The sequence below is a fragment of the Netta rufina genome (genome assembly GCF_964035555.1).
Source record: "Netta rufina genome assembly, chromosome: 2".
Taxonomy (NCBI): Eukaryota; Metazoa; Chordata; class Aves; order Anseriformes; family Anatidae; genus Netta; species Netta rufina.
This window is the reverse complement of record NC_140124.1, coordinates 41,308,391-41,380,479: the sequence shown is the minus strand read 5'-3', so window position 1 is coordinate 41,380,479 and position 72,089 is coordinate 41,308,391. Positions and strand designations below refer to the sequence as shown.

General features: G+C 40.0%; 1 protein-coding gene across 5 annotated transcripts; it reads right to left on the bottom strand.

The window, feature by feature from the left end:
• Positions 1-14,812: 14,812 nt before the first annotated feature.
• Positions 14,813-60,807, bottom strand: LRRC3B (leucine rich repeat containing 3B). 5 transcript variants are annotated; one of them, XM_084282705.1, is made up of 3 exons: positions 60,466-60,807; positions 42,998-43,062; positions 14,813-16,358 (listed from the first exon to the last, which is right to left on the bottom strand). In XM_084282705.1, exon 3 carries the CDS (start codon positions 16,193-16,195, stop codon positions 15,416-15,418), a length of 780 nt encoding a protein of 259 aa, XP_084138831.1. In that variant the 5' UTR covers positions 16,196-16,358; positions 42,998-43,062; positions 60,466-60,807; the 3' UTR covers positions 14,813-15,415. The 5 variants fall into 5 exon arrangements, with proteins under 5 accessions (XP_084138831.1, XP_084138832.1, XP_084138829.1 ...); XM_084282706.1 differs by lacking the exon at positions 60,466-60,807 and adding an exon at positions 58,556-58,613; XM_084282703.1 differs by lacking the exon at positions 42,998-43,062.
• Between the last annotated feature and the right edge of the window lie 11,282 nt (positions 60,808-72,089).

Here is a 72,089-nt window from a genome sequence, read left to right as displayed (position 1 = left end):
TGCCCCCCTACTTTTTTTTTTTTTTTCTCAGCTCTATCTACAAGTTTAAGAAATGACTACCTTTCCACTTTTATAACAGGAACACTAACTGAGGAGAGAAGGTGCAAATTTGAAGATTTAGCAAGATCTTTGATAATTTAATTCAAAACCAACCAACCAAACAGGAACACTTGTGTGAACTTATTATTTGTTTTGTTCTGTTTTATTTTGTTTTGTTTTGTCTTGTTTTTATGGTAGATAGAGATAATCAAGAAGGACATATCACATTCCCCTTTAGGTAAAGTTTTGCACTTGTTTTGTTCAGCTGCACACTTGTAACCAGCAGTGGAGCAGCTTAGCAGATGGTCCCAACATTGGCAGGTCTCAGCTGAGAGACAATAGTTTGGATAGTTGGCTACATTAGGGGACTATGTAATATACAGTTTATCTTAAACCTAAGATTCTGCTGTGGAGTGTAAGCTTTCTTTTGTTGCCCTAACCTTTTTCCCAGGATAAGCACAAAAGCAAGAGAGGAAGGTGAAACAGGTGACTTACACAGTATGTAGCAAGCCTCAGAAGTTTGTCTCTGAGCAAACAAGCTGTTCTGTCATCAGCTACTTTTGAAGAGCTTGCAGATGCACAAATTGATCTTGATGCTGAATTCAGTGGGCAAAATGGAAGCGGTTCAGTATGTTACGTATTTCTACAGCTAGACATTGCTGGCCAGCTGGTTAATGCAGACTCCTTTAGGATATGATCTGATACCAAGACCTTTAGTTGTAATGAGCAGCCAAGCATTCGAATACTCTGAACCCTCAATCCTCATTTGAGTCATTCAAGTAAATGTAGATTACCCCTGGAGACAGTCCTGCAAAACACAATCCAAAAGCAGTGTCCTCTCTTTAAAGGTGGATATTATCAAGCTACCTGCCTTTTACAGGGGTTCATTAGGGCTTTTACTCACAACACTGGAGCTTCTCTAATCACATGCACCAAAGGTATAGTTACCACCTCTCATTTAGAAAACAGCATCCTCAAAGCATGCAACTCCTTTTCCAAACACACTTCCTCTCATTACATATTTGACATGAATAAAGAAGACCATTTTGAAGAGCTTGGATTTTCATGTACCCTCAGAGCATTCCCCAGATCTTAGTCCCTGCAGGGGGCTTATTATTGCTCTGTACTGATCCACTCTTGCTTTCAGAAACACAGGAAAAATAAAGAAATACAAGTGAAAAGAGGAAAATTCGACACAAATGTCATCACACCTGGGGGTGATCCAAGAGACGAACTAGATTAGCACCATATCAGCACGATGCATGGCAGGGAAGGATCAAGGTGATGAGGCAGGAGCAGCACCAGCTCTTGCTGATAACCAGGTTCGTGGTCATCAGCATTGCCCAGCAGAGCCCAGCCTTCACCTTGCCCTTGTCCCAGCTAGGGCTAGAAATAGTGGTTCCCGTCTACTTGTTTTGACTCCCATGGACAGGAGTATCCCCATAGACACTCGGCAGCTGTGACCAGCATAGTTCCAGGGTGCAACAAGCAAAGGAGGGAGTCTGGGTTTGGCTTCACTCTCCCAGACTGCCCTGCACTTTTGAAATGAAGACTTGCTTTTATTATTTAAAAGAAAAATAGTTTGATTTCTGTCCTTACCTTCTTCTTAAACATGCATTTATAAACTTAGGATCCTTATTAAGAAGATCCTAAAGGAACATTGTTCTTTAAGACAAGTTTTTAATCCCCCTGGTTTGCAAAACAATCTGAATAATGCAGTTCTGAGTTTCCTCATTAAGGCCAGAACTATAAGATCTTAATCAAATTTTTGCTTGAGGTTTTGTAAATCTGGTCTCAATTCAGATACTTACAGCTGGAACACAAATCAGCTTGGAACTTTGTGAAATTAAAATGAATTAAAACAGAAGATAAAACCTGTACACCAAATGTTCCTTTCATTGTAACTGATATGAGAGAACATATATATTTTGTATGGCGTTTGTCTCCCCTGTCTATTTGGTATATAAATTACAGCTGCTGGATAAAGAACAGATGAAGAGAGTAAAGCTAAAATCTTCCTGATTTTATTTTATTTTTACCATAGACCTATCTCAAATATTTATCTTGAGTTTTGTCTTTCACTCTTTCCAAGCCTTGATAAAGGGTACATCAAGGATGTTTATTCTGAGTTCTTGCATCTCCTTGAAGAAGCAAGATTGTTATTAAAGAATTTAAGATCTCTTTTATCTGATGTTAATTAGTCACTGCAGAGAATTACATACTTGCAGAATTTGAGGAAGTCTAAATTAAAAAACTTTTCCTGTCTCTTATTAAGCATCATCTCAGTTGGCTGTGGCAACTTCACTATTTCTCCAGTCACTGTAAAATTTTGCAGTCCCTGTAAGACTTCAATTTCAAAAGTGAAAAACAGGCAAGGGGTAGGGGGATGGTCAAATAAAATGGAACCATCTGTTTTCTGAACACCTCTCCAAGCATCTTCCATACATCTTTTTCTTTACAGGTGACCTTTACCAAGGTACATTTGTCAAAAAGTTGAGCAACACTCCTGTATTTCATCTGGAGTTTGGCGGTCTTTGTTGATATCACACACCACAGCAGACAGCTCTCCCATCCATAACATTCACATTTAAGAATGATGAGGTCCAAGAAGAGGCAGGCATCAGGCAACAAGGGTTTACATTTACAGTACTTGATTATATTTCATGGAATTATAGTGATAACAGCCCCAGAGAAATTCTCATTTCCTTGACAATGATAAGGATCATAGGTAGAGTTGGCAACTGTATCTAAAACAAGTTATATATGCCTGCAAAACAAGGTTATTTTTAAATGCAGAATGACTGCTTGCAAACTATTCCTCTGTAAGTTCCTCACAAGGAGCAAAAGACATAATTCTGGAGTCATAACCAGTACAGATAATTCACTTCTGGTTCAAAATTATGTTTTTTAAGTTACTCCAAATCCTGAGACTGATATTTTAAAAGATGTGTAATTTTTTAAAATCTTACTGGGGGAGGGAGGTACATCCAAAGTGGTATGTCTTGACTCAGCTGAAGAACATATTTGCATTTTAGCATGAAATGTACAGCACCTCAGTTTTTAGAAATTTGCTAATCAGACCATGTTCACTGGCAAACAACATGAATTGAAAAAAAAAAAAAAACAAGTGCAAGGAAGATTTAGCTACAACAACATGCTAGGAAGGCAGGCAGAGAGTAAGAAACTGGGAGAAAAATATTAGAAAATAAGGTTCAGTAGAAGTCATTTTGCTCTCACAAGATACTACTCACCCAGCCAAGTACGCACTTATTTACACACACACAGAAAAACATATATGTATGTGTAATCAGGTGGACTAACTGGTCTGTTGTCAGTTTTCCAGAGGATAAATCAATAGCAATACTAACAAGTTCATAATAAGTCTTCTGAATGCACACAGACTTCTCACCTTTTCTACCTCCGTGTCTTTGTGGTATACTAGAATGCTTTTAGAAGAAGAAGGAGCAGAAACTCAGGTTTTCATCTGCCCCTGGTACTTTCTAGTTAGATTATAACTGCTCTTTACTAGCCTTGCTTTACTGCTCTTGCAGGGCAGCAAAAGACATTTTTAATGTTGTACCACATTACTCTAGGGAAAGAAACCAAAAGTCCTACTGGCCTTCACAGCATTTGGGCTACAAGCCAGGAAAATCTGCTGCCTTTAAGGTGGGAGAGGAGTTTGTGTAGATGCTTCTTGTCCTTCTATGTGCTGATGAAATTGTATGACCTTTTCAATATTCACTGGTGATCATAATTAAAATGAGATTCTCTTCGTTATCTATCAAGCCTTGAAGCTCTCATCATTTGAGTGGAAGCACAAGTCCCTATTCTTCTTTTTCTACTTAGCCCTGACAGCTTAAGTTTATGATGAAAGAAACTTGTGCTAACTGAAGCCCTTGTATCAGTATCTTTCCCTTTGACAGTAAATCCCAGGCACAACTGAAGTGGGAAAAACAAACAGCTTTAAACCAGCTGGACCAAACATTCCTCCCAAAAGACCCCAGATTTCTTTCCCTCATGCTCAGTGAAGATGCTGGCAGTTACAAGTGTGTTCTGTAAGAGGACCTTCCTCATGATAAATGGGAACAGCTCCTTTCATTTTGGTGGAACTACATTAAACTTCTGCACGTAAGGATCTGACCCTCTACTCTTTTATCTTACATCTGCTTACAAAGCATGAAGCAAGGGTAGGTGGTCCCACAGCAGATGAATTTTTTAAATGGACAGACAAAGCAGAGGGAAGCATGAAAGAGATGACTTGATTTATATTGCCTGCTCCCTCCTTCACTACATCTTCTCCGTGTCTCCAAAGACATGTACAGCTGGTTTAAATGCCCTTGTGTGGGAGAGCAGAGCAGGGATATTATTTACTACTCATTGTCTGAAAAGAGAAATACCTCTCCTCTTTGAAGTTGATGTGTGTCTCTGCCACCCTGCTCATTGGGAACCAGCCTTGCTGTGTCCAGGACCAGGGCCAGCAGTGGGATGTCCCCTACCAACCCAGGTCCCCATGCCAACGAGGCCTCAGGGCTGGTGAGGAAGAAATCCCCTGGCTGGGACAGGTAGGACTGGGCAACTGATCTCCTTAATCAGGAGCACAAGCATCCTAACATCCCTCTGTCCCAGCACGGCCTTGAATCCAAGCAGGAGCAGTGGCAATGACATCATGGGAGGTGGAAAACAACTTACCACATCAGCAAGGCTTGCAGTGACTGAACAGAGGAACTCCTTCTGCGTCCCCCTCTCCCTTCTCAGCAACTCTCTGAATAATTGAATATCCCCACACAGAGCATCCTCACAAGGTATTCATCTTACCTCAGCCTTCCCCACCATTCTCTCTCTGCAGAGAGCTCAAGGCTTCTCCCAAATACAGATTACTAGTTTACGGGTTTTTTCTTGCTTTCCAGGCATTCCCATAACCTCTTGCATCAAATCAGCTCCTCCATTATCTACTCCAGCTAATTCTTTAGCCTTGGGAGCACAAGGATCAGATTCCCAATACCCTTACCCTGTCCAGCTACCTGACCACTTCTTCGTCATAGGAAATGAAGTCTGCATACAGAAATATGCAATATCTGACAGACAGGCAGATGCCTGTCCACATTGCCACTAAAGGACACGGAGAATCCCCTGAGCGTAGCTGTCAGGTGGACAAGGCCTGTTTTGCTCAGAGGCAGGTGCCCCATGGTTGGGCAGGGATGCACAGAGAACTTGGCTGACTCTTGGCCTTGGGGAAGTGGCCTCGGGTGGAGGAATCCTGGCAGGCTCAGACATGACTTATAACATGCAATAATTAAGTGTGTCTAAATTATGACAGTGATAAGTAATGATTTAATTATTGTGCCTTCATTTTTATAGAAAAGGTTCGAGTGTTGGGCAACTAAGAAGATAAAAGACTTGAAACAGTCAAGAGCTTTTTGTATCAATACTGAAGTAGCACATGATCGTGGTGAGCACCCTCTGACCCTCTCCCCACCCACTCCTACAGGCCTGTGGATAGGTTTCTCAGGGTATTACTGCCACCAAAGTCCACCATCTCTATACACACTAATGCACAACGCGGGGCATTTTAATTCTCACTTTCCTACCTACAAGACTGAGCTGAGTCAAACGAGACTGCACTCATGTGAGTACATGCACATGTGTGCAGACAGAAGGCTGAAAGAGCTGAAGTCCATGAGTCATGAACCAATGTAATTTTCCACAAGGGGTAAGAGATGGCATTTCAAAGCAAGTTCATCAGGAACAGCTTCAGCAGGCATGCCAAGAGGGGTGCCATCAGCCCGTTTTCCAAATTGTCAGCCAGATGATGACCTTTCACGGGCATCTTTTCCGTTTGTACTGAAAAGTTGGTTCTCCATTGAGCTCCATCCAACATGTGCAGCGTAAAGAGCATGCTGTCATACACCTAATGCTGCGCTCATGTACCATGAGCAGCCATCACCTATATGCCTCTACCAGCTAAAGCTGACTGCCACACCTCTAGTCATCACCATGTTGTGTCAGAACAAATCTACTGGCATCAGAATAGAAAGCATTTCAACACTGATTAAAGACTTGCCTGCAGGATTTTCCAAACGTAAAGTGTATTTAATCATTGCATTTCAGTGGGTTTTCAGCAAAAGCAGCTCATCAGCGTATGACTCATTCTCCTCATCCCAAACCATTTGTTTTCTGTGTTTGGCGTCTATTTACTGAGGCAGTCAGGGGCCAGGCATGAAATGTGTGTCAGGTCTCCTCAGGTCCACGATCACGTACCGTTGTGTTTTTAATTGAGGTAGTTTCCACAAAAGACCATTCCTCCTCCCCCTCATAAAAGCCTGAAAATTCAAAGCTTCTGTCTTCCAAGACAACTTTTTTCTCACCTCCACAGTGCTGTTCAGGGAGGACACAGTGGTGCAGAACAGTAGTAACTGGGGGAAAATACTGGAATACAAGCATTTAAACAATAATGGTGGTTATTTTCCAGAAGCTGTCTGACTCCAGCAATTTTGCTATAAAGCAACTTTGTGGGTGATGCTGGCTGAATCCCTTACTGAAAGCTAATAACATGCTGTCAACCTGCTTAAATATATATATATATATATATTTTTTTTTTTTTCACTGAAAAAGCCTACAATTGTACACATTCACTTGCAGATTCCAGAGAGGTCTATGTACAGCCAGACACAAAAAGGCACCATCTGTCTTTTATCATACAAACAATGAAAAATTAAGACAATTGTCACAGTTGTTGGCCACCAGTATAAGGAACGGCTAGTTCCTCTTTGCTGCTATGAAGTGTGAGAGTGCACCATTACGAATCTGTGTAATACCATTATCTAGATGTGAAACCCACATTAACCACCAAAGCACAAAAACAACCACCATAATAGTCACTCAGTTCACTCTCTATCAATAACTCATTTATTCTCCAATAACCTGAACCCACTGAAGGCAATGGCAAAACTTCTGTTGTCTTACATTAAGTTCCGAGTGCATTTCTGGATTTGGGAAGGAAGTCTGCTAACAAACAAAGCATAATATCAAGTTGGGCCAGGAATTTTGGTACATCACAATGTTAGAACCCAAGACAGAGATTTCTTTTTTTATATAAAAATAATTTTCTTTGTTACAACTTGCTTGTAGCATGATGTTTTCAACTATATTTTCAGAGTTGCTACAGTTTTTGAAGAGAAATGTTTTAAAATATTGCACAGCTTGTCTATTGAAGGAATACCTTTATATTTTACCTAGCTCTTCTCAACAGATGATATTTTTCTCCTTCAGAACTTCAGAAATAATACTTTGTTCATTTATTGATCAGCCATTAAAATAATCTTGCATAGACGTATCTCATTTTCTTTACAAGAAATCCTACTATATTCATCAGTTCAAGAATCTTGTAAAAAACTTGAGAAATGAATAAATCTATGCTCATCCATACATGTATTTCCCTGGGAAGCCCACCATTCGTAGCAATAGGAAGCATTTTTTGTTAAGAGAAAATAAGCTTGTTGAAGCTGAAATGTAAAAATCTAATGCAAAACTAATTTGGGGAATGTTATTCAACAAGGTAATATTAAACAAGAAAAGAATAAAGGGAGAGGGGAAATTCTAACATTTTGACTATAACTGTGAAGTGGTCAGACATCCCCTTCTTTACGAATCAAACTGGCTATATTGGTGTAGTGCAGTGCTGGAGAGTTCGACTGCAACAAGAAAGGGGTAAGAGGTTTTGTCTTCTGTAATAGGAACCAGAATCATAGCTTCCAAAATACAGGAACAAAGACATGTTCTTTATACAGCCTTGTAAAGAATACAAAAGGCAGTATCTACCTGAGAATCTGAAATCTCTCCAGCAGGACCTTAATTCAACAACAACTCTTTTCCTTTGACACTAAATTTAATTAACAGGGTACAAAAATATTGTCCAGAGAGATTATTTATTGCACTCACAGTTCTTTTTTCAGCCCATGTGAAATGCCTCCGTGTTCTCTGATGCCGATAGCTCCATTAATGAGTCTTTGCAGAAAGCAAATGTTAATCTGGCTTAGGTAGAGAAATGAAAACTTGGTAAACCATGAAATGCAGTGTTGAGCACAAAGCTAATCCTCAAAGGAAGAAACAAGAATAGGCTGTGCTGGGACATATTTTATTTTTTTTTTTTTAACTCTTTTTTAACTTAACTCTTTTTTTTTTTTTTTTTTTTTTTGACCAGCTTCAATTTATGAAGAAGACCTGAAAAATCTGGAGTTTGTTTTTCCTTCCCAGTTTTCTCCTTGCTTCTTTATATTTATAACTTTCAGAGCACATCTAAAAGAATATCAGAATATGGTCTGATAGCCACACCTATTTAAGGAAAAAGATAACTTTATATGATTTTTTTTTTTTCTTAATGCAGATAGATATACAAAGAACCCCTGCATTTAACGTATGTTGAAAGTCAATCATCTTCTTAATACTGGTTGGTCAGATTTGCTTCTGAAGACCGATTTTTGCAAATAAAGATGGAGCTATAAAAATCTAGCAATCACAAACTTTGATGATGAGACAGAGACTAATAATTACAAGGGACAAAGATATCTAAACAGACTGTTCAACATAGGGACTTTTTTTCTCCTTCTATGCCCAGTTTAATCTGCCACTTACAGGCTTTGGAAATTGCTGTGTCTTTATGAATCCTACAGGCAAACTGCCCCACTGAACAAGCAGGATGCTCACAACGTGCATTTGAAACCTCAAAGCAGCATTAAGAATAATGCATGTTTGAATTCCCAAATACTTAACTGCTTCTTAAATTTCCCAGAAATAAGGAAAGCTTAAAAACATACATTTTTAATTCTGGAGCTTTTGCTGGCCTTAGCAGCTGTATTCAGATTCACAACCATCTCAAGAAAACTCCTGTAAGGGGCATAACTATCTCCTAGGAGAAAAACATAGCCAAACACTCTGTAGTGCCAAAAACCTACTCATTAACAAGTGCAGAAGGGAGAACAGATCCAGGGACACTAGTCACGTTTCCACTCTCCAGCTTTTTACAAACAGGACTGCTTCTTATGAGCTAAAAGGCATTACATCATTCACTCAATTATTTTTCCTTCTAGAAAATTGTATTGCTTTCTGTGAGCCAGAAGAAAAATAAAAGATGGCTCACAAAGATCTACAACAGCTTTACATGGAAACTGATAGGTTTGACTAATGCTTTCAGAAAGGGAAGAGGATAAGCCATGCCACTCATCCCATGTTCTTTCCTGTTGTGTGCAGCTGGTGCTGGGACTACCGAGGGCACCGTGCAAGGCTGAGGATGGAGGTGTACTTGGCTCGGAAGCAGTATGAATCACATCTTTGAAGCAATTTATTTAATGGATAAATCCAAAGGATGTCCTGTTTTATCCACATGCATACATGTATCTGACACACTCATACGCACATGCAAACCTCGGGGAAGCATGAAAGAATGTGAGACATATGGATGACCTGCATGCATACATACTCACATATGTATATGCACGCATAAAACACATACTTCATACATTGACAAGGCATGGCATCTGCAATCTGTATTTGTTGCTTGTTGGTTGGTTTCACTTCTCAAATTAACTGACTAGCGCACCAAACAAAACTAAAGATGCCAGGATATTGCCCCATCACTTTGAAGTGCTCATACTTTCATTGTATCATCACACCTGAAAAACAAACAAACAAACATAAAACAAAAATAAAAAAAAACAAAAAAAATAGGCAATGATGAAGGGATTTGTGTGAAAAACAAAACTTTAGCGTTTTAAGAAGAGCCTATAGGGAAATCCTCATTCTTTCTGAGGGACCACAATGTGAGGTGTAAGAGTAGCACCAAAGCACCACAAGGTGAACTGTAAGCGTAGCATCAAAGCACCTCAGGAATGACCTCCAAATAACTTTCCCATAGGTAACTGAAAAACTGCCACTGCTTTAGTTAACACAGTCTTGGCACAACTCAACGAGTGCCTGAACCCTGCCTGGCCGCTAATGCTGCAGCCCACAGTGAGGATATGTCAATGGTTCAATGTGGTTTTGTTTTTCCTGGGTTTCACTCCCACTCCACGTATGTGAAACTCGTCTGCACAAAAGCCCCTAGACTACAGCGTGTCTCACTAGAAGGGTAGGGCAGCACAGTTTGCTTCCCACTGGATGCATGAGAGCAGCAATGCTGTAAAACCAAGTTCACCTTCCCTTCTTCAAGAACCCAGTGGCACCTCAGAGAGAACAGAATTGTAGAATCACAGAATGGTTTGGGTTGGAAGGGACCTTAAAGATACCCTTGTTCCAACTCCCTGCCATGGGCAGGGACACCTCCCACCAGACCAGGTTGCCCGAAGCCCCATCCAGCCTGGCCTTGTCCCAGGGATGGGGTATCCACAGCTTCTCTGGGCAGCCTGTTCCTGTGCCTCAACTCCCTCTGAGTAAAGAACTTCTTTACATATAATCCAAATCTACACTCTTTGATTTTAAAACCATGGCTCCTATCACTATACCCACTAAGAGTCAAAAAAAGAATGAAAAAGAATAATAAAAAAAAAAACAACCTCTGCATGATAATCCTTAATCAGTACTGCTCTAATTTCTGACCATTTTTTTGTGTTCTACTCCACATTTTACCTTCTCTTCCTCCGGCATTTCACCCCCATGCTGAAGAGACCCAGGCTGTTTGATCTGTTCTCCTATGGAAACCACCTCAGATCCTTCACGACTTACTGCCTTTCTCTACATCTTTTAGATGTCTCCAATTCTTCACATAGTTCTGGACCACAGGTTTTGGAGATGAGCAGAACTTGAACCTAGTCTGATGTTTCAGGTATGGATTTCTCACAGATTTTATGCAGTGGTTTGTAGTGTTGTTCCACCATGCTGTTTGGCTGTCTATTTTACTTGTAATAATTTCAGGTGTTTATCATTGAAAGACTTCCCACTGTGCCTCCAAGATGTTTCTTCCATGTGATTATAGCTAATTTAGAGACTATTCTTGTGTTCAAAGCAAAAGGATGTGCCCTCTGCAGTGCTTTGCAATTATTCACACTGAAGCCAGCCTTCATTTTATTATCATCTGATAACTTAGAAATGTGAGAACCTTCTGCATTTCTTCACAGCTAGCTGTAGGTTGGACTGCCCCAAGTAACTCCTTATCAGCACATTATTAACTTTCTTTTCCAGATCATTCAGAAATATCTTGCACAGTAGTGGAACCAGCCTGAGATCTCTGGGACATCTCAGAAATTTTCGTAACCATCCTCCTTCAAGAAAGTGATTTTCTTTCACTTCTGGATCTTGTCTTTTAATCCCTAATACAACAACTTTTCCTCTTCTTACATGTGATTATATTTGCATTCAAAACATTTACCCAAACACAGTGCTCCTTCAGTAACCTGATTAGCTCTTTGCTCTTACAGGGTTCGTGTTTCTGATATGTTCGGAAATAAAAAGTTCCGATTTGTTTTGTATTTCTTAGCTTGCCCCACCATATGCAGCACCTGAAAATTGTTCCTTCCTCAGCAAAACATACTGAAAGATCTGTTGCCTGTCAGGCACCTCTTTCTCCTCAAAAAGACCAGTCAACATGCCTACCACCTACTAATGTTGTCTGTTTCCTGCTTCTTGATTTGGACTCATAAATAATATAATATATATATATATATATACACACACACACATATATATATACACACATATATAAATAATAAAATGCTTGGAATAAAACCCATGCTTTGATGGGGAGCTCATAGCAATGCTGAGTTCCCTTGGAAACTGCCAAAGGGATGTCAGCCTCAGAAAGTTAGGGCAATGACAAGGCAAAATCTTGCTACTGCAGAAAACTTATAACATGTTAGTGGTGAAGGTATTTGTATCTAATGCTGCCAAAAAAAAATAATAACAGAATAAAAGTATATAGAATATATAAATATATCAAGTATATAGAATAAACTATGAATTTAAATATATGCAGCCCAAATGCACCATCACAGTTCTTACCTGCAGAGTGTAATAACGCTACAAAATTAGCAGAGAAAATGCAGCTTTAGTTGTAAGAAAACAAATTATCCTGGGAGTTATCTTTTACCATTTAGAAACAAAGATGTGTATTTTTTTTTAAATTAAGATAGTGAAATAAATCACATTTAACCTTTTGAACTCTAGGCCTACTTTTTCTGAAGTATCTTAATTAAAAAAATTAACAATCACAGTGTTATGCATTTCCCTCTTAATTTTCTGTCCTATGCTGTCTCCTGTGACTACAGAAACATCCGTTTCCTCTCATCTGTATTTATATGTGAATGTATCACAGCTAGAAACACTGATTTACTCATTTCTGAGTGAAACAGTTTTGAGAAAACTCCATAAAATGTTATGCAATCAAAGCTTAAAAAGTTTTTTGTCATTGACTTCAAAGGGCAGGGCTTCCCTACCCAGAGAAGCTTTGAAGAGAAAGGTGCGTAGTAAACAATAAAAACATGTATCTTCTTAGGCTAAAGGTTTTTAACTTTTCTGTTTCTTTTAATTGAAATAAACAAGTGTAACTTAAATACTTGAGTTGTCACAAATACTAGCGCTGCTATGTCAGCATAGCTGAGAACAGTTTTATTTTTTCCCCTCATTAGTGAAATTCAGCTCGAGGAGTTTACATCTACCATCCACTTGTCAGAGCATTACCTTTATTTTTAGATTCTAAACAGAGATTTCAGTATCGGCTTTAAAAAAAATATTTTGTGATGAGATGTTTGATAGGGAATCTACCATGGAAAATCAACTGACCCAGAGAACTGGTGTGAAACCAGCCTTCCAGAGCCATTCTATTGAGTACAGTTTAGCTGGGTTTAAATTGGTTTTGCTCAGGATTTATAACACCTGGGGTCAGAAGCTCAGCTGGTGTAAGAGCGCATCAGCTCCAGAACCAATCTTATGGATCAAGGAAAATGTTGAAAAAAAAATGGAAAAACTGCAGAAAAATTATTTAGATGGCTTTCTCAGTCAGTTTGGGTGGAGAGAATTGTTTGTTTTCAATTTAATTAACCCTGCTTGAAAACAAATTAAAAAAATCTACAAGTGACAGACACTAAAGATTTTTGTAAACATTTCTATTTAAATCACTTTGTCCAAATTTTGTGGGGAAACTACTGTACTTAGTTCTGAATAAAGAGCACTAAATTAAGTCAGCACCTCCTGTTTACTCCCTTTCCTTTAGCTAGCCCTCCCTGCTTTTTTCCAGTAGTATACTAGCTGACATCCAAAATATGCTCTTGAGCAGCACAGCAACAGAAACAAGACAAATTTTACCCTTAAGGTGATTTTACAGAAAATAAGAGAATTGGATCAAGGAATGAACTTGTATCCACCCGTACAGAGGCCCTACAGGCCTCTGTGTATCCTCTCATGGATATGTCCTGTTGGGCAAGGTTTGTTATACTATCAGTACAGTATAATATTTTATCTGATCTCTTCAAATTCACATTTGTATTTACTCCAACCGCTTTTGGCTCCTGCAAGAAGTCATACAGAGCTTGCGAGGCTGCAGACAGCACTTCTGCAATGGTGGAAATTTTGGCAAGACAGAGCTTGAAAAAAGAACCGTATAAAATACAAACTAAACAGGATGCATAATTAACAGCCTCCTTTCCTTAGAAAACAATTTTTTTTTTTTACTTCGTGTATGGCAGAGAGCAGGTATTTCAGATGGACTCTGCCCTTTGCAAACATTAACATTCTCTTAAGGTTCCAAAAATGGTTCATCAGAAATACCAAAGGCTTTTTGAGAAAACAGTGTGCACAAGTGGAGTCAGCCAAAAGAACAACTACTCTGAACTCTGGCCAAAAAAAGATGAAATAAAAAGTTGAATCTGTGTGTACATTAAAAAAAAAAAAAAAAAAAGTTTTTTTCCCCTGTTATGTCACTGCTTTATAATAGATTTTAGAGGTGGTATTTTTTTTTTTTTAACAGTGTTCTGAAAGAAATAAGATAAAAAACCTTTTGCCCTCTAAAATGTAAAAGAATACACTCATACCAGAAATAATGGATAATCTAATAAGAGATACTACTCTGGATTTTTTTTTTTTGAAAATGTTATGGCTGTCCTTTCAAACTTCTTTTTGCAAAGTAGCATTTTGTACATTTTTTAATCCACACTGCTACAATCTGTATTCCAATGTTAGTTAGACTGAATCTATAGGGACCCAGAGATAAATGTCCTTTATCACCATAATAAAATGATAAGAGAAACACATTCTTGTGAATTTGTTCCCTTCAAAAACTTTATCTATGAAAATAGAAAACCATCATGTTTCTGGAGACAGTAGAGCTTTAAAATATCCATTTTATATTCAAGGCTGAGCTTAACCTCATGAGCTTTTTATTTTCCTAAGCATTTATCCATAAAATCATATAAAAATATCTTGTCTAACACACCACAGAATATTCTCAGCCTATATATTCAATTTTACTTTGTTTAGCCTTTTAAAAAATATGTTACATCCAAAAAAAAATGAAGCCACTTTCAGTTATGAGCCAATATACAGATTAGAAAGACTAATTTTATTTAACTTTTTTTTTTTTTCTTTTTCTTCCCATTACGATTGGTGCTCTGGTTTGAACAGTATGACTGAGTTTGCTCTTGCCATCCTGCTGCCCTCCCCAGTGCTCAAGACATCTGTTTTAAGCTCTTGGATGGCAGTAAATGGGTGTAAGATTAAAAATAGCCCCTTTTTCCTACTACACCTAGAACGCCTTCTCTTTGGTGTTCTCTAATGTTGGTCTTTCATGTTGGTTTCTCCCCAGCACTGCCAAAACACCATCCAGGATCCTACCTGAGTTTCCATTCCCTTCTCCTGAAGTCAGGGCATTTTCTCATCACGATGAGCAGCCCACAAATGGGCCACCATTCACCAGCTCTTCACCTTGTGCCCTGGGGACAGAAGAGCCCTTTGGGGACTCTGCTCTCAAACTTCTCACAGCCCACTTCATTATTGCTCTCAACTTCCACCTCATGAGCACTGATCAAACTCAATATGCTGTGGCACCCGACAGGTTTCTGCTCAATAAATTACTCTGTTTTACATGGTTCAAAGTTAAGCTTTTATTTGGTTTTTAAATTAAAAAAATAAATTTCATTATTAAATAGTGGAATGGGTCTAAACTAAGGTTTACATATTAATTCACTTGCTTTAGGATACCAGAGAAATAATTAAAGTATACCACCCAGACAAAACTCTGTTAGAAAGCTCAACAGTGGCGTAATTCAGTTAAACAGGAAAAAAAAAAAAAAAAAAAAAGTCTTAATGTTTACAATGAATGTTAGAAGTAAACCTCTGGTTTTAGTGTCATCCAAATCTAGTTTCCATCGTAAAGGCAGTCATTGTATTCAGAATACTATACCACAGTGCTAATGTCATCGGCTTCATCTGGTTTCTTTTGCCTGCTTGGCAGGGATTTCAAGTACTCAAGGTGCCTCCTTGCATCTTCCTGATTTTGCCGGACATAATAAACCACGTACGAGATCACCATGGTGAACCAGCCAAACATGGTGACCAGCATGGCGTAATCGGTAGTCTTTTTGGGAAGGTTGCAGAGGTCAGCATCGTTGGCAGCATTGAGGAAAGGTCTCCCGGCATGTTCATCCAGCACGGAGGTCTTGCAGATGACGTTGTTGGCTGTCTCGTGGTTGGAGGCCATGCTCCTCAACACCTGCTGCAGCGTGCAGTCACAGTGCCAGGGGTTGTTAGCAATTCTGGCTCTGGCCTTTAAGTTGTTGAAAGCATTTTTGTGCACGCTTTGAATCCGGTTGTCAGACAAATCCAGAGTCTGCAAGGTTTCTGCCACCCCCTTAAAGGCATGTTCATCTATAAATTCAATCCCATTTTTTGATAAATTGAGGACTCTCAGTTGGTGCAAGTCCTTAAAAATCTCATTGGGGATAGACGTTATCTGATTGGAGTCCAAATAAAGTAAGACCGTTTCTGGAGGAAGATCTCTGGGTATTTCCTTGAGGTTTGCATTGCTACAGCTGACGTTTAAACCTCCAGAGTGAGAACAGAGGCAGCCTTTCGGGCACATACTGGCAGAATGAAAGCACAGTATCATGAGGACAAAACTTTGTAAGAGCAGACACATGGAGAGGGAACGAGTTAGCCACAGGTCTACCAAATGCATGCTGGGGTGTCAGCATAATCACACAACCATTTCTCATTCAGCCAACAGTGGCGGGAAAAGGATCGGCAAAGCTGAAGTGTGGCTTCATTTTCTTCGGTGGGATTAGCAAAAAATGACTAACGTGTGGACTTCCTCATCGTCAATACTCTTCTTAAAAGCACACCTGCAAAGAGGAAGAAAAGTTCCTTATACCATAAACTCCAATCCAAATTTGGTTTAAAAAAATAGAAATGAATGAAGGCAAAGTGAAAGGCAATACCAAATAAATGATCTATTATCCTATCCGTGCAGCAGAGTATTTATTCAGGTATCTCCTATTAGCATTAATCTGAGTTTAGTACATAAATCTCCAGGACACTTTTAAGAGGATAGACTACACTCATTACAAATTACACAGGTTCATGCTTTAATACTTATTAGAGGAGGCACTGGCTTGTTTTTAAAAGCAGACTTTTCTAAAATACCCATAAAAATAAATTACATTTTCCCTTGCTAAAGTAGAAGGTGCATTAGCAAGAGTTAGGAGTTAGATCTCCAGCAAGTGACTGGTAAGTGAGGAATTTGTGATGGTTAATGTGAATTTATCTTAAAAATAGTTTATGTTATTTTAAGTTCAAATCATAGTTAAAGTGTTTACTTTCTAAGGTACTTTAAAACAACAAAAAATTACACAAAACACATAATGTTAGGAGACACCACAAATATCCATCGTCTCCTTGTTTTCTGCCCCTATTTCCTTCTTGCTTTTGAATGCTTATTTCCTGTACCTCACAGTAGTTTCTGAGCTACCCACGGAAATAATTTCTACTACCATTTTTCTTGAAAATTTTCTTTACATTTAAGACAGAGAAAAAGAAATAAATATAGTTGCCAAAAACTCAATCCCCCAAACCAAGCAAACTTCACATAAAACTATATGCAAGCCAAACAAAAAAATTTTTTCATGGCATGTAATTTGCTAATAGAATATATGAAAAATAGTGTGTCTTCTTCTCCACTTGCAATTTGGCTTAAAAATAGTAAATATCCAGAAGCTTTTCCATTTTCTTCTTTAATTGGAACACAAATACAAAAGTCTAAAATGCTGACCTATAAGGTTTCAAAGACAATCTCATTTATTTTTTCCCTTATTATGGTAAACTATGAATTTCTAACCTCAGCAGGTCCATTTGTTTTCATGTGCATGCCCTTTGTCTCTGTAGCAGCTTGGATATTTGCAGCCTTCATGTTATATTTACATATAAATGATTTTTTTTTTCATACACACAGCGTAGTTTACTGAACAATAAAATCCCTGCAGGGAGGATGTGTGTAATTGTACAGGAAGAAGAAGAAATTGTATTGCAATTATATTTGCCTGCAGAATTCACATACTAACTGTTTTTTTTGGCACATCAGAGTAACATGGATTAAACATGTCATGGAATCTTTCAAACACATAATGCACACTTTTTTTAGCCCTTTTGCTGATGTTTAGTATGTCAGCAACCCCACAGGAAAAAACATCTTGAGAGTATGTACATTATGTGTGATTAGCCCAATGCTATGTCTTGGGAATGACAGAAGTACACCTCCCACTGCCATTTCCTGTATCACCACCACTTTTCAACATATTAATTGATCAAAAGAGAGATTGCCCAAGAACCTAAACAGAAAGTTTATGCTTTGGCTCCGTGACATGGAGATCTTGTTCCATCAAGTTTCATTCTTTTCTTAAAAAGAAAGGAAGTTGTTAGCCATTTCTCTTGTGAAGTTAACCCTGGAAAAGCAAAACCATTATCAAGGGAAGTAAGCAGAGCATGAAGAGCTCCCTGTGAGGAACGGGAGGTGAGGCAGAATCTCCAAAACCAACAGAAAGCCCTGCACGACACATGTGAAACAGGGTTTACAGAAAAGAAGCCCACTGCACTGAGTGCATTCATGCTATCTCTCCCTATGGCTCTTGGGTCACTGCAGTGTCCGGTCTTCTGATCAGACAGAAATCAATTACAGTAGGAGACAAGCTACAGAAGTTGTTTTTTCCCAGCCTGCTCAAAAGTGCTAAGTACTTGCTAAAATGTGCAGCCCATTCAGAGGCCAAGCTGGAGGCGGCAGCTGCTCCCTCTGGCAGCTCCAGGCTGGCAATCTGCTCCTCCCTCCCACAGCCCTGGGTGCTGCAGCAAGAAGGTCTGTCCCCACAAAAAAACAGCCACCTATTTTCTTTTCCCTTCACGTTTACATGCCTTGCTACTGTGCTGCATGGGAAGAGTAGAAGAGCGGTTCAGCTCTCCATCAGAGAAGTAGTAGGCATCATCTCATCACCTACTACTTGTACACAGCAGCTTTCCACCAGTGATACTGGGGTAAAAGAGCAAAGAGCTGCAGTAGTCTCAGATGCGTAATTTTGCAGAGGCAGAAAAATCCCACTGTTTTCACCAGATTGTGAGAATTAAACATCATATTTGCTTCCTTACAGGCTAAAAAAAAAAAAAAAAAAAAAAAAAAAACTACTTACTTAAAATTACCCAAAAGATAAAGAGTGTTTTAGCCTATAACCTTCTCCACATCTATACCAGCACCTTCAACAGCATAAGATAGCATCAGAACTGTCTTTAGGAACTACTGAGACCTTTGATAATTATCAGTCCCTGGATAGCAATGCCAGACATCAGAAATGTGACACTAAACATCCATGGCAATGCTACCAGACTCAGCTTTTCTGCTCAACAATGTTCATTAAGAACATAAGAGTATGGGAAAAAGTCCATGTGCCAACCTGAAATTACACCATGGGTCCTGGTGAGACCTCCATAGCATAGTTATGCCACCAAATAAGGCATAAGGTGTTGAAGAGGCCCCAAGCACCAAAGACAATGTGGAATGTCTTCACCCCAGTGAAGACAAGTGAAGCTCTTTTTCTTTAATGTATTAATGTCTTTAGAGTGGAAGGAGTAGGATCATTACAGACTGAGCAGGCAAATGTTTAATGAAGCAATGCATCTTCATAAGAGAATACTCAGTAAATGGGTAAAGAGGGAGAAAAACTCCCACTGTTTTAAGTTGTTAAAAAGAGCAAATATGAGTTTAAACCTGTAATTAACAATCCAGCCAACAAAAACTTAGCTGAGCAAGAATAAAGCTCAGCAAATTCTCAGTAAATTAACTGGAAGCATTCCAACGGGACTCAGTATCAGTCGAGGGAAACAGAGCTTTGTTTACTTCCACAATCAGAGTATCTGATCCAAGGGATATCTGTGGTTTGGGTTCCACCAACAAACCAAAGCATAGTACTTCCTTGACAGGCATCCTACCAACTTCAACAAGACAAAAGGGAACTAGGATCTGACCTTTTGTAATGCCAAAAGGAAGATTTTTGGCTTCTTGAGTATCTATTGAATTTTCTCTGCCTGGAACACACTAAATAAAATAGAAGGTAATGGAGGTTGGAACAAGGACAAGAGAGAAAAACAGACAGAAAAACTGAAGATTACAGAAAAAAGAAGTGGAAGACAGAATTAAAATAAACATGTGAATTAACTGGAAATGCGCAAATAAAGAAAAAAAACCAACAACATGGAAAAATAAATTAAAAAGTAAATGAAGGCACAGGGAAAAGACAGCAATGCTACAAACACAGATAACAGCAAGGCTTAAAAAGGCATTTTGTGTACATTGTTAAAATACAAGTACACACAGAAAACCTAACATATAAGGCAAATATTGCAAGGCTATAAAACTACAGAGTGAAGAGGACAAGAAATAATTTTTTAGTCTTGCAGTTTTAACTGGTTTCTAGCTTTCCTCTTCTCATGCTCCCTCAAGACCACTCACTCAGTACAAACATCCAACAGTGTGAGAAAATGTACACAGCCTGAAATCCTCAAGGAAGGCACATTTGCTCTTAATATACAGTGAGAGTTGTATCAAGTTCCAGGTGTGAGGTACTTGCAGCGGTTTCCCTTTCCAGCAAGCAAGGTGTGTAGATTGTATCTTGGCACATGAGTGCTTAGCATCTGCGATACTACTGGTTCAGGTATTTAATTAATAACTCCTCCCCACACAAATTCAGTGAGGTAAAGAAGCATTAATGCCTCCTACTACCCATCTGGAAAAAAAGGGCCTGCAGATTTAGCCAAGTCACACAGAAAGGCCATAACAATTTCAATATTAATTAACTTTCAATATTAATTTATCCTATTGTGCCTTCAGAGCATGATAAAGGAAATGCTATAAAGATCACAGAGGACAGCATAAAAGTGACACTGAAAAACTGAGAATTTTTTTTTAGGACAGTACTAAGACAACAAAAGGCGTATAAAAAAAAAAATAAGATCAATCACATTTCGCTAGAGATGCCTGACCTAACAAAAGAGAAGACGAAAGACAAGGGAAAATATTTTTTTTTCTATTTTAGAGTGGACACTTTCGGAGTCTATGTGACAGCTTTACCCAAGTCTTTAGCCAAGTGCTCACACACACGCGAGAAGTTTGTCACTGGCACTCCACACAGCCTCTGCCCCCATGAAAAGTCAGAGAGAAGCAGCTGCCAGTCCCCTGCACTTTAAAGCCAGCCACTGCCAAGTACTCCAAAGGAGAGACCAAAATCAACCTTAAGAGCTATCCTACAGTATTTCAAACACACACACACAGAGCCTCCCCAGCTGTCAGGATCAGCTTGCATCTCCACCAAGATGAAGCTCATCGGAGCCCCTTATTAATGACACTGTTCCTGGAAATTTCCATCTTCCAAATGGGAGAGAGGAACACACTCCCTGCTTGTTCATCAGGTTCCTTCTCCGTACGTTGTGTATCTAGATTCTAGTAGGGTGCTCCAAAGATTATTTCCAAGCAGTACAAAAAACTACCTGTGACAGCCAAATATCTTTGTTCAAGTCATTCCAATATCACAGCACTTGTACTTGGAATTTCAGTGGGATTCTCAGCAGTTTCAGCTGAATTCCCAATTTGGGAAAAGGCTGTTTCTTTGGGATGTGTTGTCATGGGGCCTCAAGAAAAAAGACAGAAGGTGCTATGGCATCAAGCTGCAGTGTAAGCACAGTCTCCTTCTAAGCACAGGAGACAAAAGGAGGCATGCTTCTTCCTACCATAGCCCTGTCCCTACCCACTGTGCAGTGTCCCTCTCTTTCCCCTCTTCCTTCTCCAGGCCCTGATAGGCTCATCACAGTTATCTGACAGAAAACTGAAAGGGTCAGTTAGCTGCACCTGTCCCCTTGGAGCCCAAACCCAATAACAAGAAAATGCAGCACTGCCAATGGGGAAAATACAGTCCCAGTGGTACAAGAAGTTTTTCTCCCTTGGGTGGGTCTGGAGATTGCTCAAAGCTGCAAAGACTTGGCAGGACTACAAAGGCATGATATAAAATGAGTTACAAAAACCAGAAGCATGCAAAATGTCCAGCATAAGAAGAGGGACTGCTGTCCTATCCCAAAAACATGCGTGATACTAGGATCAACTGCTGTAGCATTGGACCCCTGGGGCAAAGGACAAGGCAAGCTTGTGGAGTCAAGCCTGGACGCACAGTATGAAACGGAGTGCATAACTGTCAGCCCCCTACAGATTTTTATGTGGTTTCTAGAGTCAGAAAGTCTGGCTACAAAGGATTTTCATTGCTGATCTCTTACGCCAAGAGGTAGTTCCATCTCAGGCTTGACCATCTGTGCAGATTCCATAAGCTAAATTATGTCGTCTTTGGCATTTCAGCAACTACACCATCCTTGCGGTGTGCAAAGAGAGCTGGATGTCACACATGTCTCACTGTGAAGGAAATTCGGAGATAGCAGCTCCATTTTCTCTATCAATAATGTGCTAGAATAATCTCTCTTCTTGTCATCAAAGCTGGATCCCCTGATGAAAAAGATTGCAATTCTCATTCCAGCAATGTCAGTGGGGTCACAGCTAACCAGAGATGCTCAGCATCTGGGCCCACAGTTTGTATTTGTTATTACTGAAGGTGCCAAGATTAGAGAGGAATTGCTTGTTATTGGAGCCTATATGCTCAAACCAGCAAGCAAGAATGGCAAGAGGAAAAAGACAGAAGCCAACAGACCAGCCACAGGGGATGGCCTGTTGGCTGCGTAATGATCACTCAATCTGTTTGTTCTGTCACTTTTCGACCTTCAGAAATGACAGCGTGGAAGAATTACACACTAGCCAATTTCTGAAAAACCTGTGGATTGTAGGGTCCGGGTCCACAAGTCTGTTCTACAGACCTCATCTGCAGTCCTCATTTGAGAATAGACCCCACATTGCACCGCAGAGCTCCACATTCCTTGGGATCACAGAATCCACCACAATCATCCCCAGCTTTTCTGCTAATAACAAAGGTACCCCTGTGAGCAGCTGTGTGCCCTCTATGCTGCAGATGGGCTACACATGTTATGGTGCCTCCCACCCTCCTCGCATATGACCCATACAGCCCCCACAAGAAACTAAACTGCTGATACTTGTATGTACAGCTCTAATGTCTTCAGAAGAAACTCTCAGCTTCAGTGAGTCCTAGAAGCCTTCAGCAGATCCCGACAAAAAAGGCACAACTTTCAAAGCCCACTCCAACTCCCGACAAACTTCTGTAACAACCTTCTTATGTGTTAACAGTGGAAGTCTCACACAGAATTAGAAAAGCCCAGGAAATAAAGACTCCTGTAGGGCTAATTTCTTAGATATCTGTTGCAGCAAACTTGCAATTTGAATAAATATTAAAATTTTATAACTAACAACCCATTAAAAGGGAACACTGTAGCACGATTATTGCTCTATCTGACTTCTAGTCAATTACAGAGAAGTTTTATAGCTTTGAAACATCAGACATTTTTTGTCTTGAAGACATCGACTGTCTTGGTATATGGAAAAGACATGCTCATTGATAAATCTAGTCTCCAATTTCTCTGTTAAAATGGGCCTTAGCTTTGCCATATTGAATACTTTTATTTTAAATCAGGTTTATCAAAATATCCACTGACAAAGAAAATACTCCTCTTTTTAATGAATCCTTTTCCTTGAGTTCATTTTCCTGTAATGCCAGTCAGTTTGTTACTGCATACACACAAGCCAACCTTACTCTCCACATCCAAACATAACTGTATTTTGTCTTTGCACTCCTTTGCCACTAATATAGTCACATAATGCCATACATTAACTTATATTTAAAAATATTATCCTGCAATGATTCTATTAACAAGATTGCCGCAAATTCACAGGTGAGTCCCCCATCCAAACACTCCAGTTTGCTGAAGAACCAAGGACAGGACAATTTTACTTGAACCAAAGTGATTTGCCACCACTACTCCCCACCAGCTGCAGATGACATATTTACAAAGAATCCAAACAGGAAGAATTATTTCCATGCATCCTATTAATCTTTAGCTATGGGTTAGTACACACCTTCTGATAAGCTACACACTGGCTTGTCCTGCACACCTGCATGCTGTCTTTGTGAGCAGCTGAACCTCTGGAGGCTATGATGGTCTGTGCACACTGGAGGATAAAACCAACATGAAATCCTGTCTGCCTGCCTGCTCCAAGAGCTGGAAAGTGAGGATAACTGCAAGCTGGAGCTGAGCAGGAGCAGCAGGACCCAAAAGAGAACACAGCAGTTGTTTCTGATTTCTGTGCTGCCTGCTCACTACAGAATGACAAGCTTCATGGGTACCAAATGAATTCCTCCAGACAAACAACACAACTATAAAAAAATAAAAATACAGCCTGTGTATTGTCGGAGGGGAAGGCATCCTGGCACGCTGCAGCCAAGGGCAATCTCACTAGCTGTGCACACACTCCAAGCTGGACAACTCAGCCCTCTCTCTGGCTCCAGGATACTGCCAGGGAATTCAATTTAGCATCCGAAACAAGAATCTGGCGTCGAGTCTCTGGAGCCAGGGTGCTGGCAATCTCTGTCTTTCAGGCGTTTTTCCCTGGCACTCCTTAAATGCAGTGCGGCTGCCTGGCTGCTTCTCACCACAGCTACCTTGAAGGTAGGCAGTCACGATGCTATAAAGCAGCAAACCAGGGAGATGCCAAGAGCTGCCTGCTAGGTGCCAGGTGACTTAAATTCCCAAAAGAAAGTCTCCAGCAATGGAAGACTTTCAGGATCTCAGAGCATGGCACAATGAAATCCTAAAGCAGTAACAGAAATAAATGAATAGAAGCCAACAGCAAATGAGGTGAGAAAAAAGGGGGTGCAAAAGATCACTGATTCAGTGAATAATTGAAATGTCATGATTAATCACTGTGAGCCTGAACTTCAATTACATAATGGATTCATTATCTAATGAAATACCAAATGTACTCAAACTATAATATTCTCCCTCAAGACAGCACTCGGAATGAACATCAATATTTTGTTCCCCAAAACCTTCCAGTATAGACATCTTTCTAACAGCTGCTCATCATAAAACATTTCTAGTGGCAGAAGCATACTGTATAGGTACAGGTTTATAGATCTTACCCTCTCTTAACAGAGTGATAGAACAGTTAAGGAGAGCCAAATGAACATTTTAAGCTATAATTACTTTCTGATTGTGAGATCACCAAATGTATCACTCTTTATTACAGAGTAACAGCTTACTTAATTATACTGTGTGGGCAAATGAATCAGCACTTTAAGATTGATGGGGTGGGTTCATGGTAAAAAATGTATTTGACTTCTCTCCTTTTTCATCTCATCAGAAATTATTTTATAATTCGCTGCTGATAAATAATTGTGTGAAGCTTAGCAGATTAAGAAGAGATCAATGACAAGAAAAATATTAGCCATTATCTCCTATCTTTCCTAAGATGCTTTGCTCTTGGAAGTCTTCTGCGACAACATATTCCTTGGAAGGAAATCTGATACTCTTGATGGAAATTAAAGGAACAGATGTCAGGGATGGGCTTAGTTCTTTCTTTCAAGCCCTAACAAAGAATGGATATGGTTTTACTCTTCCAATGTCACCATCCCTTGATTTTTCAATAATCTTTAATGCTGCCTACTTTTCTCAGTTATTGCCTGCATCCTCTTCAGATGATTTAGGCTACGAAGGGTTCTCATGCTTTCTCTGAGCAATACACCCTGCTGGGAAATATAAACAACATTCTGTATGCCTATCTATGCCACTTGAAAAAGGAACCAAAACATTACATATACTTATAGTGCATAAGTAGCATCAATATGAAATAACTGAAAAATTAGAACTATAAGAAACCAGCTGAGTATCATCAACTGTTAAACATCATTGTATTTTCAATAATTTGGCTTGATGGTCTACAAAAGAATGAACAAAGGCTCAAGATAAGCCGGTCACTCCTCAGCAAACATATCTGTGAAATGGACTTTTTTTTTTACTACTATATAAGTACATGAAGAACCATATAACAGACACTTAAGGGAAATGCTCCACCACAGACAAATGACTGCTTGAAGTATTCTCCAAAGCCATATAATTTGTTTCTAGATTAATTATTAGTGTGCATTAGACTCAAAACCATTTTTAGAGTTTAGGATCACGTTCCATCAATTCTCAGTCACATTTTCTGTAACATCAACTGTTCTGTTCTAGCAAGAAAACCCTTTCCAGCAGCAGTCAAGCCAATCCTCCAGATGATTTACACTAGAAAAAAAAAATGTTCTTAAGGGTTAAAATAATCTGAAATAGGAATACTTTATCTTTTCCAAATAAAAAGACACAGAATAAAGTCTGTTATACAGCCTGGTTATGAACTGAATGCACAGATGCCTTTCATGATTAGGCACTGCAGTAGATTTTCAACAAACCTGGTAGAATCCAATGTGAAATGTTTTTAACATAAAAGGTCAATTTCACTATATTTGCTGACCTATTTTTCTCCCATATTATAAAAGAACATGATCCAAGTTTATAAGAAAAGTGACTGGTTTGAGCCATATCCTGACTCTACCCAGTAGCTCATGATGGATGCTCCTTCAACTCAATTCTGCAGTATCATATCAGAGAAAACGTCTTCTTGATCTCAAGATAATTACACTGATCACCTCAATGATTACCAGCATAATCAGTGACAAGTCTTGCAATTTAATCTTGATAACTGCATCTGGTGACTGCAGATGGTGTCCTTGTCCAAATGAAGATCTTTTTTTTCTTTGTTTTGCACATTGCAAATCTAACCCCCAGTAATAATAATGCATTCTCAGAAACTAACAGGCCTTCAAGTTACCCCCTTTAAAAGATAAGCAAGGTTCAGATCATCTAGAGACTTTTATTCCACTTTTAAGGGCACTTATTTGGTTTTGCATACTGCTATTTCCAGGCTCATTTGAGGTTCATCCAAATGTTCCTGCAACTTACTAGACAGTGGGAAGAGAGAAGTTGTAATTAGGCTGGGGAAACTGTGCTGCTAATAAAGTCAGCAAGGCAGAAATAAGCATGCAAACCTGAAGGGACCATTCAGCAAGGAACATGCTAGCGGCTTTGTAAAGTTGACAACAGTTGCACGAAGCAGCCAGCAAGACAGCTGCTGGTTGCAGATACCCAGGCACTAGGGAGCCCTAGAAGAAATAAGATGTGTTACAGATTCCGAAGTAAGACAGGCAAGGGAGGAGGAGAATGAAGCAAAACGTGACTAAAAGCTGCTTCTTCCAGATGACCTATTGCCACAGAGTAGGTCCCCAGTAACTGTTACAGGTCACTGCAGATAAGACCATCTCTAGGGTTAGACACCTCAAAGGGAAATAGAGATGTGAGTAGAGACAGTGCCACAGACGTAGTTTAGCATCCACTTTCACACGCTTTTGTTGTTAATTGGGATCTGCTTTACCTAGTTGTGTTAAAATACAGGAAACCAAGGCTGCTTCTTTCCATGCACAACTGCCCAGTGGGAAAAAAATAAAAATAAAATGAATAAATAAATAAATAAATAACTGAGCAATAATCTATGGCACAAGGAATTGGTAAGGAAAGAAGCCAGGACAGTAGAAGCTACTATTAAAATGAAACAATCTGATTAAAATCCACAAGATGAGACCACAAAGAAAAGCAACATACTTCCACAGTAATTACTCTGTATGAAAAAATATCTGAAAGAGGGGGGAGGAAACCACAAACTAAATTAGCAGTAGGGGACAGTGCTTTAGAAGAGTAGCGTAGCAGTTATTAATTCAGCTCCTTGTGCTTTGAAGTAAACTGGGTGTACAACAGTATAACAACAGGACCTCTAAGATGCAAATCAAAGCAGAGTAAAATATATTAAAAAAAAAAGCTTGACATTTTTATATAAAGAAAAATTATAGAGTTTGAAATTCCCAATTGCAAATTCTTAAGCTAAAGTGAAGGTTAAATACCACAATAACAAAATGTTTTATAATAAAAATTAAAATAGATAAGTATCAACTAATTTCAGAAAATGGTGAGAGCAAGTATGGAATAATTATGAGATCAACACACAATTAACCAACTTTGAGAAGACATTCAAATAACCTTCTGGAACCAACTGACGTACTGACTTAACTGCAAGCCACTTGGGCTTGCTGAAGTAACTGTTTGATCAGTGATGCTGGTTTTGCTGGGTCAATGGTTGTTCAACCTGCACACTATCAGCTTGTATAGCTGAGATCAAAGTGCCCATCTGCAACAATGCACACATATATACTTCACTTTTCTACACCAAAGATGTCAAGCAAACTATCATAAACCTCTACCATATCAAACCACCCACCAACAAAAATGCATCCCCAGTTTTAATATTTTAATCCATGAACAGCTTCAAATAACTATAATTTCTTCTTCGTCAGCTTGCCAGAGAAGCATATCTTTTTTCTCTCAATATATGCAATAGTACCAGGCTAATAATAGATTTGAGTTCTATATTTAGATATCATTACAGCTCTACAAGCTGAACATGAAACAGCCTGGAAGAGTTAGGCATGGGGCTTTTGTATTTCTGTGAAAGCAAGGCTAGCAGCTTCCCATCAGGACCCAACGCTAGCTTTTAGCTCAGCTGGCTGCTATCGGCATTAAAGCCCAAGGAAAAGGCCAGCTCAAGCACAGCCTCCGCAGCTCCATTTCATCTGAGGATCTCCCGGGCAGCAGAATCTAGCAGTGGAAAGCTTCGATGCCATCTTGTGCTGGCAGCATTTCCCTAATTAAGAGTTTAAGGCCAGATGGAGCCATTAGATCATCTAATCTGACCCCCTGCCTATCATATGACGTGTCATTTTACCAGTAAAGCTCATATTGAGCCCAACAATTTAGGTCAGGCTAGAGCATGTCAGAGCTGAGGAGACTGCTGTGTGCACAAGGCAGTACCTTTTGTACGAGCTGTACTTGTACCCCCCTACACCAGGAGGTACCGGAATGCCTTCAACAGAGCCTGAATGCACCCAGGAAACTCACTTCCCTCAGCATACACTGTAACAGTTAAACACACTTTTCCAGGAAGAAGCTAATCTAGCTGAGATGCCTGCTCCACCAGGACCTAGACAGCAAGCAAGAATTACAGAGGTTTTCAAAAGAAAGGCTATACTGAAAGATTCTGTTATGCTGCTCATCAGAAATAGTTGAATGTTACCACTGGTCTCCAAATGAGAGCTAGAAACTCTCTTTTTAAAAAAAAAAACATCCTGGTGAGTTACATCAGGCCCTCAGCTACCATTAAAGGTCTTTGCAAATTACAAGTGTTCCACCTAAGCAGCAATCAGGATGTTTTCCTTCCAAAATGACTGCTGTGGAGCATCCCCAAGGCTTCCCAGGAAGTCAGGTAAAATCCTTTTATTTTTTAAAACCATGCACTGTTTTTCCAAAGTCGTAACAAACTCACAGTATAAATTTCTCTTCTGAGGACATATGATCATAGAAAGTTGATATTACAACTTGATGTGGGAGGCTGAAATCCTCTAAGGGTTCTCTGACCCTTACTCAGCAAAATATTTAGCCTGGTTGCAACTTAGCAGCTTGGTGAGAGGCGAGCCTTCAGTGTTCAGGGGGCTGAAATAAAAGTTGTTTATCAACAATCGCTAAATAATAGGAACAGCTCTAAAGAAAAAAATGGATTGGCATTTCTCAGTGGAAATAAACACCAGTCTTTATCAGACATGAAATCTAGCTGTGCTACAAAACAAAAACAAGACACAGCTGCTTGATACTGAGTGAGAAGAGATTTTCCAGCCAGTCAGTTATTCTTCCCAAGGAGAAAAGAAAAGAAAGGAAGAGCCAGAAGAAAGAATTGCAATGGCTCCTTCCCAGATGAGAAAAAAAGCACTAAGGTCACTTCTTTTCTAAGGGAGAAGAGGTCTTTATTAGCAGTACTAGAGCACAACAGGAAGAGACCAAAGCTCAGTTCAATAAAGCCCTCATTTTAAAGACAAGAGTACATCAGCTTTCAGTGCGTCCCCATGGAGGTTGTACAGCCAAGTTGACTTTGGCGGAGCTAGCTGATACGAAAAGCAAGAGTTGGGAAGAAAAAAGTCTTGATTAGCTGGGCAATGGTCCAATGAGCAAGACACTGGAGGCTGCAAGTTCACAGCCAAAGAAGCTCAGGTAGAAATAATTTATAACAAATTAAGTTAGGTCATGGTAATGAAATTTAAAGACAAGCAGGACACGATTTATTTTACTAAGGCTTGTTGAAAAGTGAAAACCAAGCAGAGCCAACAGGAGGGCTAATTTAGCTCTGGTTACAGTTGGTACTGGCACTGTGATAAACTCAACTTGACATATTTAGAATGGGAAAAGAATTCAAGAATAGGCTTTACAAAACAAAACAAAACAAAACAAAACAAAACAAAACAAAAAAACACAGTCCATCTCCAGCAAGCCAGTTCGAGTTCAAAACCATGCCACAACACAAACATGGCAGGACTACCTCATTGGGGGGATTGGTTACCAACACCTGCACTGCCAAGCCAGCTCGGAGCAGGAGGAAGGATGGAAAACCCAAATGGGAGAAGGCTTCATAAGAGCTGCAGTCCCCTCACAGGTCACCAGACAGCTTTGTCTGCGAGGTGGCTCAGTGCCTCATCGCTGAGGGCCTTGCAAGGCCCCTCAACAGGTTACCTGGCAGCAGCCCAGGCTTGGCTCCGGTGCCATCACGTCCTCAGCTGTCCTCCTGCCACCCATCTGCCTCTCCCTCCTCACGCTGTGAAACATGGCAGGAGAGGGGAAAACAGCAGCCACTTTGTAATGGATGAATGCAGCAGTTTGCAAGAGGGAGAGATGAAAAAGTGTTAATATTAAGGTAATAGAGCTTGTGGCCATTTTTCAGTCTGAAATGCGTAACACCATAAAACAATGCTTAAAGGCACTGACTTCTGTTCCAAACCACCTGCATGGTAAGGCACCCTGCTATTAGCACAGAAGTTGTTTATTACCAGTCTCATTTCAGTTTGATTCCAGGAGAGTCATAAAACTGATTTTTTTCACTCAGTACAAGAGCCCAGGTGGCCCCAGGTTTTCTTTGGCATGCCAAGTCTTGCCGTGTCACCTGTGATCCCTCCCTGGTTGCTAACCCATTCATTTCTAACAAGACATATAAAAATCACGTCCGAGCAAATGAATCCGTCCCCAGCACTTGGCACATGTATACCGTTCTTCTTTTCTGGTTCCTGAAACTGCAGCAACTCTTGGTGAGGTGTGTTTAGCATAATTATAAGAGTGGCTTTGTCTGCCAGCATGCATCCCGTGTATCCACACGCTCCCCAGAAACATTCTGGCTGGTGGGAGGTGAAACCAGATCACTAGATCCTCTCCCAAATCAATTTCCTCAAAAAAAAAAAAAAAGCAAAAAAAAAAAAAAAAAAAAAAAAAGCATAAGCAATGTAATAGCAGAGCAGATAAATAAACAGGCATTTTTTTAAAATTGAGATTTTTGCTATTTTCACAAATAAAAGCATACAAATTCAAAGCTACTCACAAGCTTTTCGATTTCCTCTGTCAGAAACAAGTGTTAGGATTTAGGGGCTCTTTATAAAGATGGCCGAGCAACAAAGTCCTTATCTCACTGACAAGACTACCAATTCAAGGACATAAAGACGGGGGATAGAAGAGCGGTGGTATGTACAGGAGTGTTCAAGGCAGTCAGTCAGAATTGCCTGTGGAATTGCAGGGAGAGCAAAGAAAGAGAACAAGAAACTGCTGTCATGCTTGTGCTCTCTCCGTGAAGAGAGGAAGCCCCATATGGGAGTTTCACAGGGGTCGTCTGAGAGGCCACTGCAGCTCAAGAGCCTGCAAGTGACCTTCTTACAATCTGGAGCCCAGTGAAATTACCAAGCATTAACATGTACTACAAACTACACCGTCTTTCTGGGAGCTATGAAATAACCCATGAATCATCCCACCATCAGCAGCATCAGCTTCTCATTGACTGATATGGCAGAGAGATGGACTGATATGGCCAAGGATGGCGGCATAGTCTTACCTCATATTTACGTGTTTTCATCAACAGAGGGGTAAACTGCCCCTCTCCTTTTCCTCTTTTTAAGAGTCAATGAACTGCAAAGGCACCTTTACCTCTTTTACGCATTCAGCCACACATCTGAATACAAGTCCACAGTTCAGGACACCCAGACAACTCCTCATGGGCTATGCAACCACGTTATCAAATCACAGTCTACATACTATAAGTATGTAGTATGTCTACATACTATGAGGTATGGTAAAACAAATGGTAAAACAAAACATACCACCTCCTGCACTCTTGCTCCTTCTCTTCTCCCTTTCAGTCAGCCAAAGGGACCCCCCAGTTCCAACAGAATGATTCACACACAATAAAACAGACTTTCACAATGCAGTAGTGCCATGCACAGTCAGGTTCTGGTCCAGGAAAAGTTTGTCTGCAGCCCACATTAATGCTTATGGAAAACCTCAGATTTTACATCTCTTGAGCTTCACAGAGAAGCCTGTCCTTGCAACCCTTTATTTCAAACCTTGCAATCTTTGTCAGGATGAGGAACAGCCCATTATTAAACCTCCGTTAACACAGCGATGTCAACCAATTTTCAAGCAGACCTGTGATAGATGAGCTGAATTTCAAAGCAGCCAGTGTCCACCAGGCAATAGCCATGTGTTACTGCACCCCCAGGGCTCTCACGGTGCTCTGAAGTATCTCCCTTGAGCACAGAAGGGAATCACTTGCAGCCACAGCATTAATAGTCACCCTGTATTGTCACCATCATGGACACACACCCTCATCAACAAGACTCCTGCAGACCTCAGCCCCATGTCTGTGCTGTGCTGTTCAATCAGTTTCTCTCTATCAGCTGCCTTGCTGCTTCCAAAACAAACACCCTCTGCCGAATGTACAGTCACTAGAGAAAGGAAAAAAAACAACCACACACACAAAAACCAAAACCAAAAACAAAAAACAGTTGTTATTCTTGAGAAGAACAGGCACAAGGATGTGTCCCTTCAGCATGAATGCATACAGTCCCAGCCTTAACTGGAACTTTGCTCAGTAATGAATTCTTTGGGGTTAAAGCAACTTCTTCCCACTATTATCATAAAGAGCACCTGCTAAAAGGAAAGCTAGGGCAAGTAACACACACATACTGAATAAAAAGAAATAAATTGAGGTAGTTTCTTGACTTTCACGACCACCACAGAGGATGCGGAATGTGTGCTATCAGCTGTGCTATGGCAAGCTAGGAGCCTGCGTTCTGGCAAGCACATGGGCATGAGTCTCAACAAATCCTGCAGGCAATTATGATGACTCACTTCACTAGCTATCCTTCCCATTGGGATATACAACTTCTCCTTCCACAAAAAAAAAAAAAAAATAAATGTCCTCGTGCAAACAACCCTTCTAAAATTCTTCAAAGTTGCAACAGTGAAATGCACTTCTGCAGATACAAACATCTCACGTGAAATAGGGAGAACTGGGCAAGTCAACAACCAGCCCCGAAGGTGTTTTACAACTTCATCTACGATATTAACTCACCAGACTGTTACTTCATACTACAAAGTTACTGCTATGGTTGCACAAACAACTTCATTAAGAATGAGTGATTAGTTCTCCATCAATGGCTTTAACAGCTGTCTTAATAGTGCAATCATTTATTTATAACAAAAGAAATACTAACCTTCTCTTAGAATGAATGTTAGTCGTAGATGAGAGGAAAAAAAAAAATAAAACCTGCTGATAATTATTTTATTTAAAGTTATTAAAATACTCCCCAAGCAAAATTTTACATTCCACATTTAATTATAATTATTTAATTATTAAATGTGGAATTAATTATTAAATGTGCACATGTCTCAAAATTAGTGGATGAAGAGAAAAAAAAAATAATTTCACATCCTTCCCTTTACAATGACACTTTCAGTTGTCATTTCATGTTTCTGCTGCAGTTTTCATAATGCTTGTATCAAGGTTGCTATTGACATTTTAATTTGTTTTTCAGTGTTATTGGAACACACGTTTTCTGAAAAAATTGAATTTTATGTAAGTCATATTTTTATTGATGTAACTTTAAATTTTTTTTAAATTAACCCCCCTGATAAAACAACTTATGTAAAATGTTATAAAAATGAAAATTTCAATCAAAATGCAAAATTTAAACAACATCCATTTGCCTCTCCCACTAAAAAGATTAATTTTTTTTTCAGAAGTTTTTTGATCTGTAACTTTCTGTCAGCTGTCTTCAAAACAAAGAGAACGTGCTTCTTGATTGCAGTGGTGGTCACAAAGCGTTATGTACACGGGAACAAAGTGGCCCTGTTGACTGCTGCTTGGCTGGACTCAGACTCAGGATCTTAGCACTGATCAGAAGCTGAAGCTTGAATGGTTATGGAGAGGAGGGGATAGGATATCTGAAGGATGCGATGCCTAATACAGGTTACATTGTGAGTGAGCTACCATGAATCAAACACACACTGCAACCCTGACTCCGCAAGGTGGATTAACAACAGAAGATATGCTGAGGAATGTACTGCCAATGTTTGCTTCACACTGCCAGAAGAAAGCAGCCCAGAAGACAGCACACCTTCTCCTGGGATTAATTACTGCTACATCCGTGTTCTCCAACCAGTTTTGAGGCAGTGCCACATTTCCCACTCAGAGCCATTCCCAGTATATGCAGGAAGGGGAGCGAACCTAGCAGACCTTCGTGTGATGGCAGGCTGAGGCTGAGTCTTCATTGCTGTTCAACCCTCTGAGAGCTGTTTAAGGAACCCTGAGAAGCAGAAGGGATTTTTAAAAGTTATTATTGACCCAAAGTTCATGGAGTCCCATTGGAAGAGTAGATGAACACTGCCAAAGATGTGTAGCTCTGACTCCACTCAGTAGGGATATCCAGATTCCCTTTGGAGGACAGGGCTTATTAACCTACACTTCCCACTGGTGGCACACGCTCAGCAGGAAAGGGATGATCTGTGCTGTACACCCCTGCAAGCAGTGGGATTGCCAAGCTACTGCTGGGCTCGGAGCTTGTCAGAAGCTGGGAGCCCAAAACCTGCATCTGCGCCCTGAGAGGCAGCAGCTCCAGGTCCTGCTGAGCTCAGGAGCTGTCAAGGTCCTGCTGAGCTGGAAACAGCATCTTCGCTTTTTTATTTCTTCTTTTTTTTTTTTTTTTTTTTCTTTTTTTTTTTTTTTTTTCCCTGCTTGACAACTGCACAGAAGCACTTGTAGATTGGGACTGTTACAGCCATGCTAGCTTAAACAGCCTTGCTCAGGCACAGACAACAGCTCTCAACTGCTACGTGAACGTGACTGCAGACTAATCCAGCTTGCTGTTCTGACACATTAAAACTAGCTCTGAAATCCCTGTGCTGCCTCTAGACACACCTCTGTGCTGCCAGCACACAGCCAGGCCAAACAGAGGAGAGGGGAGAAGCACAAACAAAACAAAAAATCATGGAGAGACTTCAGTAGTTTAGCTTTAAATATAGGTCTACCAACGAACTGTGTATCTATTTAATACATACATTCTGCAAAGAACTGATTTGCATTTAAAGCATGTTACGTGTATAGCATGTTACGTGTATAGCATGATATAACATGATAGCTAGAAGGATGGACTCCTACCAGAAAACAAACAAACAAAACAACAAACTAAAGCAGTCTAAAGAAGCGTTGCAGAGAAGGATCTGGGGGGTCCTGGTAGTTTCCCAGTTGAACAAAAGCCAGCAACATGTCCTTGTGGCAAAGACAGCCAGTGATCTTACCACTGTGTGTGAATATCTGATCGGCAGGAGTAATGAGAACAGAGCCAGACTCTTCTCAGTGGTGTCCAGCAAAAAGGTAAGAGGCAACAGGCAGAAACAGAAATACAGGGAATTCCACCTCCTGAACATAAGAACTTTTTTTTTTTTTTTTTTTTTTTAAACTGTGAGAGGTCAAACTTGGAACAGGTTTTACAGAGATGATACAGAGTCTCCATCCTTGGAGATATTCAAAATCCTGCTGGTCCTGAGCAACCTGCTCCAGATGACACTGCTTTGAGCAGGTAGGTTGAGCTAAGCTATCTCCAGATTAGCCTTCCAGTCCAAGCTACTCCGTGATTACTTCCACTTACATCTGTAAAAACTAAAATTAGAGGAAAAACGTTTGAAAGCAGCACAACTTAAGACAGAGATAATTTGAGGCTGTGCAGAACAGCATTTAAGTCCTAGTGAGGCATGATTTTATTTCCTGTTTATGTTATACATAGTTGTACGATCTGTGTTGTCTCTACAGATGAGATGCACTTCTCATGGCACTTTACTTGCAACTGGGAGTTATGAATGCATACCCTGAAAGCAGAATTTGGATGTAGAAGTCTGGTATCACTTAGACAAAACATTTACAAAACATCTCACCATTGAGCACAGTTTTCATTATGAATCGTGTGAGTAAAGAAAGTCCAATTACAGATGTCCTATTTTTGAAATATTAATTGTAAGGTGCATAGTGGAAAACATTAATTAAAATTGTGCTGGTTTCCACAACAACAGTGCTTCTTGAGAAATGGTTATACTAGCAAACAAATGTTGAAGCTACAGAATTATTGCTCAGTGGCATGATACCGTAAAGTAAATTAGTGGTCTTCTTTTTAACTCATACCGGCATCTAAAAGCAAAGGACCAAATCTGTAAATATTTATTCATTTATGTCACTGAATGGTAATCAACAAATTGAGTAAGAATTGACAACGTGGTAATGGCCCCCAATAAATATGCATACAGAAAAAGCTTATCTGGAAATTCTTGAGAGGAGATTTTCGAAGTGACAGCAAGTCACACATGGCCAAACTTTTGGTAAACAAATTCTTAAGAACCTAATGAAGCAACTAACTGATTTCAATGCATCAAACACTAATTTGCGTGACTACTTTCACACAATCTGTTTTCAGAACACTGCTGAAGGAAGGGAGGCAGGAAGAAAGTTTAAGCCTTTTTAAAAAGCTTTTTGGCACCAAAAGGATGCTTAAGCTCACCAAAAAGGAAGCAAAGATTTTCATTCCATTTTCTGCACCCGAATTACAGAAAAAAAAATCCAAAACAGTGTAGCTAGAAGGCTTAAAACAAACAAACAGATGAGTAAATAAAAAGAAACAAAAATCAATAAAACAAAGCAAAACAAACAATGCTGAACTTTGTTCCTACTTGAGTATCATGTAAACTGTCCCAGTGGTTTCAGGGGGAGCTGAACTAAGCCATGGTAGAACAAGCTTTCTAAAATTCCACCTTTTGTTATTAATTTTAAAAAGCCAGCCAAATGGATTGTAACAGGAAATACATTTTTCCATCTTTCACTTATAATCCTGTCTTGGAAAATTTGAGGCCAACTCATGTCCCTCTACAGAAATAGATACAATATGTGCCAAGGGAAAAGAAGAACTCTGCAGGAACAAGCCACCAAGGTTTTCCCTGAAGGCTCCTGTTTTGTTTTGTAGCCTTAAAAGGCAAAAAAAGGCTTTTTATCCTGCTGGTCAGCTTGCCAAAGCTTGCCAAACTGAGAGCCCCCAGGTCAGACATGTTATCTTGTGACCAGGTTCACTGAGGGATCCTCTGTGGCTTTCTCTTGCTATCTCCCAGCAGAGCCAGCAGAATTATTGTCATCTACTGGTACCAGTTAAATTTTCTACCAGGATATTTGCTTAAACTAGCAATCCCAGCGGCTCTCAGGAGGCCAGACTGAAGGGAAGTTCAGGTGCTCCTAGTTGCTGGAAAAGCAAGAGTTATCACTTCTGCTCTGTACTTCTACAGGTCCAGATGATCTGCAAGTGAGAAGAGGAGCCCTACTGCTGAACAGCTTTTTTTTTTTTTTACCAAGCAAGGAATAGCCTCAAGCATGCAGATAACCTCTGCACATGGGCAAAGGAGCTACATCATTGTATCACATAGTTAAAGCCTTGGAAAAAAAAAAAAAAAAAAAAAAAAAAAAAAAAGCACAGGAGAACCATTAAGTTTTTATTTCTGTTTTTGTTTTGTTTGCTTGTTGTTTTTTTGTTTTGTTTTGTTTTGAGATGGGGAGGGAGAAGGAGTTCTCTCTGATCATACAATCATAAGGCTATGTTTTCAAAGTTGTTGCTTGCGAATTTTGCCCTGGGGGTTCACAATTTTCTCTTACTATTTCCTTCACCCATCTCCAAAAAAAAAAAAAAAGTTCATTCTTTTCTGGTTAGACTCATTAATTTGACAAACTAAATTAAATCCACTTGAAAAGCTACTTCCTAGAAAAGTTTTCTCTATTTATTTCACTTTTTGTATCTTCATTTCATGTGACAGATGAAAAAAAAATGCATACAGAAAAAAATAATGTAGAAAAGAACAACAGACAGAATATTGCTAGACAGATACAAAAACAGAGGGAGTATATGCAGGCATGTATGTAGGCTAAGGAAAAAATACAGCTGAAGTATCTATGAAACCAAACAAATAATGAGTACTCTGATCTTGTAATTTAATCTCATCTGAAATGATTTTTTAAAGCAGCATTCTTAATTCATAGGTCCATTTATAAGAAATGCAGATTTCCAGATAACTCATAAAAATACAGTGCATTCATGCATGACCACAAAAAGCAAGCAAGATTCAATACTACGGTAAAGTGAGGAAATGAACTGTAAAAACATTTTCCCTTACAGCACCAAATGGGTCACATTCATTTAAGTAAATATTTTGCTGTCTTCAAAGAAGTGCAATCCACGCTTTTTCAAATCCATGCTCTAGGCGTTGCTTGCAAGCTACCCTTCTTTTTTTGGTCTTTATACAAAATTACACACACAAAAAATGTGTTCACATAACACTATCAATGAAATGCTCTTTGCTTTCTACAAATTGTTTGTAAACAACATGTTCTGTCTCTCAAGAAGGTATAGAATACAATCAGCCAACACCTTTGTCCATGTCCAATTCAATCTTGGTAGAAACAAATTTCACTAACTTTAGTCAGCAAGCTGTAATGGCATGGGGTAAAACTATGATATGCACCAAAACTTACAGACTTCTTAACCACTAGCAAGATGCAACAGAATATGCTCTCAGGAAAGCACCAATTTCTCGAAAAGCATTTGGATGGCTTCCTTTTTTAAACGGAGACTTGATGTGTCATGTTCAATCCATACACACCATTTTCTCCCTTTTTTTCCCTAAACTCCAAACATTTTTCCTACACTTACTTCTCCTGAGATTCAGTAGTGACAGTTTCTTCCTTACACTCCTACATATATTTTGCACAAGCTGTTAAACAGAATTAGCCCATGCTTCTCTTTCATATCAGCCTTCATTGGCCAAAAATTTTTCTGTAGAATTTTATCCAACATATTTCACTGTTGCAAAAGCTCAACAGCAGCCAGACTGTTAAATAAAATGGATAAGGAAAGTAACTGTAAGTGACAGTCCAACATACAATCGGACAGAAGGCTGTCTTTCCTGTGCTCTGACAGACACTAGTAAACTATCCTTAGAAAATTCCCAGTTTTGAATCTCACCTCCCAACTTCTAATTTCTGCAAACACAGCTTGGCAGCCAGGCTGAAGAAAGATTTCGTATACTATGGTCATGCAGGCATTCCAAATGGCCCCAAGAAGTGTTAACTAGATGAAGACTGGTCCCATGTGGCTAGCAGGAAAGTGGTATGAACACAGCATTTGGAAGATGGGTTGAGAGTGCTCAGTGTTAACTCTTTATGTTGTTTTCAAGGGCTCCATAAAGGCACCACTTATAAGCAAATAACAACAAAAATAATGCCTGGTATCACTTGGTTGTTATAGTCTGCACAATACAATAATCTGGGTTAGTTCTAAAGGAGATAATCATCAAGAGCACTGGCTGAGACATTTGCCTAAACGCAAAAAAAAATAAAAAAATAATAAAAAAAAATTCCTTATTTACCCTGAGCATGAAGATACTCTTCAAATTCCATGACAGCTCCTCACTGCAAATTCCCCCTTACTGTTCAAAGCCAGCAGATAAAAATTTGAAAATCAAATTGCCTAGATAAAATAAAGCTTGTAATCTTCATAGACCTAGCAAAGCAAAAACATTAATATAAGCAAGTACCCTCCTCCCCCAAAAAAGAATCACAAAAAGGCAAAATTATATCCTGATAATTCATTCAGCTGCAGTCCATTATGATATTTTTAACTAGTGAATAGGAACAACCAGTTTTTAAGGCGACAATCTGAACCCTAAGTGCTATTTTTTAAAATTAAATAAAAATATCAGCAGAGATACCGAGAAGAAAAAAAGTGACATTGCAAAACTGACAGATTCTGGGAGATAAAACAATTCATGCCCTTCCTTCACTATGTGTTAGGACCACATGGCAAGGGGAGAAAATTAACATGTGGGACATCTGAAACCCATATCACAGAACAGAAGAAACTGGTGTATAATAAAGAAACAATCCATTATGTAAGTGCTGATTTATGATTAAATCTGGAGGCACATTACTCCTTACTGAAGAGTTCTCTGGTACAGGATCCATGGGGAAAATGGTTTAATTCCCAGTAAAGATGTAGTAAGAGGAGCCTCTCTGGGATATATTTAATGCTGTCCTCCATACTGAGGGTGTAATTCCAGGAATAAAGAGTTAGTCACCAAATCTCCCTCCACCACACATCTATTCATCTCTCGCTTCTCTTCTGCATATCCTGCTCTCTGGAGACAGGAATTCACACCTTTGGGATGCTGCTAAGTCATGTGGGGACATGCCACGCACAAAGCTGCTCTTTTGCAGAAATTCCAGCAAATACAGTGGACATCTCACTAGGATTACTTTCTTTACATGGATTTCCATAGGCTGTGATATAGATATCTCTGGTGGTTTCACTACACTGTGCTCCTGAACATAAGCACAACTCTGGTTCTGCACACCCTCACTTTTCTAATGCATACTAGAAATGGACAGAGAATATCCTACCTCTACTGCACACACTGTGAAGCCCAATGGAAGCATAAGAAAAAAGATAAATGATGTTTTAAAATGGTTTAGTCACAGCAACCCTTTTTTATTTTTTGGTAAAAGAAACTTCTCTGTGGAATTACAGTCTACCCTGAGTGCTGTAAATATTTCTGGTTAGCTCTCTACAAAAACCCACCCAAGAATGGGTGCAACTATCCAGAGAGGGGAGGGAATGAGTCATCAGTCTGCAAGCTGAACAACAGACCAAATCGTAGATACAGACCAAGGTAAGCTTTATAATGAATGGAACACCAGTTTCTAAATGACACCTCTGGAGAAAGCAGTGTAGGACAGCAACTTGTAAACACACCTACCTAGCTTAGCTTTAAAAAACAGAGAGGGAACCCAGTGGAGCACTTAAAGCAAAACTCCACGGAATCCAAGGGGGAAAAATCTCCCTGAAAAATGTTCAAAACAGCTGAAGAAATTCAATTCTAGCAATACACACCTCTGTAACTCACTTGGTCAAGCATTGTGTCCTATGTTCTTACAGGTGTCATAAATACCAAAGATTAGGAAAACGTCATTTTTTAATAAAAAATTACTTCTAATTAATGTAGAACTCTCAGTTTTATTCCTACGAGGATTAGTACAATTTTCCTCACAGAAGGAAAAAAAGACTATAGTGCAAATGTTCTCTCATTTTATATTGAAGAAGTTTCTTTGGCTAAACAAAGACAGCAGCCTCCCATAAAATGAGAGTGCTTCCCACAAACCACACTGATAAAAAAGGCTCAAATTCTCTTTGCAGTCTTGCTGGTCTAAATGCAAATAATCTAGTTAATAACCTTAGATCTCCACCAAAACAACTGAAAGCAAAACACATCCCAAGAGATCTATAGTCTGATTACTGATGATAAGCTGAGATAGCACAGCCCCAGCTGCTCAATATTACACCAAGAAAGAGGTGGGAAGGTTCAGAGAAAACTGCACATATTGGTTTCATGGTTTCACTTCTATTCACAATTTACCCCTGCTATTTCACTCACCCACTCTCTCTTCACCAAAGCATGAAATGCCAGTTGCTTAGATTTAAGCTGTCCAATATTCAGCTACTGCCATCACAAATTACTAAGTAAATTAGCAAAATGCCACCATTCCACATAATAACTTCACGCTAGCCAAATGTATATTTTCAGATGCTTCACTGCCCTCTCCAACTCTTCTGCTCTCCCGCCTCTGAACCAGCCACAGCACCTGCACCAAGTCGCAGCTCCTGCTCCTTCCCCAAGGCAGCATGCTCTTCCCTGAGGACCACTGCGGGTGCAGCACACACCATGGGTACTTTTCCCCCAAAGCCCTACCTGCACCTATACCTTTCTGAGCATTGCATCCCATAAATTACCCCTTTAGTTACTGCATGCTACATAGACCAGGCTCACCACCCTCCTTTGAACCCTGTTTGTAGCCAGTGGATGGCTGCCTAAATTAGCTTAGCCCTCAGTGAGGGAAAGAGAACAGAAAGAAGGAAAGCCTGGGAACAGGGTCTTTAGCTCTGTTTTTCAAGAAATTTCCTCACTCAGTGACTGCTGGCTCAGATACAAGATTCACAGGTTTAATTTTGGTGGCTTTCTCCCTGCTAATACTATTTTAGCCCGAACATGCTGCAGCACATTGTGCACTGACTGTGCTAGCCTGGGTAGGGTGAAAAAGCTCAAAATACACTGGTAGGAAAGGTGAGGACTTCATAAATAAATAAATAAATAAATAAATAAATAAATAAATAAATAAATATAGAGAGAGAGAGTGCTCAAAACTGGGCAGTAGAGGATGATATGCTACGTAGGGACTTCCAATGTAAACCAGCAGATACCAAAAAGGACACAGTACTACATTTTTGTATTGATACCTCCAAACCAATGCTTCAACAAATTAATAAGAAGGTAATTTTGAAGGACATAAAGACTAGTTCCATTCCTCTCCTATCTGGACCTGATTTTTTTTTTTTTTTTACCTACTTCTTTTTAAGGTAGCTCAGCTTCCATCTCTGCTTCATGGCTTCTAATTCACTTATTCCTAATTTTAAGTATTTGTGACCTGGAAGAGTTAAAAACAAAGGGTAGGTGATGAACTGAAGGAACAAAAAGTGGCTGTGCAGGAGGCCCCCTGCAGGAGCTGGGCCACCTCACCGGAGGGCAGGGTGGAAAGCAGCCAGGGAATGTCTCCCTCCTGTTCATGAAAAGACAAGGGGCTGTGAAAGGTTGTTTTCCCACCAGATTGCGGCTGTGTCACATCTACCATGCAGCGATCTAGAGCACCCCTGCCACACACACAATTAAATTCTGTCCAGCCACTACTGACCACCCCCAGAGCACAGCACATGGCACACTTTGATTTAGCATTAGCAAAATACCAATAGCCCCTGGAGAGACTTGGGTTTAATTCCACACCAAAAAATGCATTCACTATACTGAAAGCAAAGCCGCAGCAGTGAATGATAATTATTAATTGTCAGCCCTTTGATCATTTTCATACCTACACAGACTGTCTTGGAAAGGACAGCTCCTCTTCCCCAACAGGATTACAGTAACAATATTTTTCTGAAAAGGAAGAACATTTCAGATTGCAAATGGTAGCTCTATATTTCCTTTCAAAACTATTCATATTCTGGAAGCAGAGGAAACAAAATTTCGATATGTAAAAATGCAGCTCAAATATTTTCAGCAGCCCAGCAAAATCCTCTTGCACACATTCTTGGGAGTTAAAAAACAGATCCGCTGCGAGGCACAGCATGTACCTCATGGCAACAGTGCAGATTTATGCTCCTGTTCTCTGGGAAGTCACTGCTATGTAAAAGGATATGATTGGCTTTACAGGTCAAGGTAAAATCTATTGCCCTGGAACAGACCGAAAATGGAAAACAAATCTAGTAGTCTAAACGCACAGAGCTACCGGAAGGGTCTCAGAGATAGGGTACGTCACCGCTGATTTATACAGTTTAAATGGCACAGTCAATTCCTTTCTTTGCATGCTCCTCCATCTGACAACTTTGTATTTTGGTTTATATTTTTCTTGCTTTTCAGCCTTTTTGGAAACTCACACACAAAGGGAAAAGATGTCACATTTCCCCTAGAACAAAATTGGCTTATGACACATGGTATAATACCAAAAATACATAATGTATTAATTTGACACACTCCTGTCATCAAGACTAATTTCTAATATCTTCTTTTCCAGATACAATTAAAGTAATTCTCCGCCTCAGCCATCTAATTTGTATCACTTGCAGAGAGAGTTTCTTCCCACTCGCCCCAAGGACCTTCACATATAAGATCCTAAAATCAATGGGGAGAAGTCTGCTGGAGTCTCTTGTTGCACTTAGTATGTTCTCACCCCAGCAAGTCACTTTGACCGAGAGCTGCTTTTCTCAGCCAACACATCATATTTTTCCCCCATCTTTTCTTGACAATTTTTTCCCTCTTTTTCTGTGCATTGGTGTTTCCCCAACCCTTATGTTTCAGTTACTATTACCATGGCTGTGCTTTCTGGATCTCTGTCCTGCCTCATTGTCACCACCAGGCTATCATTCCTGCTGCAAGTTATCTAAAATTTTAAGAAGGATGACAGCAGTGATCCTGTACAATACTCTCCAATTCTAGGAGTCCTGTCTGGCAACTGCTCAGGCAGATACATAAAATCTAAAGGTGGCATTTTCTGTAAAACTTGTGTGCTTCTGCTATATAAACTTTATGTCTTTCTACCTTCTCTAAATTTACAGCAGTTACTCTTTTGATGTAAAAAGGCAGGGACAGAGGGAGATGAGATATCTGTGTATACTGAAATGCTGTATAAAGTCTTCTGGGGGACAATTAAGTATATAGTCTGTATAAGAGATCCACCTGCTCAAGGATTCATGAGTAATACACCAGCTCAGACAAGTTGCCATTTCACCTTCACAACAGACCTCACTTGGTTAAATATTACGTGTATCTAGCAGAAAGCAGAATTACTGCCCAAGGCACCATTAAAATGCAAAAGACCTTTTTTTCTCCATTTTTTTCTGCTTCCCACAATACTGAGCTACCCCTGCAGTGACCTAAGATGAGGTGACAGCTGACTCAGAGGGGACAGACACAGCACTCTCAGCGGCACCACAGGCAGTGCTGTCACAATCTGACCTGGCAGCTCTGTCTTTCCCTTATCTGCCTCATCACACATCTTTTGCTCCCTTGCATCCCCTAATTAAATGTACACAGAAATCAAATGACCTGTTGCTTTTTTGTTATTGTTGTGTGTTTTTTTTTCTTTCCCCATAGAGCATCCAAAAGTCAAATTCCCTGGTTTCAGAATTTGATGGTGCATAGAATAACAAGAAGAGACCCTCCCAAAAAACAGGAAACCCACCCTAAGCTTGATGTTGCTGACATTAATCTTGCCTCTCTACATCAGCTCTAAATTAAAATATCAAAAAGAAAAGGAAGCTTCCCAGAAATATAAATACTGGTCATTATTTTTTATAGCCTTCTATACACAGCCATTTGCACTTGTGAAAGACAATTCCAAAACGTTATTCTGACTCTATGCATCATCAAATCAAAACAGTGAAGGTAATGTAACAGCATACTCCCTTTGCACTGCTTCTTTTGACCATTCAGAGATGTCTGTGAAAAACACAAACCAATATTTTAGGTTGGATATTAGGAGAAATTTCTTTACTGAAAGGGTTGTGTGGCATTGGAACAGGCTGTCCCCAGGAAGTGGTTGAATCACCATCCCTGAAGCTGTTCAAGAAATGTGTAGATTTAGAACTTAGTAGCATGGCTTAGTGGTGGACTTTAGTACTCAGTTAACTAGGAACAGATGATCTTAGAGGTCTTCTCCAACTGGAATGATTTTATGTTATTCATAATTTTAAAGATTCCCTTTCCATGTCCTCTGTCATTGCTTTTTGCTCAGCTGCTGTCTTGGTCTCATCATCAAAAATCAAACACCTTTCACTGTCATGAATCTGCATACCCTGAATATAAAGAAAAATCTTTTTGGATCCAGTCCTTTAGACAGAGAACTTACCCTGGGTGAAAGCGACCTGGCTGTGTCATATAAGAGGTTAGGAGGCAGGGTACCACATAGCAATCTTATGAGATTCAAGGAAAAGGTGAAATGTGAAAGCAAGTGCTAGTAGCTGCTGAGGACACCTGTGGATTAACTCTATGGCATTGTGTACGTGGGCTGATATTGATCGTGCTTTTCCTTCCCCTGTGCCTGGGCAAGCAATCCAGCTAAATGCACACTGTACTGGCATGGAGACTTGGTGTTGAATGTGCTCCTTATACTATACATATTAGCTAATTCTACCAAAAATACTCCCAGCACAAAACGAATGAATGGAGTTAAAGGTTACCACCAGGCTGGAGAAAATGGCCCTGACTTGGGCAAGCAGCTCTAAAAGAAGTAGGAAAGGCTGGAAGATGTCTTCATAAAGTCAAACAGACTCTTAGTCACATCTTTGTTAGTAACTGCTGTTCTTCTGCTAACTTTGCACAACAAGGTATGTTTGATGCATGATTTTTCAAAAAGATTTTAAAAAAAGAAATAAAAATCATTTTGTAGGCTTAGGCTAGTAAAGCTATAAAGGCTAAAAGCCTCAGATTATAGATTATACTTTGGTCTATTTCATTATACACCTTGTGTGGCAATTTATTATGGGAAAAAATTACCTAAGTAAATTTATTATGGTTTTTTTTTTTTTTTTTAACTTATTTAATGAAAAACTTCCCAAATTATGTAATTTATTATGGCATGACCGTTGTTAATGAAGCTTACAAAAGGTATTGTTGGATAACTTCACGTAAAGGTGATGAAGCAGAGCAGAATGAGGGATTATGTTTTCAGAATTCTGATGCAAAAAAGCCTGAAATAAATGCAAGTTGTGAGCATTTGGAACAGAGGGTGTTTTCATTGTAATTATTTCAGACTGCATGCTGATTGCAAAAGATTAACATAAATAGGAGTTGTTATTGCAGAGGTTTCTATTCTTGCTAGGAAATCCCTTGAATATAGGAAATGGAATTAAAAACATGAAGGCTCTGTACCACAGCATCATAACTTCTGTTCTATTACTTTTTCTACTTAGATATACCAAAATAAAACATAAATAAAACATCTTTAGATTTCCTTGAAGGGAAAACACCACTCTTTTCCAGCAACATGACAAAACATCAAGATATAACCTCACAGCCCAAGAACGAGTGTTTTGGCAGATATTTGCTCTTCCCTCCCAAAAGTGCCCTTACATTACATGGCATGAGGCTACCCTCCAGAGCCTACAGTTCTAGCTGCAGGCCACGTAGTCAGTACAATAAAAACCATAGCAATTAGCAGCTTTTAACTTCCTCTCCCCTCCATTCACAACAGCTAATTGGACACATAAACAATTCACATCTAATTTCAATTATTTTCTACTCCCTTTCCGCATTAAGCAGTGGCAAAAATGAATGTACTACAATCCATTTAGTCTGGAAAAACAAAAGTCTTCTTTCTGATTTTTTTTTTTTTTTAATAAAAAACAGAAGTAGATAAAAATATCTGATGATGGTACTGGAATTATGTATAATGCGTCTCATTACATCTTTACTTCAGTTTTTATGATTTGCCTTGTTGTATCACTAGGATCACAACCAAGAAGAAAAGTAAATGGCTCAAGGCTGGGTTCTTTGAATGTATGATGAGGCCTATTACTGTAACACTTTTTCTTGTTTGGTTGGTTGGTTTTAAGGAGGATTAGATATCTATTCAAGCTCTTTGGTTATCTCTCTGCCAGCTGTATGAAGCACAGTACCTACACTCGCAGAATGTAAGAGTCAAAGATGCTACCTGTTCAATTGAGTGTGGCTACAGCGATCAGTATATTATCTTTCTATAGGCTGAACGTTATTCTTATTGTTCTGTGCTAAACATGATACAAATAGGTCATAAGGAGCTTTCCATACAAACACTTCTCCACATATGCTGCTGTCTTGCATGGCACGATGGTCAGCCACACCACCACTGGCCAGGACTTGACCTTCACCCATCTGCCTGGAGACCAAGGGCCTGTGAGCTTCAGCTCTTTACTTTCTTCAGTCCCATGACTGCTCAGTACCAGACGGTGCCAGGAAAGGGTCAGCCCTAAGCCCAGTTTTCCTGTCCCAGGGAGGACCTCTGCTACCTCAGACCTGCTGTGCTGCCATCACCCACCAGAAGATGGGGTTGGGACTCCGGGCACTGCCACCGCCTGCCCCAGCCAGGAGACGGGCCTGGCCCCTTCCCAAAAGACATCATGCCAAGAAGGAGGGAGGTCACACTGTGGCCAGCAGCGTGAACACTGCCAGGAACCAGAAGTCCATGGAGCATGTCTGTCTCACAGCACAGACACTGCTGTTGTGCCTAGCAAAGGCAGTTTTAGTAGCAAGCTCCACTGACAGCATAGCACATCTCATACTCCAAATTTGTCCCTCTGTTTCAATGTTATGAAACAGTTCCATCGACTGCGGATTGGGTACAGCTTTAAAATAAAATGTACTAGCACAAAAACAGCAGCCCTGTCTAACATTTACAGAGAGACTTTCAGCACAGTGGATCTCATGAGATTTTTTTTTTTTTTTTAAGTCTTTCCAAGCCAACTGTACAGTGCCACAGGTTTTCATATGTGTAGCTAAGGGCAGAGTTTGGGTCCCTGCACATATGATTTCTTCTAGTCACTACTAACTGCAAGGGGTGAGCTGCTGACAGAGCACAGAAGCAATTCTACATACAAACATTACAGAAAAGGGGAAGATCTGTTGCAGTGGCAGAGGGATTCACCACAAGCAGGACACAACCACTGGGGTTTCAAAAAAGAAGGAACAAGCGATAAATAAGAGAGAATTGCTCCTTCTGGAACACAGAACAGTAGGGTTGCAGCAGAAATTTTACCATACATGCAGAGGGGAGGGAGGATTTATGGGCACAATTACAAATTCTGCAAATCCTTTCCAAAGGACTGTCCTTGAACAAGTGAAGCAAGATCCCAATCTCCCCAAACTAACTACATCACAGGCTCGGCAGGAATAAAATGCATTGTACAACTGTCACTTTTATCATTTCAAACAGAATCTTGTTTTAGTAGCCTGTCAGATGACAAGGGTAGATATGAATTCAATAGATAATACTGAAAACCAGAAATAGTTATTTCAAATATTTTTATATTGCAAGTTAGAAACAATACTTCACTTCCCATTTGGATGTATGGCGTGTCCAAATCAGCGTGATTATTATCCATTCCTAAGGTGCTTTCATTATGATTTTGCATACAACTGTCACAAACTGAGACAGCATGCACATTAAATCTGCACTTACATCTGCTATGGTTTACACCCACTTTAATCAAAGCGACTTCAGTGAGCTCAGATTTATGCAGGTTTACCTCAGATCTCTAAATGCAAGTGATTCTCAAGCAAGAAAAGCAATACTGACATTTCCAAAACAAATAACAATCTAACGACTAATAGGAACACCTCTGAACAACCCCGGTCTTGGATTTGAACCAATTGACTTTCCTGTGCCTCCTCTTCCCCATAAAAAGCCCCTCTGAAGGTGACCCCTTTTAGACAGGGGAAATCATAGCTTTCAAAAAGCAGCAGCAATGAAAAGTGAAGAAAGATAAAAAGAAAATAGTAAAAAGGTTAGGGACTGTAAACACTCTCATAAGTATCCAAATATTTGCAAGGAAAATTACACAAAGTTTACTCTTGATTAACTCACTACAGTGCTATACTACAATAAAACATTTCTTCATCCTTGGTTGGGAAACACAGAGGTGCTACTTTTGTTTAAGCCTTCTGAAGACTCTTCAAAACTACCACCTGAGAATACCTCACCTTCTGGTTCGGAATGGCCTTTTTCCCTTGAGAAAGAAAAGACAAATACCTCCCATTTCAGACTTCCTAAGCTGACTTGCATCTTCCAGAACTATTTTTCTTGGTTGTGCCAACACCTCTGATGGACTTTGTTCTTTAAACATGACTTTGATCCAGAGAAAAATTGGAACAAAGATTTACAAAGTCGGGACAGGGGGAAGAAACAGCTGGCAAGTGAGAGATTTTAGAACCTCATTGCACAACTATCACAGGGGGCTCCCTCACTACCAAGATCAGTGAAAGCTCACCCACGTACCCTCCCCAAAACCACACCACTAAGGGAAAAGAATTGAGCACTCTTCTTGGTAAGGTTTTAGAAGAGATCTCCAGGAGCCCTGAATGAGAACCTTGTGCAAGCCATGACAACTAAAACATCTTCAACTCACACTGCCTCATGTTTAACTCATGTTAAAAACTCAAATGGAAGCATTCTGGAGCACAGGAAGCACAGCTTGGCAGCAGCAGGTACTCAAAACACGTCATGATTCCCTTTATACTTTGGACCAGTCACATAGCCAATAAAAAACCTCTTCATTTATAGAAAAGTTCAGCCTTTAACTTGATTTTTAAGATGCTAATTTCTCAGGGAAGCCCGTGGCTCTGAGCCTTTCACAGAGACAGAGTTCCCATCCAAGAAGCTTTCCTGTGATTAGGGGCTCCACAGCTTGCCCCTTGTACCAGTGTCTATGCATCTGCCCTGACTAATCCCCATACCCTGTGCACACCCAAATTGCCAGCTTTCCCTGGGACTGGGAGTACACCTCCAACAGGCCTGCCAAGAAAATAACTCTAGGCTTAACATGGAAATGCTTTACCATTAGCAGGAAGTTTTACCTTTTACCTCCTGGCAGAGATTTACAAATCTTACATACAACATTTCAGCATGCCCTGATATTTCTGCCATCCTTTTCTTTAGCCATGCCTTCTTACACAGGTATTTGATCTGGTACATCTCTCTCAGCTCTTCATAGACAACACTGCCCTCTCATGCTGCCCCTATAGCTGACAAATGCAAGCCCAATCCAAGGAATACTCACCCCATTGCATCTGGTCAATTATTGCTAACAGAGGCTGGCTTTTATGTTTGGTTGGTTTGGGCTTTTTTTCTGGTGATGGTGTTGTTTTGTTGTTGCTTTTGTTTGTTTATTTGTTTTGTTCTTCTGGATGGGCAAAGAAATTGATTTTTGCCTTCAAAGGAACCAGAACTTCAATACAGGTCAAATACCTAATTTAAAAAGCAAAGGCTTTCACCAGCAAGAGGAACTACAGCACAGTGTAAGGACCCAAGGTGAACTTGGTAATGTCAAGCAGAGTCCCTGGAGTAAAGAGCTGTTCCCCAAAGCGGTGTTCAGGCATGCTCATAGGTGCATCCCACCCTTATGACAGCAGGGCTCACCACCTATTTATCCTTACCAGGCTGAAATCAAACATCCAGCATCACTGCTGCTGCAGGGCAGTCTGTTAGCTGACTTTCAGCCCCATGTTTTCTTTGCTTGTTATCACGGTTGTAGTAATAGTAAGTAATAGAACAGTAATTTTCTTCTTATATTTGAGGAATACAGTGTTCCTCTCTAATCTGAAAAAGCAAAGGCTATGTCACAGAAAACAGGTTTCAGTTGGTTTACACAAGGAACTTTTTTTCCCCCATTCTGGTGTGAAGATGATGAACAGATAATGAAGTTTACACATTATTATACAGATTTTGTTTTGGAAGTGAAGACACAGAGAACTTATTTCTAATTTCCTTTTTTTTCCAGGTTCATTCTTTATTTAGTAAGAACTATAAAAATCTCTTAAGAAAGTAATATATTCAAGACTAATAAAATCCAAGTACAAAATATTTTCAAAGGCAGCTTAGGTACAATTATTAAGTTGTCAAATAAAAGCATCTAGTCTAAGTTATATTGGAGGAGGCACAAAGTTTACAGCTGATTTCTCAGGCCAAAACGTAACAATTTCCAGGAGCAAGTCTTCTATCAAAAACTGCCTCTAGGAAACACCACAAACAGCGAGGTGTATGGGTAAAAACAGAGAAGAAAAGAGTAGACAGCAAAATCCCACCCCCCACTAATCTCTGATTTTCACTATGGCAAACCTTCCACTTCATCAGTCAGCCTCCATTTACTCACACCAATTGACCCCAGCATGCTCAGTATCTGTAATTAGGATGCTTTTTTTTTTCTTCTCTTTTTTTTTTCTTTTTTTTTTCCTAGACAGGAATATTGAAGTGCACTTCCCTAATACCTGATCCTTAGAAGTTAAATCTTCCTCTGTTGGCCATGATATTTAAGTGACTCAAAAGTTATCTTGTCAGTGCCCTTTACCTGCAACTGTGTGCTCCAAAATGAAGAAACAAGAGGGTCAGAAGGGCTGAGACTGCATGGTTGTAGAGCTCCATTAGCTCCTGCACACACACATCACATCTGCATTTACAAATACGCTACTTCTACTACAAAACAGACATTTATTAAATTCAGCAGCATTTTTAACCACGTATTTTACATATTTTTAGAAGGGTATTAATCGTATATATTTAAGTGAGGAAACAGCAGAAGCACCATAAGTTGAGATGGGTACATGGTACAGTAGCCAAGTGAATGGAAGAACACAGGGTCACAGAATCGGCCCCTTGTTCCCAATTGCTTTGCACTAATGAAGTTAATGACTGATGTTGCATGGAGCGGGTGGAAAACACTATTCTGCAAAACCGAGAGTATTTTAGTCTCTGTTTGCGAAAGCCCAAGTGACTACATGGGATTCAAAAGCTGCAATCCACAGCTTTTAGAACCAGAATTTAAAACTAGCAATTTTAGCATGCATGATTAAAATTGCTCTATTAAAACACCAAACAACCAGGCCACAATAACTGCAGTCAGCAAGACTTTGAGGAAACCTATCGAAGGCCATAGCTTACCCACTCTGCGTCTCTACAGAGGGACAGAAAATAAAGGAGCTGTGCAACCTGCAGCATCATCACTAACCTCATTTTTTCTAACGATTCCCCCCCTGACACAAACACCCATAAACTTCTGAAAGCAATTTACTTATCATCAAAGCATTGTTTCACAAGTTGTGCATGTTGCAGTGAAAATATTAAGACGAAAGCATGTGAAGATGAGAGTGCACGGGGAGAATTTCTCTCCAGGAAGGCTACATTCTGCTCTGGAGAAGGCACAGAGTCTGTCAAAGTGTGCTTGTGTGCCACAGTGACACAGCTGAAAATCAAAAATTGAATGATATTTTTACACAATCTCATACTGAAATTTATGCCAAAAAGCTTTTATTGGATCTAATCTGCAGTCTTATTTCACATCAAGAAAGTCACCAAGCACAACTTCTTGTCTGTAAATAAAATAAATCCACATTTGTGAACTGAAAACAGCAGCAAAGGTGTAACAGCAAATAGCAAATTACTAGTCTACGAGAAAGAGCCATTCTCAGGCAACAAAGACAGCAGGCAAGAGGGTTTGTCAGCTTGTGCTGCACAAACCAGATCAAAAGAGCAGCACACAGCTGATATGTCCATAGCTCTTCATGCAGCATGACAATGAGAAGGGCTGAGATAATCCTAGACGATGCAACAGCATGGATTCAATTTTTAACAGATTCATGCAAGCATTTTTTTTTGTTCACCACCAAGGGAAGTTGCAATGCTACTGACACCGCACAGTTGACTGTTGTTGTTCAATGTGTTAAAAAAACCCTGCTATAATTAAGGGAATTGCTTGGCCTCTGTCCATTTTGTTCCACACTGCTGCCTCACACTTGTTTAAAGAACTGAGAAAATTTGTTGAAAATGTGGCAGATAGTGGGAAAAAAAATGTTACGCTTGACTGGTTCAAATTAGGCAGTATTTGTACAGATGGAGCACCTGCCGTGACTGGCAAGAAGAACAGTCATGTCGCTTTGCAAGAAAAGTTTTTGGATCGAAAGTTATTGAAATACCATTTGTATCCATCAAGAATTTTTTTCTGAGCCAAAGACTGAGGTTTCTTACATGTCTAAATCCTGTCATCTCTTACTCTAGCAAAATAAGTATTTATGCATGAAAGCTGCCAATAAGCATACCATGTAATTGATGAAAATGACGAGCAGAATACATACACAATGTCTTCTGTCAAAGGGCAAAAACTGTGAAAGATTCTGAAAACAGCGAATGACCAATACAATCTCTAGAAATAATTAACCTCTCAATGACAAGTCTCCTTAAGAACAAAAATGGGATTAGAAATCTGGTCTGCACAAACATGACGTCTCAGCTTAGCAGCCTCAATATGCACTTACAGGTAAAGGATTGTCCACTGGTTGTATGCTTTCATCCACAGGCTGTTTTTAAATCAAACATGAGATGTTTTTACTCAATTTGAAATGCCGTGCTTAAGAAATTTGCAGCCTTTGAGAGGTGACAACTGAAGTTCTGGGATTTGCTGTGATACGATGTTTCCGGAGTTGTTTCATTCTTAGTTAGAAGATTGTAGAAAAGAACAATTGCCCATTCATACCCCTTTTTGTAATGTCATTTGAAACAGTCTGGAATTTCTCAGCATCAATGAGGAGGAGATATTCTTGCAGCAACAGAGTGAAGAGCTATACTTTTATCTGCAGAACAGGACTAGACACACCCGGAGAACAGCAAAATCCGAAAAATAATATTAAAAGTTTTCCTCTGACACATGCCTTCCCTTTTAGTGCTTCCGCAGATTAGGAATGACACATATTCATGAACAGTAATATCCTAGTATAAAGTTGTTAAAAATAGACTGTTCAGAAATCACCAATTTTTATCTTAATGACTTCATGTCAACAAAGCTGGAAACAAGGGCAAAAAAGGATGTTCAGAACCGCAGCCTATTTGAAGGTTGCAATGGGAGCTGTACTCTGTTCACTTCAGGAAAAAAAGAACTAAGGGTCATTCTCTTTTTGACACTAATAATGATAAATTATGTTTAACAATACAGAGAATCAAGATAAATTTTAAAGACCAATTACAGCACATCTAGGGAAAAATAAAACAAAGCCAACAAACTACCAAACCCTAGCCACACTTGCTAAAAGACCAAGCCTTGTAAATTAGTGATTCCTGGTCCTGTGATCAGCCTCCTGCCTTTGACTATTCTCCCTCTTTTTGAGCTCCTAAATTTGCAAATATCTATTCAAGTTTTTTTCTTCTTGGCAAATACCATTTTTTCCTGGTCAGAGAAAAATATAGGAGCACATACCCCTTTCAAAATAAAAACTTCAGACTAAAAATGTATTACACAATCTGTTTTTAGATGTGTATGTTTTTTTTTAAGCTAACAGTATGTTAAAAAAACGCATGTATATCGTTATGTGAAGAATTAAAAAAATAATTCAAATGGAATTCTTAATGGAATCAGTTTCCATTATTCAACATGAAATAAAAATAGGCAAAAAGTCAAGAATGTAAACACTGCTTACATTTTTTTGGGTTGTTTTTTATGTTCATAAGCCAAAGTTTCATCAATGAAATACACAACCACCATTACTTCATTAACCATATACAATCTAGCAAGCAACTTCATAGAAGATTTTTGTTGCAGCTCCGCTTCTAATAAGATGAAGTACTTGCCTAAATCAAATCTCAATATACATTATACATTTTATTCTTTAGGAAAGAAGAATGCTTGCACAAACTGAAAATTGTACACCCAGTGCTTTTGTTTATTTTTAATGATGATGTTTTTGCAATAGCAAACAGCATTGATTCATTTCAATGGCCAAAGGCTTCACCCTTTGCAAAAGCTGCATATTATTCACATGCACATAGATTTGTATATTTTTTAGGTATTACAAAAATATGTAATACGAAGTACATATAGAAGCAAATTCTATTCAGGCAATACACATTTGTAATCCAGATGAGCGAGAAAAAAAAAAACAACAACAAACCTCCATGCTTTTCATGTGTCCTATTAACTCCCAGTAAACCTATAAAGCAGTCCTTCAAGCCCTCTAATGAAATGCTGAATAGCCACAATATTTACATACAAAACATCTTTAGCTAGTATAGTTGCAAAAGTATGCAACCCAATTTTGGTAAACTGGAAAAAAAAAAATAGAAAAAAAGCAAAAAGTCTGTCTTTAAAATCAATGCTATTATCTGCTGGAGGAAGGAGAGAGAAGTAACTTTCACTGCAACTTTGACAGAAGAGAAAATGATAACACCATTAAAACTAACAGCATCCACAAAGTATACCTCTTAGGACAGTCTGTCACCAAGACACACATCAGTAAAAACACTCTCACAATTCACTGTGGTTGTACATCCAAAGGAAGAAGCAGAAACATGGAGCAGCCCCCAGGAGAAGAACACGCTGTGTCAGGCTCCCACAATTTGAGTAGAAGACAGGCTGCTATGTAAGCACTGCGATGCACAGATTTATACAGACAATATTTTCCAAACAAAAGCTCTATAGAAAACGTAAGCCCATCCCCTGCCCCTTTGATCTCTGCCCATCTACCTTCTACTTTCCTTACACACAGTTTCCCTCTCTCAACTTTCTGTTTATTGTTTGTCTCTCCTTTTACTGTATAACCAGACTTTTCATTTATTGTTCCTTAAATAATTAAATAGTCTCCATTTGCTTTGCTGCTTCCAGGCTGGAGCAGCAACCCATTTATGTGCTATCAGTCACTTCTATCACCTTTCACTTTCTCTTGTTATTGTACCTTTATAGTACTATTTAGCAGGCAGAGATCAACTTTCTTCTTCTTTTCAAAGGGTAAGTTAGCAGCTCCATGAAACTGTTATTAATGTTGGACGAAATGTATTTTAAACACACACTAGGTAGTTGAACTGATCCTGAAAAGCAAAGGTAAACCATGATCAAGTGCATCAAGAACTGTAGTGCTAATTTTCATCTCTGTTCAAGCAAATTCCAATTACCCAGTTGAATGTATCTCTGAAAAGGCCTTTTACCACACCATTTACTCAAGAGGCATTTTTATCTCCTCTCTATCTGTGGAGCTGAGACACAAAAAGCTAAGTCTGTTCGCTCGGCAAGGCTGAAGCCATCTGAATCTGCCCACCTACAGCATCTTTTCCAAAGTCCCCGGGCAAGCCCCTGGCATAGCAGGGAGTTGAGCCAAAGGGCTGTGCTGCAACCACACCAACCACTTCATCCTTCGGAAATGCTAAAGTTAAACATTCTCATTTTCATCCTTATAAAAGTTCACATTGTCCAGAGAGAAATAATAATAATAATTAAGCTAGCTTTGCATGTTCCTTGCTGATAAAAAGCAGGACTCAGGAGCTGTGCCAATCCTTATGGTAAAAGGCTTTCCCCATGTCCAGAGTTAGAGTTAACATGGAAAGAAGCTAATGTTAAAAACAAACCTGCTTGCTGAAGGAACCCAATAGAACATTCAAATACCCAGGACAGAGGGAAAAAAAGCTATTTTCTTGTTCAGTAGCAGTAAGGGCTGTGTTCTTCAAAGTTCAACCTAGGTCTCTGTAAAACATGCCCATGCAGGCTACAAATGCAGCCTCATCTATAGGGATAAACAACGTCAGCCACCAGTGGAAAGTACAGACACACGGACACCAGTAACCACAGAAATCTTGATGAAGCACGAGGATACATCTTTAACCTTTGTGAAGTAACATGAAGCTCCTCCACTGTGGGGTTGGCAACTGTTTATCTAGAGCATGAGCTCAAATGAAGCAATGAGTAAAACTGCTATCACACCACACTGCTTTTCCCTCGGATGCATGCAGCTCTCCGTTGTGCATCCAGACTAACAAACTGCACCAGGACAGAGGAAGCACAGAAGCCTCTTTAGGAAAGGTGTTGGATTAAAACTAACAGCAGAGATTAAATTCTCCAGATCAGAAGACTTCTGAATGTAATGCTATCTCACCTACACCACGTTGGATTTAAGAGTAGATGGCAACCTTGTTCACGCATGTACTTCAGAGAGAAAATCATTTAAAAATACTTACTGAGTGTGCTGAGAAATTCTTATATTCTTACTGTTTGGAGTTTCTGTAGATGTATTAACTTTACCAGCATTGAAGAATTCAACCAAGCCTGCACTTGCAGGAGGTTACTTTTAGTAAATAAGCCAATATTTAAAAAGAGTTGGTCAAACAAGCCAAGGTAAATGCTATGTGTTCCATGAACTCCAATAATTTATTCTTGGCTCAAAACATCATCCTTTTAAAATAAGGTTCTCTTTAGCATTATAAGTTTCTGAATTTCATAGCTTTGTAAGATTTTTCTTTACCTATACTAAAAAAATGTACTGGATGAAGCAAAACCGCACATTATTTTGCTAGCCACGTAACACTAACTTAATCCGCATTTTCAAACCAGGACTGATAAAAGACCACTCATACAGATGACAACAAGGATCATACTTACATTTAAATCCTGTAAGTGATCGCAAATACAATATACTACGCTGAGGAAAAGCTGCTTCCTTAGTCCACCTTCTAATTAATTGGAATGGTAACAACACATATTCCTGCACATTTTCCTGCTTCTTAAATTATTCATTTCATTAAAGGGTTTCACACCTTCCTGCCAGTGAAATAATCCCTTGTGTTACACTCATATAGATACTACTACTGAAGAAACAGGAAATTCATTAAAAGCAAGACTTAGAGGCACCTTAATATTTGAATTAACATCTAAAGTTGACTCTGTAACAGAAAAATACATTTTCTCTAGGTTTAGACACCCAAGTTTGCACTTTAAATAAGGCTATTTTCTTAAGTTTCAATTCTACTGATTGGTGATTATTTCCTGAGTTGCCTTACGATGTGTTTGCTCTGAAGTTACCAGGTTCTAACGTGGCTTCAGCATGAGCAGGAAAAGATTCCCATCTTCTAAAAGATTTTAAATAAGGACCCTGTAAAGCACATGGCAGAGACAAACCACAAATGTATCCTTAAACATCTTGCTATTGTTTTTATCTGTAGCAAAGCTCTCACATACTTTACTAGCACATGATTTACTAGTACTCTGGATTGGATCCAGAGTACAAACACATATGTCTATTAAATGATATTTGTATTTTGATTTTGATCTCTTGTTTGAGCCAAAACACACTGATTCTCAATCATAGCAGCTACAATCCTTCTTCTCATTCACTCAGGCCCCGATCTCCAAGATGCTGAGCAGTTTAAACTCACCACAGGTCAATGGAAAACGACAACCATCCACAGGAGATCGCCTTTCGCAGACCAAAGTCAGCACCGCTTTCACAGCAAACCTCAGAGAAAGCGAGATCAGGGCTGTGACCCAACCAGCAACAGCTGGATAAATGTGACAGATCTGGACTTAACCCCAGACCCTTCTACTGGAGCCAAAGCCCTCCCATCAGCAGCAAGAGGCACGTCCCCACACAGCACCTATGCTGGAACTATCTGAATACGGGCCCAGTCCCGCTGGCTTGAGTCATCAGAGGATTACCTGTAGGAGTAATCCCATAGAAACCCATGGCAACTCGCACAAATCAGGGCTGCGGAATCAGCTAAGCAATCACACTGGTATCATTAATTCCAAGCAAGATACAGAAGCTAAACTAGAAAATCAGACTCTGAACGCAGCATAGATTTTGCAAACGAGTTTATTCTACAGCTTAATTACTTTGTTCTTTCCCTCTAAATCAAACTAGAAACCCATGGTGTGCCTGTCCTTTTAATTAAGTTACTGAGCAAAATACTAAAAACACAAGCTGTATGAACACTGTGGTTTCCTGTATGAAAGCCTTCAAGTTACTGCTCGCGGAGGGGCATGACACACACCTTGCAATTGAAATGTACAAATTGGTAGACAGATTACCACAAGAAGTTGTTCACAGTTATTTTTCAGTATTCAGAAAAGACTGCCCTCTAAAAGTACTCATTTTCCGTCCCTTAACAAATCTGTAACATTTTCTCATGGTTATTATTTTTTTAAATAATTACAATCGCTTCAAAAGCATTAGCTTATTTTGTCATTTTCATAGATATGTAAATACCTCTGGGCTCGCTTCTTTGAAGCGAGCACTAAAACGCTGTTTGCCTTGCTTTCATTCTGACTCTGGAAATAGTTGGTTTATCCACGCTTTTCAAGTTATTTGGCTCTTTTCATTTCGCTGTCACACCATTTCTGCTCTCTAGGGACATTCAGAAAGACCGGGTGATAACCTGCAGCCTGAACGGCTTTGCCATTTCCTAACGGGAGCTCTAAAAATCTTAAAAATTTTAAAAGGAAGAAGCCGGGAAGGAAAGAAAAATTCCTGCTGGCACATCTGAGGCATTTTCCAAATTTCTGGGGAGGGGAAATTCTGGCCGTGTGCATTGCCATGAAGGCGAGGGAAGAGCCTGCTGTTCCCAGCCCTCTCGCACACACACACCAAATCCCCACCGCAAGCACCGGGGCATTCCCACGCCGGCTTCAGGGTCGCGGCCGTGGCCTGCTGGGGGCTCCCACCCCCTACGGAGCCCCCCATCCCCGCGGGACCCCAAATCAGCGGGCCGGGGGCCGCAGGGCTGTACCCGGGGGGGCTGCAGCTGCCCCCCGGTGCCTCCCCGGGCTGCGGGGCCAGGCGGTGCGGCTCACCTGGGCGCAGCGAGCGCCGCCGCTGCCCCTGCAGCCCGGCTGCCATTTGTTGCTCGCGTTCAGAAGGAGCTGCCCTCTCCTCCCCATCACCACCGCCACCCGGCAGCAACTGGTCCTGGGAGGTGTCAAAGTGGAAAAACCCCAGGGCAGAGCAAACGGCGCCCTCCCGGCAAGGCGGGCACGGAGAGGGGGGCGCTTTTTGCTCCGCTTTTTGGCATCGGGGTCGCGAGGCTCAGCCCCTCGCTCGGTGCCGAACAGGGGGTGGCAGCCCCCTCCCCGCAGCCTCCCCGCCCCTTCTCCCCTCCTTCCCCCGCCGCCTCGGCGCAGCCCCAGCCCCGGCTGTACCGGGAGCATCTCCGGGGGCCCTGGCTGATCCGTGTCCGGCTCGGCACGGCACGGCACGGCACGGCGCTGCTCGCCTCCCTCCCTCCCCGTCGAGTTTCCTCCCGGCTCCGCCGCCTCCCCCCCCACCACGTCGCACGACCCCGCAACTTACATCGCGGAGCGGCGCCTCCCCGCAAAACTTCGCGGTGTGCCGCCCCCGGCGGCTCGGCACGGCTCGGCACGGCTTAGCACGGCTTGGCAAGGCTCGGCACGGCTCGGCACGGCCCGGCGCAACAGGCAGCGCAGCCTCACCTGGCGCGGGGCCGCCGCGCCATGGGAGCGACGGGCGGAGCCTGCCGGGGGCGGTGGGGCCGGGGCCGGGGCCGGGGCCGGGGCCGGGGCCGGGGGGGGCCGGGGCGCAGCCACCGCCCGGCCGCCCTCCTGCCTCCGCCGGGCGGCTCTGCCTGCGCCGCCGCCGCTCCCTCCTGCCCCTGCGCTGCGGCTGCAGGCAGGCGGGGAGGGAGGAGAGAGCAGAGGGTGGGAGGGAGGAAGGAGGAGACTCCCCTCCCGCTGCCACAGGCACGGCGGGGGGATGCTCCCCCGAGGGGAGATGCTCCCCCGGAGCGGGGGTGCCGGCGGGGAGCGTCCCCTCCCCTCCCGGTGCTGGCTCCCCCCGGCGGCAGGGGTGCGGGGGGCAGAGCGCGGCCCCGAGGGGCGCAGGCGTGCCCCTGCTGCGCGCCCCGCCACCTCATCGCAGCTGTAGGTTCCTCGCTTTGCCGCTCCGAAGGTAATGCTAAATTAAAAAAAAGGCACAAGTGTTTCTGCCAGCAGAGGGTAACTGGGTTTTGCAAACTTGCTGCCGCACCGCGGAGTTGTGGCTGGAAGAGGTGAGCCCCTTGGAGCAGCCTCGCGTAGAAACCCTACCTGGATGGCACCGTGATTCCGGCTAGGGCGGCTTTCTCCTCTAACCCAGAGAGGTTCCTGTGAAATGGACTTTGGAAATACAGGCTTGAAGCAGCATCACCCTCTCTCACTCAAATGCACTTTGGCAATTTTCTACACTGTCTCTCCAAAATAAACTTCCTATTTACCCCGTGCAGCAAAAGTCTGTCTCCAGCTGAGAGCACCTCAGTAGAAAAGATTTGGAAAGATTCATCTCCGCTCACTATCTTATTTATTTGCTTTAGGTGAAAACCTTCTAAGATGCTATATAGAACAGAAAATGAAATGGCTTGGATTTCCTTGGGAGTTTTTTTGCCTCTAACTATGCAAAACTGTGCTATCCATATAGGCCATTTAAAAAAGAAACTGCTGGGTAAGAAACTGCTGTCATTGCCATGGATAGGTGGTCTTTCTCAGGTGGTAAGAAGGAAAAACATGTGATTAATACACAGCTAAATGTCATTCTCCACCACTTAGAACCAGCCCAGAGAGTCTCTAACCAAGTATATACTTACCCTCTTGAATAATCTGTCAGAATCATATTAGCAAGATAACATAGGACCAGACCTTTGTATTGCATCAACCCCCCTTTCTTTGCTCTTATGAATATTTGCAAATTGGCTCATTAACATTTTTATGTATGCCTATCACTTTACATTCTTATTAGTGTAAGAGGAAATAACAAATATGACGAAAGTTGATAAAATCACTTTTGCCAGTTTCTTACACATTCCTCACACTCAGTGACTGACTCAACCCAGCTTTGAAGACATAGCCAGTTTAAAAACTCACTACATAAGCTTACATTCCTTCTTATAATGGGTTGCATTGTCCTACGAAGTCAGTGACCAGAAGGAGCCAGGATTGGACTGCCAGCCCTGGATTATATGCAATGGGAAATGATTCTCAGGCTTTGTGTTTTATTCCTATGGCAGAAATGGACTTAGATTCATTTTAATTCAGTAGAAAAACATTAATCATTGCTGCAAACCCAAAATTTAATGTGCAGGAGCCATTTATTCAGCTTGTGTTTATATTTTCCCTGTTCAGAATATAAGCTTCTGGCAGCAGGGTACAGCACCCAGGATGGATGTATTTGGTTGTTCATACCCACAGTGGTAATATTTATGTCAGAAGCATTGCAAGCCTGCAAGCCTTCTTGGAGTGACTTGCTGCTGTTAAGTACTTTTTTAAATGGAAAAAAAGATCAGCAGATCAGAAGATCTGCTTTTCATTTGGCTCCACAGAAGAAAAGAAAGGAAGAGAGAGAGAGAGAGAGAGAGAAAGAAGGAAAGAGAAGGAAGGAAGGAAGGAAGGAAGGAAGGAAGGAAGGAAGGAAGGAAGGAAGGAAGGAAGGAAGGAAGGCAGGCTGGTTTGATTAGATAAAAAAGCCATGTCTTCCATGTGGTTATTTCCCTTTAAAATTGACTCTCCAGTTGTATTTTGCAGAACCATTTATATGGTTAAATATCATAACAATATAAGGGAAGACAGTTCCAGCTTGCATGACTTTACATTAGCCATGATACTATTCAGCCTATTGACTTACATGTGATTGCTTGTGTTAAGGAAAAAAAAAAGAACCTCACAAAGGACAGAAATATTTATTTTTTGTTGTTGAAATTGCAGCTCATAAACAACAACAACAAAAAAGTTTTATGACTAGCTGCACATGAGTAGCTGGTTTGCCAGTTTGTATTCTAAGATTCATTCCTGAGAGCAGCTGAGCATCTATAACTTCAGCTGAAATTAATGGGTGTTTAGGATACCTTACTGAAGGAGCAGAACGTCATTTTTCTTGAGAAAATTACTGTGAAGGGATGCACAGCTACTTACAGTTAAAGATGTCGGAGATTTTTAAGAACTGAAATATAGCTTATGTCATGCTCCCCCTCACTTGGCTGCATGTACAGTAGGAAGAATGTGTTATTATTCTAGGTGCAAGAAACTTCTTAACTCTTGAGAATATGCTCCATGAACAGACCCAGTAGCAGATTTACTCATTATCTTATTGGCTCACACATCCATTTTACATGATAACTAAAAGTGAATGGATTAATCCTCTGTTAGGAGGGAATATAAGTCTAATGGAGAAGGAGAAGGTCACTCGACTGCCCTCGGATAAGAAAGGAGCTGCTAACACTTGCTGACTTTTCCACATAGATATGAAAATTAAGGAGCATAAAATAAGAGGTGATGCTATATGGTTCTTAAACTTTCCTCATAAAATAATTTTGCTCAGTGTTTATAAATATATAAGGACCCAGTACAATCAAACATATAAAATTATTTTTTTCTGATGCTAATAAACCAATATAATTCATTGAGACTCTTTGTGATTAAGACTTACTCATACAAATAAGACATTGCAGGATTGCATCCTTAAAAATTTATAAACATTCATGAAATATTTCAGTGGCTAAATTAAAGGATGATCCAATACTATAAGTCCTTTAAGTTTCCCAGGAATTCATAACCTTGTGCAACAATCAGCTAAGAACACTGCTTCTTCCAGTGCTGAGATAAATCGAATGACCTTCTCCTTGTCCATTAACTAATATTCCTTTCACTAGAGGATTAATTCTTTTCATAACCAACAATGCTTGAAATCCATATTCTAGATGTAGATAATGCCAAGAACTAAATCTCACAACTGTCTTACCATCAGCATGTGGGTAGGAGTTTAGAGGGGGTATTTATTCTGTTCGTGGGCCAGAGTGTCAATTTTTGTAGAGGACAGTGCAAAGACATATATCAGCAGCACATTCTTGGGATTGCTCCATGCTCAAAAGGAGCACACAGGCAGGGCCCAGAGCAGCAGTCTGCACTGAGCCATAACAGCAGCAAAAAGCGTGAAATGTTGTGTTCTGGGAATACTGAAAGCAACACAGACTCTTGTGTTCACACTATAGCCATATTCTTAAACTGGCTATCTGCTTCTGCTGTCTCTTTAGGTCAGTGATGCCAACAATCTCCTTACTCCTCTTAGCCCACAGGCACTACCACTGAATTTATACACGTACATGTTGAGGTTTTGCCCCATGAAGATTAATAATGGAGAAAAGTGTTCTTTGCAGACAGCCAGCACAAATCCTTTGCATCACTTAATCTTCCTTAATACCTGTCCTAGAAATGTGCATCATTTCAGAGTCCATCTTGTTTCCTAAGCACTGCTACTCTTACATGGATTTGATGATTGGGCCTGAAACAATCTTTTCAAGAAGTACCAGTAGCTTCTGCTTTCCTGTATTTGGCTAGTTCTGTCAATTTGAAACATCTTGTTAGTTGTGCATATACTCCCCTTTCCCTGTTTTAAATAACAGAAAATCCTTAGATTGTCAATATTTCGTTAGCTCTGAAAGAGAAACAGCAGTTGTAAAAAAGCTCAGCTAGTTCAGTTCATACTCCACCTAGCTCTGATTTAGAGAAAATTATAAGTGGTGAAGTACAATTTTCTGCTATGAGCCATCCATTGCTTGAAATTGGTCTTTTGGGTTGCTCACGAAATAGTATGCATTTCTAGGGCACTATTAGAAAAAGAAGTGGATAGTACAGATGTTTAATGCTAGTCAAAATGGGTTAGTAGAAGTTAGATCTTGTCAGACATAGTTGCGGAGGTTTTAGTTACTTAGAAGATCTATATAAAAGATTGCAGGTCTGCATGAGAAAAGCAGCTGTATTGATAGGGCAGACTTGGATTTTTGCAAGGCAGTTGGCTTAATACCACATGACATTTTGATTTCCAGTCCCGCATTACATGGAATTAGCAGGTCACACATTACGAGGATTAAGAAGTATCTCACTGACAAATTTCAAAATGTAGTCTTTTAATGGGGAGGTTTCATTCAATGCAGGGAGCTTTCTCAGCAGTCGGAAACAGTCTTCATCTAATACATTTTTCTATTGTTTTCAGCAGTCCAGGCCATGAGATAAAATCTTTGCTTTTAAGGCTTGCATATGACACAATGTATTTTAGCACAGTAAATAAAGAAGATATATTACTTCTGCAGTGATTTGATTTGGCTAAATGATCACTGTCCAACAAGCTGCACACTAAATTCATTTTAATGCAGTCAAATGCAAATTAATACCTCTGGGAACCAAAGGCTTGTAGGAATGGGCACTGTCTCAGAAAGCAGGGACTTGGGGAATGACAAAAAAGTGATTGCCCTGAATAATCACCCCAACATGAGATCTCAGTGCAATGCTGTGAGAAGGACTCAGCACAGTCCTTGCATGTTTCCAAAATATCAAGCACAGTTCTGGTGCTTGCACTTTAAAGAAGACGAGAAAATATTGGAGAAAATCCAAATAGTTTGCAAGTCAAGCACACATCTTGAGATGGCAGGCTTAAAGAGCTGGACATATTTCACTTACTCAAGGATAGGTTGAGAGGATACACGGAAAAGATAACAGCAGCGAGCTGTTTCAGTCTTGCTGACAGAAGTACAACTAAATCCAGTGACTGGAAGTTTAAGGTTAGATGTAATCAACCTTGAAATCAGATGCAATTTCCTAGCAGTAAAGGTAATTAAACTCCAAGAGTTTACAAAGGGAGGTGGTACACTTAACCATTGCATGATATTGTCCTAAAAACTGGTTATCTTAAATATGGGCTTTACTTCAGTTTCTAGATCTTCTAATGGCCAGAGCAGCTTCAAACAGGGAGGGAAAGGGTCACGTCAGGCTAGATCCCCTGGTGATCCCCTGAGCCCAACATCCATTAGAATGACGCATCTGTGCAACTTCTTCCATTATGGTTGGAACAAGATGGCTTGAATTACACCCTGCCCACTCAGACATTTGCAGGTTGGCATTAAGGTAATGAGTATAATCAAATTCCTTACTTGAGGGCCCCAGTTGGCTGCCTACAGAGGTGAGGAAGAATCCCTGCCCGACTCCTCCCAGCGGATATTTGTCCTGATATATTCTGCAGTGGAAGTTTTTACCCTCCGTTGAAGCATGGATTTTTCATTTTGCTGTAGTCAGGAAGAGAGTAAACCAATGCAGAAAATTATTTTAGACATCTGATGCTTGGGTCTGAATTTAACCAAGCCCAAGAGCAGTAGAGATTTTTCTAGCTCACATTGGCAAGCGTGGTAGATTTTTTTAGTGGATTGTCTCTGTGATTGTCTCGGCATGTAAGGCCTAATCAGTTCTCAAATATTTCAGGGGTCTCAGATACTGCTTTAGAGAGAAAACAGTTTGCTTTCTCAAGGACTAAAATATAATGGGCTAATGAAAGTAGCTGTCTCAACCTTGAGGTATATATGCAACATTTAATAGCCACTGGCACATTGGACATGAGACTAGACAATCTGATGATCTTTCTTGGCTTTAAATTGTGAGGGAATATAAAGCTGTATATAACACAGTAACAGCCCTGACTTTTCCAATGCCCCCAGGAATACCAGGAAGCAGGTGTTCACACCATGAGTCACAAGTGCCAAACAGACTCTAGTACAACTGGTCGGGGACAGACAGATCTACAAAGAATTAAAAAACAAAGCAACTCATGCCAAAATGAAAACAACAAACAAACAAACAAAAAGCCACAAAATATAATTGAATAAACATAACTTATCTGTTCCTGTATGTGCTAACACAACTAGTGATAACTTGTTTTAAACCTCTTATCCAGACAGTCAGAGAAAGAAATGAAAGAAAACCAACTCAGACTGGTGAAACAGGATAGAAAGCACATTTACATGTATCATGCCAGTACATCTCCATGACTTATTATTTGTGAATAATATATTTATAAAATGAGAGTGTTGTATTAATCACGAATAAGTATAATTAAGAGTGTGACGCTGCAAATTATCCGTAAACAAAATGAATAAATGATGGTGTTACAGATTGCCAAAATGTTTACACCTGGCAGCCTGGAACAACACAATAAGTATAGCTTCATATAATGCTCATCATCATGAGATCATGGATGCCTTTTGTTGCTGGAGGGTAAGAGGCAAGGACACGTTATAGCCTCAGCTCATCAAGATATTCTTCATTTAGATTTATCACAGGTTTCTCTTAAAATACAGATGTATTTAAGAAATGGGTTTGTCTACTTGAGTGTATGTCCAGACTGTAAATGAGGTTTCCCAAACAAATCCTCTCATAATTCTGTCTGCCATTTTTAATAGCTAGATGGAAAAAAAAAAAAAAAGTTAGCATAAATGATGTCCCATCATTGTTTATGATGAGACATATAAGAAGCAACCAGCACTATCCTACAACAACTAACAATAGCCTGTAAGGTATTCTTTCTAGACTTGATATCTGAGACACTGTTCAGGGGGCAGTGAAGATATTTGTTACTTTATGTAAGAAAGTTATGTTTATGTAAGAGTGCTGCAAAAACTTGATTGTTCTGTAAGAACTCTCATGCTCTCATATCCCAGGATATATTATATTAAGTCTTTCAAAATAATCAACTTGATATTTCAGGTTGATTTTTTTAAATTATGCCTATTAATGTCATGTAGAAAACTGTTAGCCAAATTCATAGAGATACTGTGTGTATTTACTGAACATGCATATTTTATCTTAAGATATTTTAAATTAATAGAAAGAGAAGCATGCTGTGTCCCAGGGAAGCTGCCAACCTAAATTCCTGATCCTGCAGATATTTTCACATCTCCTCAATATTACGTACCAAGAGTACTGCCATTGACTTCAGCTGAGCCTTTTAAAGGATTTAAAGTTAAGTGTGTGTCTTTTGCTGACTGACACTTTAGCAATTCATATGGACAAACTAGTAAAACAAAATATGTAAGTTCAATGATCCCTCATGCTCAGTCACTTAGTTTCCATCTAGATAAAATAGGAAGGTATATGCAATTTACTTTTAAAGTAATTCTTGCTCACCAGATGAAGAGTGCTATATAAAAGCTTCTGTTACTATAAGATCACTTTTTCCCCCCCCCCAGGCAGTTTGTTAAAAAAATGTGCTTTCATCTTCCGTGAAATTGTCTTGCATTTATTCAAAATCCAGTAATAACAGAATGGAAATATATCTTATGGTGCAATAACAGGTATGATGGGGAAGGTGACCTGATAGTACCATATATATCCTATGTGTGAAGATTTCCTTCTTTTCACATACGTCAGATATCAGCTATCAGACATTCCTCGGTATTACTGTTCTTCAGTGTTGGATATTAGGGAAAACAAAGACTGAAATCCTAAGAGGACATGCATCTTTTTCTCACTTGAAAACTAAGCTCTGATAAAAAGCTGACAGAGATTTTACATAGTCTGTGGTTCTCATAAATATTCTTCAACATCCTCTGATTTAGAAAAATTCCATGGAAGAAAGTTTAATGGGAGCCCCCTGTTGAATTAAGATTTGCTAGTGCAATCTGGATAGAGCAGCACCACAAAAGAAACAGAGGTCCTGGGAAAATGAAAAGCGTGAACTCTGTCACCATGCTTTTAGGAAAGGAGTCGAGTATGACTTTCCTCAGAGAAGCCCAGTAAGGGAATTTCTGTTACAAGGCACTGATCTTAGGTAAATTGCCAAAGCTGAAGAAGAAGATGAAGAAGACCAAGAAGAACAAGAAGAAAGAGGATCAAGTAAGCAGAAGTGTTTGAAATGTAATTGCCTCCTGTCTTCCACCTGTCAATAAAATCAGACTCTTTGCTCTTAACTAGCTGAGTGAACACATTACAGTTTGAGGTCTTGTTAACTGTTGTGCTAAAAGGCACTTGTGGCTGTCAACCAGAGAGTGTTTAACCTCAATGAAAATGAGACCCACTTAAAATCGGTGGTCTGCCAAGAACACTTCCAGGCTCAGTGTGGAGTATCCAAACCTGTTAGTCAGAACTGACCACTGATCACAGGGGAGTAATTGCCCCAGATGACCAACAGACCAAAGCAAATACATCATGTTTCATCATGGTTCATGGATTGTCTGGTTGCAGGGTTTATTGCTAGAGGTACAAATGCTCCATGTCATCTCTCTCTCTGGAAAACAGCTGGAGCTTAGACCCTCTCTATCTTATTATATCTTAAGGAAGCCAATTATCCTGTCATATATTAATTTAAATTAATTTAAATTATAAATAAGTAAACAGAATTAGACCAAGGATTTGGCCTGACTTGTCAGCTTGGAGGAAACAATCAGACAAGGTCCCCAAATAATAATGCTACTAGCACTGGTTCACAGTCTTGTGATCATAGTCATATTAGAAATGCCTAAAATCATCAGAATTAATTTTAAAATGGTCTCTGGAAAGCAGCTGAGCAGTAGGAGAATGAGAGAGAGAGAAAAGTGAGGACATTAAAATGGACTGATTAATAAAATATGAATACAGACAAAGCTGTGCAGCTGGGGTTTTACACTAGCATTTAAAAATAGCAATACATATTATTCTACCTCTGGACTTACATCACTTAAAATCTTTTAGAAACATATTAAAATTACCAAAGAGGGACCATTTTGAAAAGCTCCCTAGAGTTACGCATGATAATTAAAAAGAGGTTCATTGTAAATCCTTCTGTCTAGTTCAACAGTATTATCTGCTTACAGACAGCCCTCAGAGGGCAAAGTCGCAGCCTTGATCTGGCAAAATTATTGCCCGACGATGATGCATTGTTTGTGCTTACAGTAACTCAGCATGAGCACAGTAACAACAGATCTTATATATGGATGCTACAGTGTTGAAGGAAAAAATATCAACTTCATCATTGATTATATTAATGAGACATTTCTGAAATAGCATTATTTGTGTAAAATGGAGGACAGATCAATTTCAAAAGTCAAGGAGAACAGGCAAGGGGACTTGGAGAGTCAGCTGTATTTCAATTTTACATCTTAGGAAAAATATTTCCATTCTCTAGATCATACAGAGGCATCATGAAATTAAACACAAAAGTGAATTTGAGGGAGCTGAGTGGTTGAAATCAGGTTATCAGGATGATAAAATCACTGTATACATATGTGTTCAGAAGATCACGATCTCACGAATAATATGATTCTGTAAAAACAGGGCATAAATTGATATTTTGATTCATCTGGAAATCTAGAACTGTGTAATAAAAAAAAAAAAAAAAACAAAAAAAAAAACACAAAACAAAACAAAACAAAACAACAAAAACACAAAAACAAAAAAAAAAAAAAGAACACAGAACTGAATTTGAAGTTCTTATTAGTCACCACTGAGGCAAGACATGTATCTGTATCTGACCTACAAAGAAGCAGGTTTTTGAAGCAGCATATGACTGTTTCCTGTTGGGTATGCAATACAGAATTACATTTTGGAATAGCATCCACACTAACGCAGAAAACTGGCACAGACCTGTGCAATTTTCTTTCATTTAAGCCTTCAAGACAGAACTGAAATGATAGCTTGATCTCCTCCTCACCCTAATGTCAAGGAGTGATTTTCATCCTATTTCATTTTTCCCTGTCCTTTATATTCATGAGCACTCCCTAAATGTGGTGAGAGTTCTCCTCATGGTGATGTTGTGTGTGCCAATCTTGTGCATGTTTTCAAGGGTGAATAAAAATGTGGCCTTTTACCACAGAACTGTAATGAAACAACATACTCGTTTCTGTGAGTGCTGCACAGGCACTTCCATGCTTCTTACAGTTTAGTTTGAATTGTTGCTTTCATTATGAACCTATTAGTTCAGGGCTTTAACAGAGCCAAGCAGCTCTGCTCCGGGCTACTATTTGGCACACAACACCACCAGTACAAGAGTAATGGTTTGTTTGGACAATTTAATAAAATTCAATATCTCAACTGTTGCCAGGCTCAAAGACAAGCAAAAATGCATGTGGATGTTTTCAGTTTTTTCAAACTGTATTCAAATTGCACAAAACATCTTTTCCTTTGAAAACTAACTACAGAAAGAAAAGATGAGAGTTCCTAATTAGACATAATTGCCTTGCCAAATTAAGCAAAAACTGTATTACAGTATTGGCTGGCATCCTAAGGGGTAAAAATAACGTTCAAAGATAGTACAGTAAACAATTGTAATTACATCAAATTTGGTTTTATGTATCTGCTGATAATGGAATTAGCACAATGTGAGCCATCTGACATGATGAGGTGTGATGACGAATTGCACGCTGTCATCCTTTGTAAAGTATTTTGAGGTGTGTCAAAGAAAGCAGATTACACACCTAAGTAAATGTTATCAATTAAGAAAGACGTAATTCAGTAACAAACTAAACATTTTTTGGTCATTACAGATCAACAAAGTACCAGTCTTCTAATGTACTTATTAAGGCTAAAATGATTTCAAGAGAGAAGAGTTTGAAAACTGTCGCAATATATACCTAAGAAATATCATATACATGTACTTCATACATTTTATTTGAAACACATTTTACATGGGTTTTGTCTGTTTTTTGTTTGGTTGGTTGGTTTGTTTTGTTTTGTTTTCCTGTGGCAGCAATTCCCTACATTTTCAGAATTGAGAAAAAAAGGATGATCAGGAGGTAGAGCACCTCTCCTATGAAGACAGGCTGATGGAATTGGGGTTGTTCAGCCTGCAGAAGAGAAGGCTCCAGGGAAACCTTATAGCAGCCTTCCAATACCTAAAGGGGGCCTGCGAGAAAGCTGGAGAGGGACTTTTTACAAGGGCATGTAGTGACAGGATAAGGGATAATGGCTTTAAACTGAAAGAGGGTAGATTTAGATTAGATATCCAGAATAAATTCTTCACTGTGAGAGTGTTGAGGCACAGGTACAGGTTCCCCAGAGAAGCTGTGGATGCCCTAACCCTGGAGGTTTTCAAGACCAGGTTGGATGGGGTGTTGAGCAACCTGTTCTAGTTCAAGGTGTCCCTGACCATGACAGAGGGTTTGGAATGAGGTGATCTTTTAGGTCCCTTCCAACACA

Bases quoted from the DNA above. Each gene is read 5' to 3' on its own strand.
- LRRC3B (XM_084282705.1), bottom strand. From the start codon at position 16,195: ATGCATTTGGTAGACCTGTGGCTAACTCGTTCCCTCTCCATGTGTCTG.